At 34.8% G+C, this 72,089-nt stretch overlaps 1 protein-coding gene across 1 annotated transcript; it reads right to left on the reverse strand.

The window, feature by feature from the left end:
* Nucleotides 1-4,594: 4,594 nt before the first annotated feature.
* Nucleotides 4,595-55,581, reverse strand: LOC145690680 (GILT-like protein 1). Its single transcript, XM_081765820.1, has 5 exons — nt 55,293-55,581; nt 29,723-29,866; nt 17,312-17,488; nt 11,584-11,730; nt 4,595-8,444 (listed from the first exon to the last, which is right to left on the reverse strand). Exons 3-5 carry the CDS (start codon nt 17,369-17,371, stop codon nt 8,346-8,348), a joined length of 306 nt encoding a protein of 101 aa, XP_081621946.1. The 5' UTR covers nt 17,372-17,488; nt 29,723-29,866; nt 55,293-55,581; the 3' UTR covers nt 4,595-8,345.
* Nucleotides 55,582-72,089: the final 16,508 nt, after the last annotated feature.

A 72,089-nucleotide genomic window follows, 5' to 3' on the forward strand; every position in this document is an offset into this window, starting at 1 on the left:
ATACCAAATAGTTGGCGTTTTGGGCTGTTGTGAATTGTGTTTACAGTTGGTTATGAAAGAGAAGATCCTATGACTCTGAGATTTTTTTTTCATATTACGCTACAATACAGTGTTTGTAGACTGAATAGGACAGACAGGATTACAGAATCGAAACAGTTAGTTATTGAAATTTATTTTACCGTACCCGGGCATCGACCCCTCCCCCTTGAATATTTTCGTTTTCTTTTCTTAGTTTCCAAACTAGATAGTGATGGAAATTAATCGATGCCTCAGAATTTAGCGCATTCTGCGAAGGGGAGCTATCGGTGAAGTTTGGCAATAGAAATCACCGATCCAAAATTCAGTTTATTTATTTTTTTATTATTTTGGCAAATCACTAATTAGGGATATCTTAACTATTACTCTAGTTTCATTACTATTCTGGACTCTTTTAGTTTCTGAGAGGTCGGATGATTTTTTTTTCCTTTTTGAAATTCTAAATTAACGCCTTCTCTAACCTTCCGGAGGATTCCGGGATCTGCAAGGGTGTTGACCGGATACGGTGAGTGGTGGGATTTCCCTAAAGCCTTTGTCTTTCCGAAAATCCCATCGGGGACACAGACTTGTCTCATCTTCGCAGACATCTTTTTCGGCTATTTATTTGGTAAGCCGAACCCCTTTTGGCATAAAAGAGAATATTTGGTTATATTATGTTGTATACGTAAATTCGACCACTTATCTTTCGTAGTTGTAGTGTTCTGTCTTCTCTCTCTTTACCTATACTTCTTCTACTTCTCCTCTAGAGTTTTTTTTAATTTTTTAACCTCCCCCCGATTTTGAAAGTATAATATATCAATGAATTAATGTATATTTTTTTTAACCGAAATGTCCAGCTGAGACATCTCAAGACACGATTCGTTTGATGAAATAGTTAGGGACTGGGTTTACATTATATTTGACCCATCGACGGGGTGAGTAACGATTCGGTACACCGTAATTTTCCACTTTCATTCCTTCACCATTGTCCGTCTGGGATTTTTTTTTATCCAGTGGTCACTTTCCATTTAGTTTATTTCCGTGAATGTTGTAATATTGAGCCCAAAGTTAAGATAAAAATTGTTTTGTTCATGTATTTAAGAATGTTCTGTGTTACGTGCCTGCCTTACAAGTTTTTTTTTGATCTACTCTCCAATTGAATATGTGAAAATTTAAAATTAATAGATGCGCGGTATAAAGGAAAATAATATTTTATGATGATATGTCGGAAGTTTTGTTTCTTGGTGTAATGTTGCAACCTTCTTGGACAAATTAGTGTTGGGGTTATGTAATTAAATGTGTGCGCGTGTATTGAATATATATATATATATATATATATATATATATATATATATATATATATATATATATATATATATATATATATATATATATATATATATATATAGAGAGAGAGAGAGAGAGAGAGAGAGAGAGAGAGAGAGAGACGTCGAAATGTAAATATGTATGAAATATAGAATATTAACGTGAAATGTAAAATGTTAAATTTATAATATGGAAATCCCTAGATGGCACCGCATCTGCCCCATACGTTTATTGGTTGCCATGGGTTTTAAGTAATGTTTTCCGACGAATGGAATGATGTAGCCTAATTTTCTTTTTAAGAATACCGCCGCGAACTTAAATAATTTTCTTTGTTCTGAATAAATGTAATTAGTAATCAATAATGTAAACAGTTTCAATGGCATGCATTTCAAAATAACGGCAGGTCTAAAACGTAATCTAATCCCTCGACAAATATTATCCTTTAGTGATCAACCAGAAAATTTTTTTGAAAGTGTACCTAGAATCCCCCCTGTTTTCCGATGTGTATCCTATGACTTAACGAGTGTTTTACCATGATATAAATCACCATAATCCTCCCAACTAGTGAAGATCTTTTCAAATATAAATACTATGAGTAAAAGTTATAAGTAAATCACAAATAAAGTGTTATGATGCGTCCAAGTGATGAATGACTAACTAGTGACCTGGAGTTACTAAATAATGAATCCAAAAATGGACTGAACCGAGAGGAGAATTCTCCTCTGACCAAATAGAGTAGAAATCCCTAGATGGGTAGAACTTTCAATATGCGAATACAGCTACAAACTGGTAGTTCGTATATACTGAACAAATGGTTTGTTATAAAGCAAAATATATGTGTATAAACATAAACTGAATTTAAATCGAGCGAAATGTGTTGGACACTACCTTTAGTGCATTAATAGTGATCTCGAATGCTCGAGTTTGATATACGCTACAGGACGTACAAAGAATATTTTTTTTTATGTCTCGACGTGAGGTAGAGACTCATAAGTTCTAATACACCTAAAAGTTTTTTTTCTTTTCTTTCCTCTTTGTCCATTTTTTTTAAAAGTGAAATAAGTGTCTTCTTTGCGTATGTCGCAAATCATAATTTGCTTTAGCATGCCTAAGATATAATATATGTAATTATTTTTTTTATTTGTCAAGATGATTGAATATATAAAAATTTACTAAAATATAACTCTATGTATTCTATTCCGGACTCTATGTATTCCGGAGCCTGTCAGGCCCAGTATATATTTTAAATGCAGAACACTCAAAATTCAATGTCTGTTGCCGCATACTGTTCCGACTAAAGGTTACAATAGTCACGTGTTCAATATATAATTATGTGACAATTTGATCTAATATTTGACAGGAATTTCACTAAAGTTATACGGGGCCTCCTAGGCCCCGGTTGCCCGGTTACGTCAGGAAAAGATTTTCAAATTAAAAAAAGAAAAAGCTTTACCAACTCGATATGTTCATGATTTTAACTTCGACGAAAGATAGAAGAATTCAGTATTTTATGTCTTCGAAATATGTATGGTTATTGAGAAATTTTAGAAAAATGAAGCTACTGGGCCTGGGAGGCCCCGGTTGCCCGGATAAGGGTTAAAACATTTACAGTGCACTTTGCTCGCACCATTGGTAAGGTGCTACACAACCCTTTCTTCGTCCCCAATCTATGTAATAACGTTAGCTACATATCTCTGTAACTATTGATCTAGAATTACACTTAAAACACACCGTCTTTGCTGAACACGTAAAATTATTGATTGCAAATTAATTATGCGTCGAAGTTAGCTACGACAAAGTAGAAATTCGAGATTCTCAATTTCTCTGGCATCATACTAATAAGTAAGGAAATGATAAATAATTGTGGTATGGCAGTGTAAGTACTGTTACAGCAGAAGAGATTAGCAAAATAAGAAAAATCACATTTTAGTCTTTCTTTAATAATTTTAAAGAAGTTGTTATTGTAAAATGGTCCGGTCCTAGGATGCCTTGGAATCCCTTATGCCGTCTAGGAAATTCCTTGTGTACACAATGAACGTTGGTGTGATGTGTATTTTTGGTGCTTCTTCTTGCATTTATGGAGCGTCAGCTTGCAGTTCCTCGTGTTGGGCGCCTTGCAGTGTATTTTTCAAACTTTTGGACGGCACTAGCTCCGAAATTATGTATTTTTCCACAGGTGCATGTGAACTATGTTTCTAATGTTGATGTAGCGAATTACATTTTATAGTTTGTCGGTATAGCTCATTAATACTGTATAAGAACGTCCAATTTTATAGCAGCTAAAGTACTATTGACCCGGGAGTGGTTATTAGCTATTTGCTGGCAGCTTGTACAACTAATCTAATAAAGGTGGATTTGAGTTGAAGATTTGCTCTCAGAACTAAATTGACCATTAATAACTAGTCCAGAACTTTCTGGCTGTTATGCAACTCTAAAACACTCGCAGCATATAGTGAGCACCCCTACATAGTGTAATACAAAGAACTTCCAAATTATTTTTATGGAAGAATTAGTTCAAATACTAATACAAAGTCCGAGTAGGCATGAAGCTGATAATTTTTTTCGCTACACTATGTCAAACTACATGCTTATGTAGTTTTGAGTACAGGCATATTATAATAGGGCTCGCCAATTATAATAGTTGCATTATACATAAAACTAATATTAGTTATTCAAACTATAAAACATAGACGACACAATATACATTCCTTATTTAAATACCATATATATTACATTTATTGAACGCAGCATACCCAAAGAAACAATTCATAATATCTTTCCTTGACAATGTTGACCAAAGCACAAAGCACATTCATTTTGCAAAGCAAAAATTCTTTTGTTTTTCTTTCAACCATTAACATTCGCGTATTCTTTCAACCTTAAAAATTACATCCAGTACATGTGTAAGGAAAATACCAGTATGTGTGTAAGGAATATACTTTGAGAGTGTGAGTTAAAGGTTCATATTTTAAATACTTTTCCACCCGTATAGTCAAGCGGAGATTTAAACTTCCGTGTCACTTAGGAGTTAAAGAATGGAGAAGCCATCTTCAGCTTTCCATAACAGTCAACGGTGATAATATTGAACAGCATTTATGAACTAGACATCTTCCTCATGGTTTTAGACTTATGAAATAGGCTGCAGGTTTATTTTTAAGAAATATCTTAGAAACATAACAACAGGGATAAAGTGCATCTTATGGAGAATTTTCCCATATATTTTGAGGGTACTTTTCGTAATCAAAAAACGAAATTTCTTATTAAAAATAAATTTATTTGTAATACAAATTAACGTAGAAAAATAAATGGACTTAGCTTTATACACATACAAAAGTTCCAAGTTATTAGAAATACTATTCATATTAATACAATAACTTTAAGGAAAATAACAGACATATATAACTAAATTATTTATAAGTGTTTATGCTAAGGGAGGACGTATGTCTTTCAACTTTGTTGGAATAATACCGACATATTCTTTTGATGATCATAAAAGCACAGATTCTATTTTGTCTAACAATATAATAATGCTGAATGAGAGTAGCGCTTGGTCAATAAGTTAACGGAGGCCTAGAATATGTTTAAACAAATTTTCATATCTTTACGATATTTTTATTACGTTCGAATGAACGTAGTATGGTTTCCTAAAATATTACGAAGTAGTATGTGCGTAAAGGAATTCTGAAGCTGCAAGATAGAAAGACAGAAAGAAAAAAGTATGAATTCGTTGTAGCCCACCATAAACACATTGACCAAAAATCAGACATAAACTTTAAGTGTAATATAACATGATGACATTGAATTATACACATACTACCTTAAGTAATTTTGTTGTAGTTATTTAATTAATTTTTGTCGTAGTTATTTAATTAATTTTTGTCGTAGTTGTAAACTCTGTGCTAAACAGGCTCGTATTTGTTCTAGTTATTTAATTTTATTTTGACAATCATTTGTCAGTAATAGTGCAACTAGCTTCGTGAGTAATCAAGCTTTTGTTGGACTTTATTTAATGTATATTTTCTCTGTAATAATAATGAAAATTATGCTTGAAATAATATTACTTGAAAAGAACTGAATTGTAAATGCTAAAGGACTATTGCTTATGCCAATCCTAAAAAGATTTTAAAAAACATGCTTGGAACGATTTTTAATTGCGCTTGTTACAGTAGAACAAAGATGATGAATCCAATGGAACTATTTAAAAGATATTCATCTGTGGAGCCACCTAAAATGACTTCAAAGTTGGAATATTTATATTCCAGGTTCGATTCCTGATAAAAAAAAGCATTAAATTAAGAAAAATGTCGGTGATTTTGATTCCACTTTAAACTGTAGACCGACGTGTCGTGTAGACGCGGTGCTGAGAAGGGACGCTAAACTTGAAGTAACCAAAAACTCTGGAATAACCGGATGCGCCAGATTTTAAGATTATAATAGTTGAAACTCTGAGCAGTAAGAGTGGTTATGTCTTAATATAATTAGGGTAGTATTGACATATTTTTACAGATACATTTAAGAAAACAAGAAATACAACAAAACACACTACATTGACAAGTAAGTTAAAAACAGTTCCTTCCTGTTCTGCCTAATGATCCTTCAGCACTTTATAGCACATTTTTGATCTTATTTTAGGCACTTCAGGCATTCCTGTTCTGCATAGTCTTCACAGAAATGGATATTTAAGTCTTCAGGGAAATTTAATAGTAATAATTTTCTCGACAATTTCAGCTGCTTTCAGAGACCCTTGATTTTCTATATCTCATCATCCATCTTTAATCGTATTTTAAACTGAGTCAAAAATTTCACTTTTTCCATTGGTCAGAAACTCTAATTGGTTAGATTTTCACTTTCCGAAAAAATAAACAAATAGTGGCCTGTGATTGGTTGTATGACATTTCCCCCAATCTGTGTATTTAGTTTGAAGTACGTTACAAGTACAGTGGACTCTTTTTAATTCGAAGTCCAAGGGGACACGAAAAAACTTCGAATTATCCAATAATATTCATTTTCACATATATAACAATAATAAAAAAAAAGCACTGTGCATCAAAAACATATTCATATGGTTTAGACTTTACCTTTAAAGCAGCTTATTATTTGCGTGATTGAATACCTCAAACTAACAAACGACATTGACTCCATATAATTCAAACTACGTGTACAATGGAAAATATATTTACGTATAACACTACAACATACATTGAATAGCCCAAACAATTAAACACCAGTAACAATTTGAATATTCTTTTCTCACTTTTAAGAAGTCGTAAACCTCATTTGCTTAAATTTTATTGTTTTTTGTACGGTCAATAAATCTTGAATTTCATGTATTGCGTTTAATACGATATTAATAATATTTGGTTGACTTCATCAATAATCCATCTTAAATTTTTAACCAATTCTGAAACAAGATGAGATTGACACACGTTTTCTATCTTTACGTCTTCACCAACTCACCTTCATCTTTATCATTATATAGATTTTCTATTTATCTTTTGTATTACTCTTCCCTATGGCTGCATCTGAATAACTGAAAACACGTTTAAACTATATTTCTCTCTTTACATCTCTCCAACATTAAACATTTTCATCTGCATTTACTTCGAATTATCCAAAGCATAGGTTCAAAAGTTCGATTTATCCACGATTTTTTACTATTGTTTTCAATAGTTTTCAAGGGGAATGGACTTCTGTTCGAATTATCCAATATTTCGAATTATCCAAGTTCGAATTAACGAAACTCCACTGTATATACGAATATATGGATACATGTCACTATTGAAGCGCGAATAGTGAACAAAATTTGAAACTCGAATAGTTAACAAGAAAAATGTTTGTCGATTTCTTTCATATTGTTTTAGAAGTTGCTCTTATGGAATAAACACATTGTTTATTCGAGGTTATATCTGAAATTATGTAAGAACAGGCTAAAATAGAACATTATTCAATATTTCATTGTATCATGCTTGACACTATAATTTAAAGTTTGCATTATTTTATAGATAGCTTAAATTACTAATTACATTTATATTTTCTTTCATTATTAACTTGCTTAAATTCATATGACGTAGAACTTATTGTTCCACGTTTCTGAACTAACATTAGAAGTAAAATTAAACAATGCACTTGACAGATCAAAATATTTCCGATGCAGGAACATTACAGATAATATGGAGTGCTTTAACATTTGAAAGAAAAAAAGAAATAATTAAACTGTATTGTTATATCCAAGACCCTTTTTCATATGCCTTACCTAACTTATTTTTATAACTTATTTTCATAAATCTATTAGATTTATCGCTATTTTATAGAGGAAGCTGCAACTATGCACAAACACTAAAGCTTTGTATACACCAAACATCTTTGAAGTTGTAGAGGACCAGTAGACACCGCGTAAATATACTCGTAGTAAACTAATGGTAATCTATGATTCCTAATTTAATTTCAAGAACGCTAGCATTATATATGGAAATCAAGGGGTCCTGAAAGCAACTACAATTGTCGGGAAAATTATTACTAATAAATTTTCCTGAAATCTAAACATCCCTTTTTGTGAAGATTAGAAATGTGCTATAAATGCTGGAGGATTATTAGGGAGAACAGGAAGACACCGTTAACAACATAGTAACGTCAGAGTCTAAAATTGTTGGATTTTTGATCAAAAGAACAAAAGGAAAACTTTCTACCTCCAGAAGACGAACTATGTTTTCAGATTTTAGCACAACCTTTATAATCTGTATAATTAATACCTGAATGAAAATCTTTATTATAGTAAATTAAGAATTCTGAACTGAATCGTGTTGGGTGTTGTACACATTTTAATGATCACTACTATTGTCACTCATCCACTTATCATACTAAATACAACGTTGTTTTAGGAACTTATCCAAAATTTAACAAAGTATTCGCCATTCTTCATTCTAGACAATGGATAGACAATATTTCTATTTAAAAGAAAGCTACTGATCCAAATTTTCTTTTTTATACCATAAATTTCCCATGTGTTATGACGAGCAAGCCGTTGGTTTGGGTTCTTCAAAGTGATCACAGAGCACACCCTTGAAGTTTTCTATAGATCTGTCTTGTTTGGATTTATCGAATTTCTGCAATGGAAATAAAGACATATTAATTGACAGTCTACCTTAGTTTCCAAGAAAATGTGGAAAACATGTCCTGATGAAATACACGTATACGTATGTAAGATAATTTGATAAGGTATTTAATATAAATCTTTTGATGGTATATATATTGAAGCACACTCCTTTCAGAAATTAACACAACTTCTGTAGCACATGCACTCAACTACAAGTATATACTTCAAGGGAAATGAAATTAACTATAAAGATGATCAAATCACCGAAAGCATACTAAGGCAAAACATAGAAAACAGTATAATCTAGAATCTTGATAGTATTTTCTGAATACTATTTTATTATCTAGAATCTTTTTATTTAAAATTGGCAAAACATCTGATCAGATACAAAGGCTGATTCGTTTCCATAGGGAACATTGAAGTTGTTGTTTACCTAAGATATTTCAATCAACCACCATCGATCATGCCGGATGTAATAGTCATGGTATGGACCTTTACACAATATCCCAGTTTCTTCTGCAATGGACTTCGTTGCAGTTGAATCAGTTATATTTTCCCACGCCTACTTGCGAGCTTTCCAGAAGGGTTTACCTGAGATCCTTACGCGATGAAAGGCATCATTTGAGAAGTCTAGAAGCGCAGTAATCTATGGGACTAGCAGATATCAGTTGCAGTTGTCATGTGGACAAGATCAGCAGTGTTTATATAATGTGACTCTCAGCTATATCCTGGTGCAGTTTGACACGATGAGTGTCGTTGCCACGGGTAGACAGACCCGACGGAAAACCAGGCAAATGTCAGGTACACCATCTCCTTTATGCTTTCCCAAAAATATTTAAGAATGAAAAAAAAATCTCTGAACCATTTAAAATATTGGTCTGAAACAATACACAAAACAATTTGCGTATCTTGCGAATCTTTGTTGGCAAGAATTTCCAATTATGTGGTAATAACTTTCAAAGCTGATTAACGTGAAGTTCCATCTGTGTATTAATGGGGCTTTCTTCTATAGCCAAACATCAACCTAAAACATCACTTTTGTTTGAAGTATCCTTATTTCAATTAGGCCTATGCTTTATGTTATAGATAAAATCATATTGATAGACATAATACACGATGTCTATAGGATCATACATTTATTAAGGATATTCTCCGACCAACTGGCATAGCGCACTTCCATTATCTGAAATACTGACCTTTTCATAGATCCAGTCCACCCCTGATCGTTGCCATACAATACTGATATTTAGTTTGTGGAACTGGGGATAGGACATATTCCTGGTAATAAACAGCATTGATTTTGACAGTTCTTCGACCTTACAAAACTTGAGCGTCCCTCTGCAGCAAGAGCCAGTAACAACTACGAAACCTTTCCGAGAAATTTCCTTTGCATTGTCGCACAGAGTAAAATCGGTTTCTTCCAATAACTCCTCAGTAGATGTTTCACGTTTGGTCCGTATGGACATTCGCTTTAATTTGTGACGAACGGCACGATTCAGTGCTGATTAGGTCATATTTGTTCATGTAATGAATTCTCACAGGCCGCTATATTCCGAATTGTTTTGTAGTACATATTTTCTGTTTCATTGACTAACTCTTTAAATGATTTAGTTGATGGTGTGAGTTGTGAAGATTGTGAAGGAGGCCACTGTGCATAATATTTAACATGCATCTGTGCAGGTCTACTGGAGCGTATATATATAAAATAGACCTGTGCTGTTTCTCGAACCTACGCAGGCGACTGGAGTAAAATTTAAAACTAATTATTGCTACCTGTGTCCGAGTGATACCATACGATGACAATGCGTGTCCCATATATGCTACGGCGGCCAGTCGACCTGTATATGTACACCTATAAATGTAAACTTCTTCGGTTGAGCATGGCGTGTATAGCCTGCCTTATACGGACATTTTTTTCCAGACCCTTAAAATGGCCCAGGGGAAGTTTTAGCAAAATGTACTCATTTTAGGGAGTATATAGACAACTGCTTTAACTTTTATATTCGTAATATACGAGGTGTGTTCGCAAAGTATCGAACTTTATATTTTCCCGCGTAAACCAATGAAGCGTGGGAGACTTTCTTCAGTGTAGATCTAGAGGAGACACGTATGAGGAAATTTTCCCCGCCTGCAGAAATCGCCAGTTGCTGACAGTCGACTAACGAGTGAACACATGTAGTGAGCGGTCGTCGCATTTCATTTTTGGACAGAAAAAAATCAGCAGTGATATTGCATGAAATTTTGCCAAAAGCTTGGCAATACCCAAGCGGAAACGATTCGCAAGATTCAACAGGCTTTCGGGGACGATGCCATGAGCACCTCACGCATAAAGGAGTGATACAAAATGGCCACACATCAGTTGACAGTGAACCACGTTCAAGTAGACTCTCAACAAGCCGGAATAACGATGTCATTGACCAAGTGCGTACTGTGGTCTTGCAGGACCGTTGTATGACAGTCCAAGAAATTGCGAATAATTTAGGCGTAAGCGTTGAATCGGTGCTTTCAATTCTGAACGAGAATTTGGACATGAGGAGAGTGTTCGCAAAATTTGTACCGAAGCTGCTAACAATGGAGCAGAAGCAGTGGCGTCTGAACACCGCACAGGACATGTTGGACAATGTAAACATTGACCCCAACTTTTTGAACACTGTCATCACAGGCGATGAAACATAAGTTTATGGGTACCACCCGATTTGAGACAAGAGAAGACAAGCGACGGCACGGTTTGCTCACCATTCCAAAAACTGCGTTCCAGCAGTGTTTCCAACAATGGCGGGAGCGCTGGAAGAAGTGTGTGCATTACTAAGGAGACTACTTTGAATGAGATTAGCGTTACGGATTTCCAAATCAACAAATGTATTTTTGCCAACAAACGGTTCGATACTTTTTGAACACACCTCGAATATTTCTAAATAATTAGTATTGTTAATAGTGTTTCAATGTTTAATGTTCAAAGAAAATGTCCAATTCCAGCGCATCTATCTGTAACTGCGAAGGAGAGGAACTTACATTTCCGTAATTGGTATTGTAAAAGTTTAGTTGTATATATACTTGTTTGAAGTCTGTCTTATGATAATCCTAACAAATATTAACCAACCATGAAATTATATGTTACAAATTGGTAGAAGATATTAGTTATGGCTTACCCTGTTAAAGACAATGGTAGGAACAAACGAAAGCTGTGGGTCGAGACCATTAGTCTGTTCTCCTGCCAAATAGTGGAGGAAATCCCCTTGTCCTGAGTTCAAGCATTTGTCGATGGGCTCATATGGAATCTTCAAAGCACGAGCACACTGGAATATTAAAGCTATCTTAGATATATGAGTAGTTAAAGTACCTTCACATGAGTATAAACAGTTATGTTAACAAAAAATACATTAAACCTATACGCTATACCTTACTTCATATTTTTCATCATAGTTAACATCATTTTTGTTTACGTAATTTGCAGCACTGCGTATTTTGCTTACCTAATGTTTTGGATTTTATTTGGGCTGAGTAATTTACGCACATTTTTAAATATGGCAATGATGTTTTTGTCTATTGTACATTAATTTTGACAAAAGACAGGGTATGATAAGATGCATGCAAAAGATTTATGGCACTGAAATCACATAATTTATCTACCTACTTTCCAACATATTAACCATGCTCAATGTAACATTTATCATAGGATTATACCAGTTTCTCTGAACCGTCATTGTTCTCTGTTGGCGCCAATATATTCAGAAATGTAGTGACAGCGACACTGAATTCATGAGCAGTGGGAAAGCGATTACTTCCTGATTATAAAGTCTTTCAAATTCGGGATAAAGGGAAAAAATAAAAAATAAACTTACCGCGCTTCGCATCTAAACATTGATGGGGTCCTGAATTCTGTTGCATATTGTGGCATCCCAGTTCATATTCATGTTTGTAATGTCTCGCTACTTGGCTCAAACTGAGGTGCCGTAGTTGCAGTGTGCTATGTACTACAGTAGAATGTCTCTTGTTGCCAGTAACCGTTTCTCTACTGCTAATAATGACAAAGATACTCTCACTACACGGTTGAATACATCGGCGGCAACAGAATACAATGACGGTATAGAAAAACTGATTATCATGCTATGACAAAAGCATAAATGAATATGATGAATATGCTGAAACGTATATATGATTTCCGTACCACAAATCTTTTACACACATCATTTGTAGTTACGTTTCACACCAAGACATTCCTTTTCTGAGGACGATCCTTGTGTAAAATGCCCAAATCTGTGTGTGCGTACATACTAATGGTAACTTATTTCCAATCCCACAACTATGTATGACATTTATAGTAGTTTTTTTTTTTTTTAAATCCATATTGGTATTTTACGCATACACACTTTTCAGTGGCCACAATAGAATATAGAAATGCGCCAAATTATGTAAAAGCAAATTCGGTAGATCAAAGTAAATCAGTAGTAATTCAAGGTGAATGTAAAGTAGTACTCATTGTCAATACGGTAGATAGCAGCGAAATTTTAAATGAACTTTATTTATCGCAGTAACAACACTCAAAATAACTCTGTTTGACTCATGTGAAAGATGCGGAAGTTTGTACAGACACAAACTGAATCAACAATCCGAGATTCTTCTTACATCCACGCGGCTTGCTTGTTCCGTTATCTGGTTCATCACTGATACCAACAGCTTCCTACAAACTTTGGCTAAATGGCGCACAGCATCTGTCTAAAAATGCCTAAATCCTTATAAAATTACAGCTAAATTCATAGCTAACAGAATTTAACAATAAAAGAATCAAAATATTTTATAGTTTTAGTGTACAACTCAAACAAACTCTTATAAACATGGTATTCTCAACGTATTTTCACCGTTAAACTCACACTTAAACCTTATCCGGGCAAAATACATTTTTGTAACGTAAACGGGCAACCGGGGCCTGTGAGGCCCAGTATATACGAGGGGCATTCAATAAGTAAAGAGACAAATTACTATAGCTCAATAAAGATTTATTTCAATCTTTCAAAACTAAGGCTATTTTTCAATATAATCACCCTTTACAGTTATGCATTTGTCCCATCTTTCTTGCAGCTTCCTAATTCCCTTGGCGAAGAAATCTTTCGATTTACCCCGAAGCCACCTTTGCACCGCTACCTTAACTTCCTCATTGTTAGCAAATCTTTTTCCACGTAGGGCGTCTTTGAGTGGTCCAAACAGGTAAAAATCAGATGGGGCGAGGTCTGGCCTGTAGGCAGGATGAGGTAAGACCTCCCAACCCAATTCTTGAAGGTTATCTCGGGTCAGCTGGGCTGTATGAGGGCGGGCGTTATCGTGCTGAAGAATGACTCCTTTTGACAAGAGTCCACGGCGTTTCCTCCTGATAGCTGGTTTAACTTTGTGTTCTAGCATCTCAGAATAAAGCAAACGCCAAAAATATAGGCGGGTTGCGCGCGCACCTTACAACTCGCTGTTGTCAACTCTCCCTTGTCATGTGCAGGGGTAAGCAGACGACAGCCGTTTACCTAGCCACAGCTCAAAGCCTGCGTTCTGCCGTAACCAATCTTCAACACGCGCGCGAAACATGAATTCTTGACAGTGACTGAGCAAGACAAATGTAAATGTGGCAAGTGCGTAGGTTGCTAGTTGGCTGTTGCTCTCTCCACCCACTGTTTGTTGCGAGCGCAACCCGCCTATATTTTTGGCGTTTGCTTTAGTATAGGCTATTGATAGTTCGCTGATCTTCAAGGAAATCGCAATAGATTGAACCCTGTGAGTCCCAAAAGATGGTCAGCAGCACTTTACCAGCGGAAGGTTGAACCTTGAATTTTTTGCGAACTGGAGAGCTAGTGTGTTTCCACTCCATATTCTGCCTTCTAGTCTCAGGGTCGTAGTGATGGATCCAGGCCTCGTCGCAAGTCAGTATTCTTTCAAAAAAAGCGTCTCCTTCAATCAAACTTCGTTGCGTTAAGGCTTGACAAATGGAAAGCCTTGATTCTTTATAAGCGTCAGTAAGCTGTCTGGGAACCCATCTGGCACATGTTTTTCTGTACTTTAAATGTTCCTAATGACATTGTGAACAGTTTCAACACTTACTTGAACTTCCTCAGCTATCATTTCAACAGTAATTCTTCTGTTATCACGAATAAGTCCGTCAATCCTCGATTCCAACGAAGAACCAGAAACTTCCACTGGACGTCCACATCGGGGTTCATCACCTACACTTGTTCGGCCACTTTTAAACCGATTTACCCACTTGTACACATTCGCACGGTTCATACAACTGTTACCAAACTGTCTCAACATTCGAGTAAAAATTTCACTTGGTTTTACACCTTCTGCGACTAAAAACCTAATGACTGAGCGCTGTTCTTCTTATGTGCAATCTTCTAGAGGACTTGCCATGATGAATTGATATTTTTGAAGTTATGTTGACATAAAATTACGAAACAGCAGATCAGAGCATATTCCATGGTTGCCAGCTAACACCCCTGAAAAAAAAAAAAAAAAAAAAAAAAAAAAAAAAAAAGAAAAAAGAAAAAATGATTAGTGTTAAAAATATAGACTGTCTCTTTACTTATTGAATGATCCTCGTATTTTAAGTGCAGAATACACAAAATCAATGCCTATTGTCACTTACTGTTCAGACTAGTCTAGAATGTACCGGTATATATTTTTGTCAAGTAGCGAAACTTCGTGTCACGCTTTTGTAAGCCGACCAAGCAGAATAGCAAATCCGGTCCAGACATTTTTGTAACGTAAACGGGCAACCGGAGCCTGTCAGGCCCAGTATATATTTTAAGTGCAGAACACTCAAAATTCAATGTCTGTTGCCGCATACTGTTCCGACTAAAGGTTACAATAGTCACGTGTTCAATATATAATTATGTGACAATTTGATCTAATATTTGACAGGAATTTCACTAAAGTTATACGGGGCCTCCTAGGCCCCGGTTGCCCGGTTACGTCAGGAAAAGATTTTCAAATTAAAAAAAGAAAAAGCTTTACCAACTCGATATGTTCATGATTTTAACTTCGACGAAAGATAGAAGAATTCAGTATTTTATGTCTTCGAAATATGTATGGTTATTGAGAAATTTTAGAAAAATGAAGCTACTGGGCCTGGGAGGCCCCGGTTGCCCGGATAAGGGTTAAAACATTTACAGTGCACTTTGCTCGCACCATTGGTAAGGTGCTACACAACCCTTTCTTCGTCCCCAATCTATGTAATAACGTTAGCTACATATCTCTGTAACTATTGATCTAGAATTACACTTAAAACACACCGTCTTTGCTGAACACGTAAAATTATTGATTGCAAATTAATTATGCGTCGAAGTTAGCTACGACAAAGTAGAAATTCGAGATTCTCAATTTCTCTGGCATCATACTAATAAGTAAGGAAATGATAAATAATTGTGGTATGGCAGTGTAAGTACTGTTACAGCAGAAGAGATTAGCAAAATAAGAAAAATCACATTTTAGTCTTTCTTTAATAATTTTAAAGAAGTTGTTATTGTAAAATGGTCCGGTCCTAGGATGCCTTGGAATCCCTTATGCCGTCTAGGAAATTCCTTGTGTACACAATGAACGTTGGTGTGATGTGTATTTTTGGTGCTTCTTCTTGCATTTATGGAGCGTCAGCTTGCAGTTCCTCGTGTTGGGCGCCTTGCAGTGTATTTTTCAAACTTTTGGACGGCACTAGCTCCGAAATTATGTATTTTTCCACAGGTGCATGTGAACTATGTTTCTAATGTTGATGTAGCGAATTACATTTTATAGTTTGTCGGTATAGCTCATTAATACTGTATAAGAACGTCCAATTTTATAGCAGCTAAAGTACTATTGACCCGGGAGTGGTTATTAGCTATTTGCTGGCAGCTTGTACAACTAATCTAATAAAGGTGGATTTGAGTTGAAGATTTGCTCTCAGAACTAAATTGACCATTAATAACTAGTCCAGAACTTTCTGGCTGTTATGCAACTCTAAAACACTCGCAGCATATAGTGAGCACCCCTACATAGTGTAATACAAAGAACTTCCAAATTATTTTTATGGAAGAATTAGTTCAAATACTAATACAAAGTCCGAGTAGGCATGAAGCTGATAATTTTTTTTTCGCTACACTATGTCAAACTACATGCTTATGTGGTTTTGAGTACAGGCATATTATAATAGGGCTCGCCAAAAAAAAAAAAAAAAAAAAAAAAAAAAAAAAAAAAAAGACAACTCCATTGGAATTATTAGGATCTCGAAAATTGTACGATACATGAATTTTAGCAAATTGGACCAAGTTCGATTTTCATAATATCTGTTTGGTTGTACTCAATATCGCATAACCTACATTTTGCTGGGTCCCAAGAGAAGAAACCAGTTAATTTCTGAACGTTGTGATAAGTAGGACTCCTGATCAGGACCTTGAGAATTACAAACGTGAAAGTTGTAGTGTCCCACTGGTGGGTGAAGCAGCCCTTGAAACAAAACTATGGCGATCTGTCAGTGGGTGACATATCAGTTAAGGTGTTAAAATAAGCTCCACTATATTGAAGTAATACCTAAGTGCATACTAGCTCATTGGTGATTCCTCTTTCTCAACTTCCTTTCTTACTCACTTCAATGGTACCTCCTAGTGCAGTTATTATTTGTAAACGTAACTTTCCACTCCATTGTCACAGCAGTCCTCACAGCCTAAATATTGACTACTGCATGTCGGAGCTGTCGCTGCGATATTTCTTCTTCCGGAAAGTGCTTGCGAGTACTGTATCGGTTTTTCAGTTCTCGAGTTATAAGCCATGAAAAAAAAAAAAAAAGAGAGAGAGCGTCAAGATATTTTCTTGAAACTAAATGAGAGAATGAATTATAAAACAATAAGTAGAATGCATTTCTTTTACCTGGGTGCCTGCGTGTGGGTTATTAACATAATTAACCATAAGACACATAACATAATCCATTTCGTCTTTATTGTTGTCAAGTACATGGAGCGCACACCCATGAATTTTGTTGCCTTTGCATTCTTCAGGTCCATGTTGACATGTGAACTCATACGAACCATTGGCGTTTTTGGAAGTCTGCAAAGAAAGACGCATAATCAGTCAAAAGTTTATACATAGTAAATAACTACTAACGCTAATCCCTCTTTAATGCATTAAGTTTCTAAGCACATTGTCTAAACAAAGTAATTAGGCTATATATGTATATCCGAAGTTCACCTTTTCGTATGTAGATTGTTTTGGAAAACTTACTCTTCAGGGTTTCTTCTATAGGCTTCTGAAGAATTGGTCAAATCATTTGGGACAACCTACTCTTCGAGTTCGTGGCAAGGCAGTGACAGGAACCCAAGTCTGAGCTCGCAGTTTCAGTCCCAGTTCCCAAGCCTGAACTGTAATAAAGATAGAAAACAAAGTGCCTTGCTGGGCTCTAACCTGCCTTCACTCGCTCACGCTCGCTCGGCAATACTATATGAATCAGGAAATTACTGCCTGGCCCGAAGTAGAGTTACCGAGTTCGTTAATAGTTATTTTTATCTAGATTGTTACTGAGACGTTTTTGTCTCAAGAAAAGTTATCGAAACTTGTCATCTGCAACCGTATATTTTTACTTACTCATCATCTTTATTGGTATTAAAAAGGTGCATCAGACATTATGTTCTAGTGTGCTACAAATGTGGCTTAAGTACAAATCTGTGGCACCGTTCATGCAACCCATAACCCACAAAATTTTGAAAATGGAGATAATGGTACTCCTGCACTACTAGACCTTTGACATATCATCCCTGAAATTGTTAATGCGCAGTAAAATAAGAGAAACAAAGCATATTCTGGAAATCTTTAATGAAGAAATGTCTATGCATGAAACACATAACCCACAAAGCATCCTTTAAGACAAGCAGCCTTACAATTTGTACCGTATGTAGTCAAATATAAAATATAGGTAGTAGTAGATATCTATAGCAGTAAATATAGGTAGTGAGACTTACAAAGAGCTACCCTGCTTGTATAACGGTGGAGGGAGAGGATTCAAACATCGAAACTAGCAGATTTACGAAAACTAACTGCTTTTATTCCAGAATGATAACGCAAGTTTTATGCTGATTTACGTAGTACTGCAAAGAGTCCCATCAAACTTCGTAGCTAGACAATAGGAGTCCACATTAACCCTTTGTATCCTACTGGTGACGCCATGAAACCACATACATCTCTGCCCCGTGACTTCTTGTCTCTGCGACTAAAGTGTAACTATTGCGCAGGTCTGATAACTACTATCATCTCTTGTCCAGAAATGGAATTAACCCGTAGATACGCTAGCAGAGGACAAAGCAAAGCAAATATAACTGAGTTGTGCCTTGAATTGGTCGCAGTTTTGGCGTGCTGCGACAATTGGTAGCGGATCATTGTTGACACGGCTGTTCTTTTCAAAGTGATTGCCGATTATTGACTTAGTATTTTGAACTTGTTTATCACAGAATATAGTGAAAGATAGCTTGCAAAATAAAAATAATATTCGAGAGTGCAATGAATGAATATGTGTGTGGTTTGAAAGTGAAACCACTAGGACATAACAGCTGGTGGTCCTAGTAGCAGCAGGTAGCTTTACATATATGAGGAACTTAGTTTGCCGGAATTACGATGTTTTCGAAACAGAAGTTTGGTTCACAGGAACTAACCCCGGACCTGCTATATAATATTTTAGAGGATATACCGAGTGATAGTGACTCCTGTGTTTCTGGGAACGACAGCGAAAGTGAAAGAGCTGACGAAAATAAGTGTATGCAGCAAGCTGTATCCCAGCCCATGATTGCGGGTGATGACAATGTGACTGAAGAAAACAATGATGAAGAATATGAAGTAATGAAAGACATAACAGTGAGAAAGGATGATTGTGACTCAATTATCTGGGAACAATATCCAATATTCAAAGGAAATGTGTTTTTTTCTAGTGAGGTAGGGCCTAATATACCAGATAATGTAGAAAATCCAGTAGAAATATTTCTACAGCTATTCCCATTAGAATTACTGAAGCACATAGTATATCAGACAAATTTATATGTGATGCAAAGAATTGGTGGTTCCACACATTTTCAACATACCAATGTAGAAGAAATTAAACAGTTCTTAGCTATAAATTTGTTGATGGGGATAAAAAGACTGCCCAGTTACAGAGACTATTGGTCATCGGATCCAGCACTGAGGGACTCATATATTTCGTTGGTGATGTCAAGGAACAGATTTGAATGGTTACTTCGCAACATTCACTTGAATGACAATGAGAAACAACCCAAAAAGGGTGAAGATAATTACGACAAATTGTACAAAGTACGTCCGCTACTGAACTGTTTGTCAGATACGTTCCAGCAGTCGTACAAGCCTTCTTGCAAACAATCTATCGATGAGTCTATGATAAAATTCAAAGGAAGATCGTCTTTGAAGCAATATATGCCCCAAAAGCCCATCAAACGTGGTTACAAGGTTTGGGTTCGTGCGAATCAAAGTGGGTATGTCTCACAGTTCCAAATCTATGCTGGAAAGGTTAGTGATGTGACTGAAAAGAATTTAGCTGCACGTGTAGTGAAAGACATGACTGATATTATCCAAGGAAAATATCACCAAGTATACTTCGATAATTATTTTTCTTCTTTGCCTCTTATGAGGCACTTACTGGAACATAAAGTTTATGCATGTGGGACAGTTCGTCAAGGACGTGCAGGCTTCCCGAAGGATTTCGTTAATGATAAATCCATGACCAGAGGACAGTTTCAGTTTCGATGCTCTAAAGAAGGAATCGTGGCCTTAGTTTGGAAGGACAAGAAGGAGATTGCGTTTCTGTCTAATTTTCATGATATTGATGATGTCACAACGGTACAGAGAAGAAACAAAGATGGGTCACTCACAGAAATTTCGTGCCCGAAATTGGTGAAAGATTATAACGAGAATATGGGGCATGTTGATAAAGCAGATATGTTAAAATCTTTGTACGAGATTGACAGAAAAAGCAAGAAGTGGTGGCATCGAATAATGTGGCATTTCTTGGATGTAGCTGTTCTAAATGGGTTCATAATATTTCAGGAGAGAAGTAATGGCAGTAAGTCACTGTCACTGAAACAGTTCCGTCTAGCTGTGATTGCTGGTCTCATTGGGTCTTCTAAGTCAACGCCGAAAGGAGGGAGAACCTATGCGAGAACTCAAAGTTTCTTCAAGCCACAGGTTCCCCTCGAAAAGAGATTTGACAAGGCTGAACACATGCCAAGAAGATGTACATCCCGTAGATGTGCTTTGTGCAGCACAGCAGCTAAACCTCATCGGTCAAAATGGGAATGTGATACATGTGAAGTTGCTTTGTGCTTGAATGACTCAAAAAATTGTTTTTCAAAATATCACAAAAAAGAATGACTTTCAGAGAGACAGCAACTTGCCTGACATTCTAACAAAAGTGTAGTGTTTATTTTTATTTCTTAGGAAGTATGTTGTATTTCTTCTCACTAATCGAAGTTTTAAAATTTATGTCTGTTTTCTCTTGTGAAATATGTTAAGTTGCTTTCTACACAGACGACTCGAAATTTTTTTTTTAAATATCATACGAAGAAAGGACTTTTACTAGGACAGCAACTTGCCTTTCATAAGTAGGCCTGTCAAAATTATGTAGCAAAAGGCTTAGTGTTTATTATGTTCTTTTTTTTTAGGAACTAGATTGTATTTCTTTTTAATCATACAAGTTTTAAAATATATAGCATTTTTCTCTTTTTAAATAAACATGTTGCCATACATGTAACAAATGTATTCTCTATATTCAGCAATCAATAAACTACTATGACTAGGTTTAGGTCAGGTCTTTGATCTTCCTGGAGCAAATTGATGTATAAAATGAGTGCAGTACCACAACAATAAACTTGCAAATCATTAAAAGAAAGTACTGTAATGAAAACAAAAAAGAAAAAAAAAAACAATAATGTCTATCTCAGAAAAAAATAACCATCCTCTCAAAAAACCTAATTTCTTCCTCAAAATCATTACTACTTTTGAGTCCCAGTGGTTTCAAGATGAAACCACGTACCATACCTACTTATGAAAAATTACAAAAAATATATTTTTTATTGGAGTAGTCTTTAAGTATCATACTAATTAGAAAAACACAAAAAAATACATTATTGGACAAATATTTTTATTCTTGGGAATCAAAGGGTTAACAGAAATAGGGTCTGACACTTTCTTTGTGACATCTAGTGTTGTAAATAGAAAAAAAAAACCGTTCGTATTTTTTCAGAAATGTACGTTTTTTTTTAAAAAAAAAACATTGCCTCTCGTTTTTTTTCTAAATTTCGTTTTTTCTTTCAAATAGTCATTTGTAATGTATCTTATGTCATTTAAGTCTGAAGTATTTTTATGTAGGTGTAATTACCATAAAATGCAACATAAATTAAACACTAGATACTGATACGGTACAAATATTGTACAATTTATATGAGCAGGGTACCTACTAATAATCCGGGTTTCTGTACTGTTTCACCAATATCAACGAAGAAGTATAAATGAACATTTGTGTTTTTCGAGAAAGTAGGCCTTTAATAAATACGAAAATAATATAACGAACAGTACAAAATGCAAATAACTTGTCTAAAGGTAAAAACTAATACTAATTTGCCTACTAGTATTTTTCTGAATATCATATATAAATAATTTGTCAACTAGATATATGATATGCATTGCTTGCTCTACCATATGTGAAACACATGCATTTGCACGGGGCTGCAATATCTGTCATAAGTATTTTATTTAAAATAAATATTTCTTGTTGGAGATAGACTTCATGATCATGGTAGCTAAATTTACTAAGCTGACCTTCTATTTGAATACTACATTCATAAATTATGTTTAGGTCGCATTAGTTTAAGTCACATGATCAGTGCTAAAGCAAATGGTAAAATAAATCCCAGAATAAATTGCTTGATTGTTGTCAAATACAAGAACTCAATTCTCGAATGCCTGTCCCCTTTGGTTAGTTATCAGAGTTCTGACATGAAAGCTTCTCTTGTCTTTGTCGCAAATAAGATCGTTATTATTGAAGGTGGAAACACTTTAAAAAAAATAACAGATGTAGAAGGAAAATCAAGAAATAAAGGCAAAAGAGCTAGTTGCACTATAACTGCAAACTGATATGTTGAGATTGAAACTCGATATTGAATTCTATAAAAAAACATTACCATCTTTCAGATGTATTTGCTTTATCTTTCACTAACATAATAGATTAATATTTAAAGAAAAAACAGAAACAACAATATTGTATTTGTAGTAAGTATTTAAGCCTTTCTGAGTGCGAGTGTAGTTTCCCTCCCTTTCGTTGCTCATGCTGGAGTAGCATACTTAAAATCGTGACTTTTAAGATTTGTTCTTTATGGAGAAAGAGGGAGGCGGCAAATTACGTCATTGCGCGGGCGACAAATTGCCTAGGGCCGGCCCGATGATATGTACACTCATGTCCAAAATGACTGTCATATATCTATAACTGTCTTCTTGTAAGAATATAATTTGATAATGATTTTGCAGGGTACTTGTAACACTGATGCTGTGTGTATAATCGGAAAATGTATATTTGTAGTAAATTTCAAAGGAAAAGAATTATAAATACGAAAATGAGAAAGAATAAAAGAAAATGTTGCTAAATGGACAAGAAATTTTATTTTCGTTTTATTGTTCTTATTTACTGCTGTTTTGACATTAAATTTGCCACATACATGTCTTTGCCCATTATACACATACTAACATTATAAGAAATACCAGGCGGATTCGTTATCAAATTATATTCCTACAACAACATATTTATAGACATGCGACAATAATTTTGGACATGAGTGCTACGTTAGAAAGAGCAAGTAGCAAAGATGGAGACTAGAGACCAGAAAGCTTTGTGTGTTTTAATTTTGCAAAGACTGAATCTGTAGTTACAGTGCAACCGTCTGTGTGAATTGAATGTTTTGTGCCATATGGCGGAAAGTTTATGGGCCTTTCTCACCTATTGACTCAATGTGTGCCATGTGACGAATGAAGCTCACATCGAACACTTGAAGCAAAAACTGTTTGAGGTGTTCTTCTACTTGATGTATTGTTTATAATTGTGCGTAAAATGTAATAAGTACTACGAAGACTTAATTCCCCGATATTCATTTTGAAACACTCTGCATTTCTCAGCATCAGTATTGGAACTAAGATGTAAAAAGGAGAGATTGTGATTGTTTACAACAACGATATTATTATTAGTCAAGACTATAATTACTACAACACAAGTTAGTAGTGAAAAAAAATGTCATTAAATGTACACTCGTAATCCTTTCGGACCCAGGTGGCCAAAGTTGCACATACGGGTGTCACTTTTTTTAACCCTCTCCTGTATGGTCACTAATTAATATATCGATATATATATATATATATATATATATATATATATATATATATATATATATATATATATATATATATATATATATATATATATATATATTGCCAAATATGGTTGGTCCATAGTTTATCATTTTAGTTTCTTTTTCTTCTGTGTGTCGAATTTCCTTCTCAAATTTCACCCCAGTCAAAAATTCGAGAATTTTCGAATTTTCTTTATTACTTTTCCCCTGTAATTTCATTCGTTATAGAGAGACCTCCTTAAGACTTGTCAGGAAGATACGTCGGATGGATACCTAATTGTTCACATCAATTGGACGGGCTTGCGCGCAGTGTTGCCAACTACGGAAATTAAAATCTCGTTAAATTTGGGCAAAAAATTCGAAATTTTTGTTATAAACCGTACCTATACGTCCGAATGCAAGTCAACTTACGCCAGTTGAACATTTGTCCTTACCGAACAAACTCGGGTACATATTGTTTAGGTTCTAACTCTTGATTTTCCCCTACTTTTCTGTTTATCGAAATATATTTTTGGTAATTAGAAGCATTGTTTCTTAAATATCGCCATGATACTTGTAGGATATATTAGTAATGTACCAGTGTTTATTTTAAGATAGTTTTCGTCTATCTGGTAGCAGTGTTGCCAGCAACGGAAAATTTTAATTCAAGACGTTAGGTGAAAATTACGTGTTTTGTCTATTATATCTCTTGTTGGCTACATAGGAAGAAAAGTACAAGTATCTGAAAGTCTTGTCTTTGCCCTTCACAATGCACTATAGAAAGTTTTAATAGGATAGTTAGGGGAAGTACAGTTGAAGTTTACAGTAGACCTTGTTCTCTAAGTGGAGAGATAACTGTGATTTTTTTAGGTAGACTGAAATATTGTTAATGACCTGCTTACTTTGTTAGATATCGTCACAATACTTGTAGGGTATATTATAGGTATACCAAAGTGTCTTTTAAGATAGTTTGTGTGTGTCTGCTAGCATTGTTGCCAGCTACAGAAAATTTTAATTTCCGATTTTAGGGGGAAATTTTGGAAAAATTCCCTTTTTGTCTCTATTATTTCCCTCTTTTTGGCTACATTCGAACAAACGTACCACTGTCTGAAAGCATCGTCCTTAGCCTACACAGCACACCAAAAAAAGTTTCGGTAGAATAATTAGGGGAAGTACAGTTGAGGCTTATAATAAACCATGTTCTGTAAATGGTAAGAAAATTGTGCATTTCTGAGTTAGAATGAGATTTTTTTTTTAAAAATCATGCTTACTTTGTTAGATATCGCCATGATACTTGTAGGATATATTCTTAGGGTACCAATGTTTAGTTTCAGATAGTTTACGTCTGTTTTATGGCAGTGTTTCCAGCCAAAACAATTAATTCCCGGTTTTAAGTGAAAAATTCGGCAAATTTCCCTTTCCTCTCCATTATTTCACTCTTGCTCGCTACGTTGGAACAAATGTACCACTACCTGAAAGACTTCTCTTTTGCCTACAGAACGCACCATAAAAAGATTCAATAGGATAATTAGAGAAGCTGTAGCTCCGGCATATCTGTTGATTTTTGCCTCTGAGGCGTAAAAAGTGTCAAAATTTCATGTGTATGGAAACAGAGAATTTTTTTTTTCTCTCTTTGAATGGAAGCCAGCGACTTCAGGTTTTCACTGTACCTTGTCAACGTACAAAAGAATTTTTTTAGGTCACTTAGACCCATATGACAACAGTGGTGCTAGATACAAAAAAAAAAAAAAAAAAAAAAATGAAATTCGGTTAGGGATTTTTTGTAAATTTTTACTCCTACGTTTTCCTCAGTAATTTACCACCCATTCGCAACACTGCAATGCAACGTACACCAAAAAATAGCCACATTCCTTTTCTAAAAAACAAGGTCTTAACCATATCAATAGGGTAAATGGTTTTTGAGCAATAAGTCACTAACTGACAAAGTAGGAAAACGCCAAAAATGATCTGGGTCCGAAAGGAATAATCACACGATTTTGCTGTTATAGGTACAAGGAAACAAACGATTTGTAAGTTACAAGGGCTTCGACTCAAGTTCTATTGATTATTTTAATAATCTTCATCATAAATCAATAAATAATAGCTGCCAGAAAAAAACAGACATTTGAAAAAAAAAACATGAAAAAGAACGATGTTTTTTATTGAAAAAAACTTCACAGAAAAAAAAACCGTTTTTTTACAACACTAGTGACATCACATTTGAAAGAAGATTGATGACTGTTCTGCAATAAAATTTGAATATATTAATGACTTCTCGTGTAAAACTTTTCTTTATATTATTTTATTTTATTTTATTTTTTTTATTTTATTTTTTTATTTTTTTTGAAAATGATAACATATTATTACATCACATGTTTAATGTATGAAGGATATAGGCACCAGAGAATATGTAAGCATTTTTACAGAGGTTTAAGGGAGTCCTGGAAGAAATATTCTAACCTAAACTAATCTTTTGGCTATTTCTGAATAACATATATCGATCATTAAGTTTTCATTTACTGCATGTTGTTATCGTATTAGCATCTCCAATGTATAACACCAATAACCAAAGTTGTATGAGATGTAAGGACTAACTTAGGGTTATGGGTTTCATGCACTAAACACTTTGCTTTCAACATGTGAACATTATTGTGTTATTATTATTATTATTATTATTATTATTATTATTATTATTATTATTATTATTATTATTATTGTAGTTTCCTATATAATGATATTTCCGTAATAATTTTACATTTAAAGCAGCACGTCCGCACATTGATATTGACAAAATATGGCATCAATAAACAAAGCTTTGCAAGTTATATTCACTACTTTCTTTAAACTTGATTTTCTCTGAACTTGTTTTTTGTGGGTTATGAGTTTCATGTACGGTGCCACCGAAATGTAAAATTGATTTATGCATACACTGTTTTGATATAAATAATTAAATTACAACATATATTTTAGCAACAGTGTGTTAAGTTTAGATTTACCCCTCCGCGTTTTATAAAAATCAGGAAAATTTACAGGAGAAATGAGGTAAGAAATAATAATTTGAAGTTTTTATTTGATGTTTAGGAATGTAACTTCGGCAGGAGAGTTATGTTTAATACGAGAAAAGATACGTGGAAGTTAGTACTATTTGCCGGATGCGGAAGCATTCGCGGAAGGTTTCAGCAGCATGGTAGTTGTAAAATATGGCGAACAGGTGTAACGGATGAGCAAAAATAATGAAGAAAACCTTTTAAATTTTTGTGAAGACCACGGAGTACTGAAGTTAAGTGAAATGTAACCATTTTTAATACTTTAAGCACTGGTTTTTTTTTTTTTTTTTTTTTTTTTTTTTTTTTTTTGTATGTTGCAAAGTCCAAGGGCACCTTCAGACTGGAGGGGCAACTCTAAACTTAAGCCGCGACAGTAATTACAGTTTTGATAAATTGTCCATAAGCTTAAAGTAGCTATAAATCTGTATGCTTTATAGTATTGTCTTTGTATGATATACTATAGTACAGTAACCGTCGACATTTGCATGAGACATTTTAAATAAAACTTATTAGTCCCGAATAGCAGGCCGGTAGCCAGCCCAAAAATGTAGGGAGGGCCCGGCTGAAGTTAGGGGGGCCCGATCCAACCATATTATAGTTCATTTCCAAGCCTACCGTGAAAATTTTAGAGGGGGCCAGCAAAAATTTATGGGGTCCGAGCTCTAGACCCCCCTGGATACGTGCCTGCCGAATAGTGATTATAATTTTTTAAATACATTCATTGTATTAAGTGTCGGCACGAACCAAATCTCGCACTGCCTGAAACATTAACAAAGGTTGAATAATATGAACTTGAATTGGATTAATAATTTGTGAATTATTTTATTATAGAGGAAAGTGATCTTCAATTGTTTATCTAATCATTTTCTTTCGAAGTATTATTTATGTTTTTCACTGTTCACAAAAAAAAAAAAACTTAAGTATTCCCATAATCAATTTTATTTATGTAAGCATTTGTTTAGATGTGAGAAGTAAAGAACTTAGAACACTTGTAAAACACTAAAAAAAAAAAAAAAAAAAAAAAAGAAAAAGAAAAGAAAAAAAAAAGAGAACTTCTCTTAACAAACCGCCATCTTGCATTCCACATTATATTCTTGTTTCTAAATCTAGTAGCACAGGCTACTGCCGAACTGTTGAACTAAAAGAAGACAAAAAGAAAGAAGGAAAAGTGACTCCGATTCAGTCGGTTGATTGCATTTCGAATTTATTGTATACATAATGTATACAATGAGAATTAATGTAATACTGTTAAATTCAACACATAAGCATTAAAACCATTTTATGAAGCCTCATTGGTTTTTGATTAAGCTAGTAAATTTACCCAGAGATTTTTAAAAAGCATTATTCTGTTCATCAGTTTAATAAATAAACCAACGAAGATGTCGACGGTTATGAATGCTCTTAAATCTAGATGTCGAAGAAAGCTTAATAGGACATCTTCGTTGCTATTAAGAATGAATGAAGAACATACGAAGAAACCAATGCCAATATCGAACTGATAATTGTAAAAAAGAAAACAAAAAGTATGTGATCACATCTATCCGACATTTATGCTTCGAGTATCCCTCAGCACCTGATATTGGACATCTTGATATGACAGTTTGTCATGTGTAATATACTAACACCAAGAGAGGCTAAATTTACATTTAAAATGTTTGTTCTGAAAATATTAAAAATTTGGTATTTGGGGCCAGAATAGTCAGTTGGTATCTTGAATGGAAGGGGTATAAAGGAACAAATAAGAACGATGAATTTTGACCAGAACAGAGACAAGAGGAAATGTGATACGATTTTTTAGTTTAGTGTCCCTTTCAGCTGCGAGACTATATGAGATGTGGACCTATAGTTTTAGCGTGGAATCCGAACCACGTGGGCTCCCGCCGGGATTCGAGCTCGAGTCTCCTGCACCAAAGGTGCGTATGCTAACCGCTTAGCCATGAAGGAGAACTACACGAAGAACTAGCAGGTAAAATTTTACTTTAGGCAATCCATTCATTACATGATCCATTTTCAACAGTTAATATTTATGTTAGAAGAGATAAATACATATTTACTAGTGTAAGGATAAATTTATTTGCGTTAAAATAACGAAGTAACTATTAAATGAATTCCTGAGGCGTCGAATCATCGATTTAATAAGAAAGTGAAATTTTGCTAGTACCATGATTGGCAATTAATTCATTTCTCGTATGGTCTAACATTGGAAGGAAAAATTGAAGGGAAAACCATTCGAGGAAGACCAAGAACGAAGTACATGAACAATGTTACGAGTAGAAAGGGCGATCTTATAAGCGGTTAAAAGAATTAGAACATAATAGCAAGAAAATTACTATCTCTCACATTGCCCAGCAATTTTTAGTTAAAAGAGAAAGGGAAAAATATTTTTGCACGAAGACCTGTAATCATGGACGTTCATATTGCGGAGAACAATTCGGGGCGATTGTCCCTTCCCCTTGACACACAGTAAAAACTGAAAGAAAAATATATGAGTGCATAAGTAAGATGATATGACATTTCTTTATTAATACCATTTATATGTAAAAATTCATTAACTAGGATCGTCTACATCACAGGACATTAAAAGCAAAACACACACACACTTTCTCTCTCTCTCTCTCACACACACACGAACTGAAAGCAATTGTATTTTATGTCTTTGAGTCTTTAAGTTTTTGTTTGTATTCCATATACAAGGACTTTTCTTGTAGTTCTTCGATAACGCAATTTCTTGAATGCGATAATTGGATATTTAATTGTTATTTATCTAATCTGTTAAATATGATGAAGTTTATCCCGAATATCCAACAAAATGACAACAAGATATGAATATTCAGAAAGGAAAAGAAGTATAACTAAACGTCCGTTACCTTTGCTTTTCCATACGGAATGAATTTAATTTCTCATGTGAGATCCTAAAAGTTTGTATGTTGGGTAAAGTTGGTCCTGATGAATCGACGACTGTCTGGACATAATGACTCATAATAGACTTCTACATCGACCACTTTATCACTCTGAAATGAACCAAATAAGAAACAAATTATGATAATTGTCAATAATTATTTCGCTTTTATCATTTCTACAAGTTGAAAATATGTACAAATTACCATAGCAAAGTAAAAAATATTCACATTATAACTATGAAAGAGAAATCTGACCCGCTTTCAAGAAAGCCGTCTAAAACACTAACTCCAAGGCGTAAACTTCCCCTTCCTCTGGATTTTCTCCAGATAAATAACCTGTACAAGGCTGTGAATCAAATATTTTATGACATATAAACGAAACCAAATAAAAAACACGTTATAGAAAGCTTAAGTTCAGATTTGGATATTAACGGAGATATGAACTTTCTGAAAATGGCGTACCTTGAATTCAAATCGTTCTCCTGTAACATGACGAAAGCCAGGACACGCCATTTCACCCTTTAGCCAACCAAATGATCAGAATATTTAGTTGTAAGTTTAATTCTGTAAATCATATCGCAAATGTCACCATCTTCAACAACACAGGAGTTTAGAAAAGTTACTATAATGTTATCTTAGTCATTTTAGTTACCATTTGCACGCTGCTGAACTATTTCAATATAAATCTTTCACTTAGCATGGTTTATCCTTATATGAAAGTTTGTTGTGTATTCAATTATCTCCATAGCAATTCTAATAATTTGATTTAGAAACAATAATAGAACATCTGTGTGATTCGTAAGCAAAAACAAATCGTTTTTGCAAGTTACAACAAGTTCATGACGTCGCATTCCAAGAGAATAATCTTATCTAAAATTTTATTTTATTAACATCTTTCCAAGGAATGGCATCTCTTTTCGCAACTTGTTAGGAAATAAGTATTGTATGCAATTATGTTCTTGCTGTTATTTTCACATCAATCAACGCATTTCATTACTAAAAACTGACAAGTAAAGGGTCCAAATGGATGAATCAAGTTGCAAGATGATACATAGTGACCCTGATAGAAGATGTGAAAATATGTATATGTGCAAAGCGGCTAAACTCCCATAAGAAACGGAGGGGATCAAAATTAAAGTAAATTTCTATGCTGTTATCGAAATTTATCAAATAAACTGTTGAATCGTGAAAATAGGGAAAGATAGACAATGCAAACGGTGGTAGTTTCACATACTGGCAAAAGAAGAATGGGTAGAATAGATTACATACCTCCGCCGCCCATCTTGAAATGCGCCATTTTAAAATCTGTGATATTTTTTGAAATGGAATTTAGGATCATCTTTATAGTTATTTACGAAAATCTAAGGATACTGATACTCGTATAATGAAAGTTTCGATTATCACGAAAACACATATAAGTTAAACATATCTACAAGCCAAGAAAAGTAACAGTGAAGTTTGATATCCAAGTATATTATTATTATTATTATTATTATTATTATTATTATTATTATTATCAAATTTCACTGTTTTATTTGATTAAGATTTGATAAACTCCTACGGTTATGCCAGCTAGGCTAAAGGAGATGGTGATGATGAGAAATGAAGGCAATGAGGAAATGAATAAAGTAGGAGGAAACGGAAGAACCCCGAGAAAACCCACGCATACAGTGTTTGTCCACCACAGGTCTACTTGGCGCGATCTGGGATAGAACCAAGGACCCTGCACACCAGAGATGAGTATTCCACAACTGAGGCACCGCAGCCCCTAAGTGTTATTGTGAGGACTAATGGATGTATTAACATTACGATAAGGCCCACTTGCATAATAATAATAATAATAATAATAATAATAATAATAATAATAATAATAATAATAATAATAATAATAATAATAATAATAATAATAATACCTACATAGCATACGAACGTTCACACGATGTCCGAGACTGATCCGCAATGGACAACGAGACATCCCGGGATCATCCGCATTTGCTCCCGGAACATCCATAGGATCTCTGCGAATATCCAGATGTCCGCTAATATCCCTGAAAACGGTATATTGAACCTCAAAAGATATCCACTAGTAAATCGTGGGATAATGTGGTCCTAGGTATGTTCGGCGTGGGATTTCCCTGGGATCTCCTCTCCATCCGGGACGCCCCTTGGAAATCCTTTAGGATGTCCCATGCAGGACATCCATGGGATGTCTACTCATATTGTCCCGATAATCCCGGGAACTATATGGGATGATTGGGATCAAAAGGGGACGTAATAATAATAATAATAATAATAATAATAATAATAATAATAATAATAATAATAATAATAATAATAATAATAGGTATAATAATAATAATAATAATAATAATAATAATAATAATAATAAATTTCTTTTTCTCGTGCAGTGCATAACATCACTACATTTTGACAACGATGATTCAAAAAAGAAAATCTAGTGTTAGAAAAAAAAAACTCTTACATAACTTTTGATGACAATATTGGTAAGTTTGTTTAATATAACCTAGGATACTGGATAATAAAACTTGAGAACTGGCCTACGTACATATTTTAAAGAGCAAAGACGAACGGGATTTGCAGAAACCTAGGAATTCAAGTATCGCAATCACCAGAAGCAAAACACGCTTCTTCCTATTCTTAATTTCCTCAAAAGCGCGATGCTCGGATAATGAATGCCTACAGCCAACACGTGTTTTTTTTTTAATAGTTTTGGGTATTTTTCCTTAATGAGTAACGTTTTAACACCAATTTAGTGATAATAATGATACTTTAATTACTTGTCTTAATTGTTACTTTTAGGTATTCTCCGTAGTGTCAACATAATAGTATATTTTTGCTCTTTAAAAGAAAAACACCATGTTTAAGATAGCTTTAAATGTGAAGTAACAGGCAATTAGCGTTCAACTACACTTATTAGTACTTCTTTTCAAGGTTACTTATAGGGAAGCAAAACAGCACTTGTCCGATTGAAGTGAGTGTAAGCGAAATTTCACCATTTGCCAAGATATGTGTCGGCCCGTTTATCTCTCTCTCTCCTTATAATGACTTCGGTAGGGGCTGTCCAAATTGAATAACAACGAAACAAGGCAATTGTTTTGGTACATGGTAGATTACAAACAATTTGGAAGTTTACTTCTTCAACAAAACAATCGCCCGTTTACTTTTAATTAAATATGATTTTCACTTTCTTTGCATCTTCTCGACCATTCTTATTGTTTTTGGTTCGAAATCCGTTGTGAATAAGGGATAAATTTACCCAACTTATATGTTCTACTATAAAGTTAGTAAATATTTTCCGTCAGCCAGTTTCTTTCGAGACTTCAGATTTACCTTTCTTTCTTTTTCTTTTCTTTCTTTTTTTTATTTTGACGTCCAGCGACTATAGATCGAGGCTAAGGGAGGCGGTGACGGGGATAATGAGATAGATGATAATAGTGTAATGAAGAAAGTGGGAGGAAATGGGAGAATCCCGGGAAAACTTACGCACACGGTGTTTCACCACTACAAAGCCCACTTGACGGGAGCTTTAATCGAACCAGGGATCCTACACATCAGAGGTGAACACTCTACCACTGATCCACCGTTCTACCGCGGCCCATCAATTGCCTTTATCATATAAATTGAAATGAGTCAGAAGGAAAGAGTGAATTCACTGTGATTGAAAGAAAATTCTTAACTTTCCTAAGTATTACCTGATTTTTAATGACCAGTGGTGTGTGTTTTCTTCGAGACTTGCCCGTAGCGCATGTTGCTTGAAATTGATATTAGCCAAAAATAAGGAGCGAATTCATTCTCCAACTCGAAGAAAATTTGAGCTCTCTTATATGGCTAGGGATAGTGTACGTGCCTTTGGAATGCGAGATCCAGGTTCTATTCCCAGCAGGACCTCATATGGCTCCGATCCCACGTTGATCTGTAGGTCCACGTCTCATAACAGCTTCGCTGCAGAACGGAACGCTAAACTTAAAACCAATCCTTCGAGAAAACTTGCAAAGCATTGTGGGTTAGAGATAGTTGCAATTGCTTCTATAACATTTGATCAGCAGTTTTTTTCTAGTTAAATAATGCTGAAACTTCGTCAATGCTATCGAATTGCTGTAAATGACATTATCATTTTCTCATCTATTGAAAATCACGCAAGACCTTACATATGAAACATATTTAACCACTTTTTTTTTTTTTTTTTTTTTTTTTGAAATAAAGGCCTTTGAAATTAGTCAGATTTTCAGTCCTCTGGAAATTCATTGTTTTTATTTGAAATGCGTCACATATTGGTCATGGTATACGACACTCTGCTACTTTGAATATGCATTGCCCGCTCGTTATTACTTCTGTAGTCACCTCTAAAATGATGACGTGATACTGTAGCCCTGTAACCCTGAATAATCAGTATGGTATAGTAAGTTCTCGTTTAATATTGTAAATTAACTAAACTAACCGCTACGAACAACTTTAATTAAGACAGACTACTGTCTGTCTACTGTAAAGACTACTGTCTTAATAGCTTTTAAAACCACATTTAATGATCAAGAACTTCATTAACTGCATTCGAGCTTCAAATTAATAATAAATTATTATTATTATTATTTCTTCTACTTGCAGAGAGATTGCTTAAAATAGCTTTTTGCCGCAAAAACATTTTTATAATTTTAATAATTAGATGTACTTAAATTTGCATGAATTATATTGACTAGAATAAAATGTCAGATTGTTATACACAATCCATCACTTAACTCTTCACGTCATACACTCTACCATTTCCGAATCCAATTCGATATGTATAACAATCATCATCCGATCGGAAGCACCTCATTTAAACTTCAAAATAATAAACAATCAATTATTCTTGCTACTTCTTCTTGCGTCGTAGCACTTAAATTAAAGCTTTTTTTCCCGCAAAATTTTTACACTTTTCCATCTCCACAACAAACATGTAGATTTGAAATACTGTAGGTCTGAGGTACTACCATTTAAAAAAAAAATAACAACATAACTTTGTGTTGGCTTGGCAACACTATAAATCCGACTGCATTGCAGAGTATCTCACACAATACCACATCTGTCGAAGTTTGCATCGAACAAAATTTCAGTTTTATCTATCGATGTACCTAAGAAATCCTGGATGACTCGGGATGCGCACGAGTTGAGTCGAGTAGAGATTTAACAATGTCTCGACTCGTCTCGAGAAAATGTTGTCTCGACTCGAAAATCTGTCTCGACTCGACAGTTTCTGTTTCGACTCGACTCGAATTAGAGACAAGACGTCTCGAAATTCGAGTCGAGACAAAATATACGAGTTAAAATATACGCACAGATCAGCCAGACCCTTATGACTACCTAACTAATTGTCAGTATGTCCACCTTTGGCACGAATAATAACAGCGACACGTCTTGGCATGGACGTAATGATCCTTGGTAGGTCGCTGGAGAGAGTTGGCATCACATATGCACACACAGGTCACCTAATTCCCGTCAATTCCGCGACATAAATACCCATGGGGATCCGAAGGGGAGGGGAGGGTGGGGCCCGAGCCTCCCCGGCTCACGAAAATGTGTTAAATTTCTTAATATAAATAAAAAAATACCAAACGTAATATAGCAAATAGGGATTTGATCGCCCCTAGAAAATTTTCTTCGGGCCCCCATGCAAATACCTAGTAAGCAAAGGCGCCCATGTTCTGGTTTCCAAGGGGGGCAAGTACAAGCGACGTTTCAAATATAGTTTTAAATTTTGCTGTAACTAATGTAAAAATTCTATTGGGTTTTCGATATTCCCAAGTACAATTTCCTCTTAGGGGGAGCGAGCGCCCCACCTTGCCCCCCTGATGGGTGCCCTTGCTAGTAAGTACTAAAATCCATGTCTTTTAACCTTAAGGAATTCCAAGATATAGACATCTAAATGTAATAACTGAAATTATCCCTTCTTTTTCTTCACTTCTAGGTCGCTGAAACTTATGTTTAATTATTTTACATATGGAAAGCCAAACAATATTTCATGGTTCTATCGTTAAGGGAATCCGAGATAGTGATATCATATTATAACAATTGCAATCCCTATTTCTCCCCTTCCTCGTCGAATCTACAATAAATAAATAAATAAAAAATAAATAAAAATAAATAAATAAAAAAATAAAATAGAAATTTAAAAAATTTAAAAACTTTAAAAAAAAACCTTCCCTTCGAGGTATTTTATATCACAATCCTTTATAGTATCCAAATTTCTATCTGATTCAACCTAGGCGTTGTTTAGCCAATGAGTCAGTCACTCTCTAGAGAGATTAAGCGTATTTCTTATGTTACCCGCTGATAGCAACAGGAAAGTACCAGATGCTACAAAATTTTAACATTTTTCCGCAATAAAGATACGAATTATACACAGTTAACCTTACAGGCGTTTTATTTTTAGTTGCATAGCAAGGCATAAAACGCTAGTGTGCAACAATAGATATTTGCTTCGTTCTAGTTTTTATTAGTTATCGCAAATTATAACGATCCATTGTTAGATGTTAACAGCTTAATATCTGAGTTGAATGGTATGTATGGCTATAAACTAAGTAGTTTCATAGTTCTTATGAAATAGGAGCGATTGTTTGCAATGTTTCTGACAGAGGGAACAGCAAATTCTTTCCTCAGAGGAAACACATTTCGTTCGATAATTTCTCATAAATTGTACCGTTAGAACGATAAGTAGATTTATTTTCCAAGCAACTGCAATATACTGTACATAAACAAGAAATCGTTAAAGGGGAAAAATTAAAACGTATAGCGTAAAATATGTCACGGAAACGCAGGGGCGGATCCAGGACGGAGTTCTGGGGAGGGCAGTGGGTTGTAATACTGCAACTTAAAGCTACTTTTAAGAGCTCCAAACTCTGGGATGGGTTTTATTTATATATAAAATAAAATCTTTATCGCCCCCTCTGGATCCGCCCCCCGGAGAAACGTAAGATCTGACGATTCTATGTGCTAGACATTCGGATCTCACTTCTAACATTAAGACCTGCACTGAGAAAACAAATTGTAGATAGCGTACTTAAAAAGCAATATAACCTATGTGATAGTATTTACTTAACTGGAAATTCATAAATAAACTCACAGATTCAATCACTCTCAGATCAACCGTCACATCTTTAATGTCTCAATTATTTCTGGTACTGTACAAACGTTTATCAAGTCAAATTATCAAGCTATTAGCCTACTATGTACAAACTTGCAACATGGGAAGATTTTGCCCCTTATTTTTTATACATTACAAGCACAAACAAGGGTTATTTCTGTAAGTGTAAGGAAGACAGGTACAAACTCTTATCAAATTCAGGTAAGTTTTACGATAATTATCATAGAATAGACGGATGGAGTGACGGTTAGACACATAAACGCCAATCGAGTCAAATGGTAGAAGCTTTGCTAACGCTAGCTTCAAATAGGAATTGTGTGGTCCATGTTTGTTTACACAATTGAGAGTCATACTAAACTACAGTCTATGCATAAACATAAAAAAGGCTTACAAAAGAATGACAGTTCAAACTTTCGTTTTTCTTATGTTTATGCAAAAGAGAGAGTGATGGAAGACAATTTATGAAATAGAAGTGAAAATTAACTAAGCAAAACATTTACGTGAATTCTAAAATATGACGTTTTAATACTAGTAGACTTTGACTCAAAATAGCACATACAAATAAAGATATCTTCATCCCTGAAAGATTTTTTTTCCATTTCGCATTGTGCAATATAAAGTTGCACATATTATGCAAATATTTGTTAATATGATTTTGATAATATTCTGTTTCATTATTTTATGCATTTTACTTGTTCTGTTGTTATATGTTTTCAATGTAAAAGGCTCAAATGCTGTATCTGCAACTATACAAATTAATATATTTCAAACTTACATACGACATATAAAGTATTTGACACAAAAATGGTGAAATCTACGTCTTCAGCGATACGCTAACATGTTTAACATGTTCACAATTGAAAAATGGACATGTGGAGAAAAAGATCGAAAACTTCAACGGTTTGATTCTTAAATTAATGCACTACACTCTCGACAATTAGGCCAGTTCCTGCGTAGAGGGGTACACAATTCTCAAAAATGCCGCATCCCTGACAGCGCTTTATTTTTCTTATTAAAAAATGTATATTTACATTATGTATGTTTATTTACGTGTGAAAGTATAATTCAATATACATTGACACAGCAAAGATTTAATCACGAGCACCGTTCCCAATTGAGCCTTTTATGGGTAAATCTAGCTACCTATTTTCCAGTGGCGGAGCGTGACATTTTCTAAGATGCTAACCCAATTCGTACTTATGGTATCTAAAGTCCTGCTGAATCTTTAAAGTTTGTCTGTTTCTCAAAAGGGAATTTATTCTTTTTCTTTGTACAAAGGTGTTCAATAGCTGGAATTCCTAAACTAAAATGCAGAGTAAATAAGTCAATGGCATATTTAGGTCTAATCGTGAAGTTCGTATCCGTAAAAGTCGGATATAAATCTTCAGAAGTCCTGCTAAATAGATAACTAAAAACTCGGTTTAAGGAATTATTGCACTGGAGTAATATTCCTATGATTTTATTGTTATTGAAAGTCAGTTATGAGAATGAATTCGAAGTATTTTTAAATGAATTCAATTCTAGAACTGCCAAAAATTCCAGCTGATTAATTTCGTCGAATCGATAGGTTAACTGATAAAACAATGTGTTGAGCACTTCAAAGTAGAGTCTCCAACATGATTCTTCCATATTAGGGTAAGTTTACAATTTTTCCATTTGTTGTTTTTTTCCTGGCTTAGTATCTTCACTTGACTTAATCGACGAATATCTCTCTTAAAACTGTTCTCCAAAAGATATCAAAAACAATTCACATCAGTTTAGTGGCTAAGGCTCGGGTTCATTTCCACTTGAAGAACACTGAACGCATTACGGTGGTTCTGATTCCACTTTAAGTTGTAGCTCCAGGTCTTAAATAGTCGTGATAGTGAAAAGGTACTATAAACTTTAACAGGAAAAATAAACAAACAAAAAAAATCGATCTTGTTAGTCATAATTATCTTAAAATCTTCAATATTTGCAGAGAAATATTTTGGCTCTAGAGTAACCATATTGCCTGCTTAAAATCTCTCATGGCTAAATGGTTAACGTAAGCGTCTACGGCGCGGGAAACCTGGGTTTGATCCGGCGGGAGCATATGTGGTTCGGATCTCCCGTGAAGATATAGGTCCTCATCTCATATTACCTCGATGCTGAAACGGAAGCTAAACTCTAAGCCAACCAATCAAATATACTGTCTACGTAATAGGGGGATACTCCCGTTGCGTACCTGTTTCTACTGTGTGTAACACATATTCATGACTATAAAACTATGCATTTTTTGGCTCTGGATTTAGTAAAGATAATGTATTTAGTTTTAACGAATAAATACTTTTGTTGTGAGGTATTTCGAATAGTACGAGGATTGTTCAATGATTTTTTTTCCAACTCTAGGTTTTTATTATTCGTTGTACGTGCATAATTGTTCTGTTCCTTCAAACGAAAGCTTGAACTTTCTGCTTTACAAATGCCATATGTATTATTGTTTCAGGTCGCTGACAATGACGCAGTCACAGAATTAGTGAAGGCTACATGAACATTCGGTTAAAATAGGGTGCGGTGATCGAATTCCTGACTTTGGAAGATGTGACATCCATCAACATCCACCGTCACATGATTGCTATGTATGGGGAACCACGTATAGACATTAGCATAGTGAAGAGCTAGGTTCGGACTGTGGGTACAAATAATCCAGCCAATAAGCGAGAATGAGATTCCAGCATTGATTTAGCTTCATAAGTAACTATTACAGAAATTTTCTTTGTACCACCAATTACTTTTAAACACTCTCTTTACTGCTTCATGTATATCCTTGCCTTTTGTAGTATCATGAAGTGGAGTAACAGCAAGAAGTGCTTCATGAACATCAAAGTTCTTAGAAATTGTTTTAATGCGGAATAAAAGCTGAATTGTATCCCTTATATCGGTCAGTTTATCAATGGCTAATGAAAAATACTCAGACTGATCAATGATGGTTTTTAATTTATTGTTACCATAAGCATTTAATTCTTCAACTCTTCCGGTAACAGTTTGTTTTCAAAGAGGGACGTCTTTGAGTTTCGACGCATTTTTTCCTCCTTCTTGATCTCTGACCATTTCTATAGAACATTTTCCCACAAATTCACCATCAGATGAACACCGTTTTGCCTTCACTATTTCTGATCTCACAGGATCAGAAGCGAGGAGAGATTGAATTGACGTGGCTTTGCGAAAAAAAAAAAATCTTTTGAGCATTAACCTTTCCTTCAAATCTGCGATAACTGAAGGACGTGCCTGCGCGCAGTACTTCCTGGACCTTATGCAGAGTCGTTCTAACTAGTGATTAGTGTCATACTAAAGTGTTCGACTAACATATGTTTCCTGCAGTAGTCATGTCTTTAGTATGATGCTAATCATACGTCAAAACGACTCTGCATAAGGCGGCCTGATTTTTCTAGATGATTCTGGTTGTAGTCGCGCCTAAGATTGTGTTCCTTATGACACGAGAGAACTTGTAAACATACAAGACATTGTGGTTTATTAACTTGATTGTTCATGAACAGAATTTCCCTTTCTCACTTATCCTGAAACTTTCGGTTTTCATCACTAATCTTCCTTTTGTTATTCATACTAAAGTGGCACTGACTCAAAAGTAAACTCAAAATAATGTAATTTTTGATTAAACGCCATGTAATTCTGAAGTATGTTGATGTAATGCACCAGTCCCAAACACAGACTCAAGGTGCCAGGTTCTCAATGACGAAATCCCTCCAACGAGTCTCGAAAACCTCTTTTGCTCGAAAAACATCCTTATACTTTTAAGGTTGGGTGAAAATATTTTGGATAATTTCTTAAAAATGAAAACATTTCTAAGAAATTAAAAAAAAAAAAAAAAATCAATCGCTAGTAAAAACATACCTGCCCTAAATGGTACTGATGTTTAAAAATATTCAGAACCAATCACTTTTCATGCTGCAGCATGAACAGAAATGGTACGCTTAAATTTTTAGGTACCTAATGTACGTTGTTCTGTATGGCTGCGAAACATGGTCACTAACTCTGAGGGAAGAACACAGACTGAAAGTATTTGAGAACAAGATCCTGAGACGAATATTCGGACCCAAGAGGAACGGGAATGGCGGAAACTTCATAACGATGAACTACATAAGTTATATGGTTTACCCAACATTGTTAGGGTCGTCAAGTCCAGAAGGCTTAGGTGGGCGGGTCATGTAGCTAGAATGGAAGAAAGTAGAGACGCTTTCAAAGTCTTGACTGGAAGGCCAATCGGTAAACGACCATTAGGAAGACCTAGGCGCAGATGGGAGAACAATATTAAGATGGATCTCGCAGAGATTGGAATACAAAGTAGAAACTGGATCCAATTGGCTAAGGATGGAAGTCAGTGGAGAGCTTTTGTGAACGCGGCATTGAACCTCCGGGTTCCATAGGCCATAGAGTTAGAGTTAGTTAATGTACGAAATAAAACACTAACCTAACTAATCTTAACCCTAAATTTATTATTTTTTTTCGCGCCTTAAACATAATCCACTTTGTGTATTAGTCCAAGTCATTACATTTAAACTATTTTTATTTAAATTATGTACCCAATAAAATAATAAAAAAGTTAACACTTATTTTTTCGAGGGCTGGAGGAAGTGCCTCGCGGGCTGCATGCGACCTGCGGGCCCGTACTTAGCCGTCCCTGGTCTATATCCAAGTTCATTGTATTTAACAGAAGGGTGTGTCGTTAGTCGAACCATTTATGATACACTTGAGTCGGAGTGTTTCGCTCCTCCGTGGCTATGCAGTTAGTGCGCGCCTTTGGCGTGGGAAACCCGGGTTCCATTCCCGGCGGGACCTCATGTGGTTCGGATTCCACGTTAATCAGTAAGTCCACGTCTCATATAGCCTCGCTGCTGTTAAACTCAAAATCAAATCAAATGGAGGTGGTATAAGGTGTGGGGAAAAGCCAGGAGTTTATAAAGTTATTTTGTGCAATATATGATATAATGCATGACTTTCGAGAATTTTGAGAGAATTTTATTATTGGGAGTACGAATAAATTGGTCACATAATAAAGTACATACGTGTTATAGTTTCGCCAACTAACTTTGGCTTCATCAGACAGTACATGATAGTGTCTGATGAAGCCAAGATGTTAGTTGGCCAAACTGTAACACGTATGTAGTTTTTTTATGTGAATATATTGTTTTGCTCAGCAAATAGTTTGTTTGTGTTTAAGTATATACAAAGCAAAGCTTCTATTTATGGAGAATAAATTGGATCGTTAATCAAAGAACAATCAATGCATTTTTTAAAAAAATAATTTTGCTTTATTTATTGTGAAATGCACTTCATCGATCGTTCTTTGATTAACGATCCAATTTATTTTGCTCAAAATTTGAATATTGATCTCTTGAATTTGATTCAATTGCTATGAATATTGTCGCTCCTTACGAAATGAACTTGAAAGATATGGAAAATGTACTGCCAACTATCGGAGATAGTTGAATCATTATACTAACCTTAAATTGGTTGTATATGTACGATTTATTCACAAAATTCCTACCAGCTGTTAAAATCTTTCTTTTCTAATTTATTATTCAACACTTCAGTTACTTTTCTACGAAAGAATAAATAGCCCATAATACCGAATTAAGGCAGCAAGGTGAACGGGAAGTTGTCTTAAAGTATAACAACACAACAGAAAAGGAAGAGTCCTTGTTCAGTAACTTGCAAATACGCCATACGAAAACAATAAACATCAAGATCAAAGTATTTTTTTTTCTAAACCTGTAGTAAATACGTTTAAGACAATGAAGATTACTAAAAACCTATAAAGAAGTGAGATATTTTCATACTAGTAGGTAACTGTCTGTTTTTTTCTGGTACTCTTGTAATTTGAGAGCGCGATTACTAGAATTACAATTGCCACGCATTCAAATAATTACCCTGCATATAAAGTCTGCAAAATAACTAAGAAGTTCAGTAAAGAGCGGTGATGATGACGTCTATTTAGACAGCCCCCCACTTTGTTTTCGCTCTAGCTCATTGTTCATTGTTGCACAAACGAAAATTTGTGTTGCACATTTCTGCACAAACGATTGACACCATTTTGACAAGGTGGGGGGACTGTCTAAATGGACGTGTGATGATGACATGGATGAAACGGTGAAATGACGAAAGTGGCAGGAAATGAAAAAAAAAAAAAAAAAAAACAAGAAAAAAAGTGGATCCAACCATGGATTCCACTTGCCAGACGTGAGTATAAACTCACTAATTTATTATCAGAATAGGTACTGCGGCATATGGTTTGTATTGGAATGAACAGGGTTACAAAGGAATGGATAGAAAGCATGATAGGTGTTTGTTAGGGGAAAATAAGGAATCTTGGGGCAGGAGAAAAAGTAGGTATTATGTTACGGAAAGAATTCTTGATCTTTCGTTTGTAGAAGAGGATTGAAACTGGATTTCATATACAACATATAGGACCTATAGAAATATTAGTGTATTATCAGTTGATTTGTGAACTAAAAATTATTTTAACAAATTAAAAACAGGAGTTTTTGTCATTGACAGAATATTTCAATACTAGGAAAATCAATATATTTAATTTGCTAGATATGTAGCTCACAAGGGGAATCGGACTTCAATTTGCAGTCATAAAAAGAAGATGGCTTTACTCTTATAACAAGAATTTTAGGAAACCTAAAAATGGATCAAAAGATTGTGATCTTGGCCAATAATTTGTTTATGGATCAGGTGCTACAAATTTTTTAAACGGTTCCTAAATCGAGTTTTCGTATTTTCTGCGGAATAAGTACATTATACTGAGTTCACTGAGTTTGGGTTTGGTTGCACTATATGTAGTTCTTCAGACACAAGGCCTATAAGAAAATTTTTGATTAAAATACGTGGGAACTTTTGATCCAATAAGCAATTCGTTAAAAGTTTAGAAGTAATTGGAATTTTAGTTTGTACATTTCCGAAAATGATCCTTGAGTTCGTTGTTTGTGTATTATATATCGGAGATTACTTGAAGGTATGAAGAATGTACTAACTATGTAAGGAACGCATATCGAGAATCGAACCCGGGACCCAAGGAAGAAGGACACGTGCGGTAACTACTAGAGTAGAACAAACATTGTATGTGTTGCTTAATTTAGTGGTTCGTCTATTGTCCGCAGACAGACAGCGAAAGTAGTGGATCGGAAATTGTTTACTATTATGAATTAGCGTTACTTACAAACTGAGACGTTTCGTTCGCTCTTACTGACATTGTTAGCAATTCTAATGTCTTCGTATCAGTTGTTTGTTTTCATCTATATGATCTAAGGTTATATCAGACAAGAGATATTGCTTAATTACTAGTTAACTAGTAATATAGTTTATATGGTATCAATACTTCCACTGGGATGGGGGATCCATCCCAACATTGCACGAGTTACACACCTGAACACAAGAACCACTACTTTATGGAAAAGATCATTAGGTTTGATCGATTATTTTCTCAATGGAGAGGTTATACAGGAACTGAAAAATTGTACGGAAGATGGTAGCTCAGGAGTAGCGCTTTCACCTTGGATGTGTAGTGTTCCTGGTTAGTACTCAGATCATACCAATTTTTACTAGACATGTCTTTTTCGTTGAGGATCCTCCATTTCCTATCAAATTCCCATTCCTTCAATCCTTTTTATGTCCAACTACTATCGTTACACAACGATCTCCTTTATTCTACATGATATAACTACGGTCGTTAAAAAAAATCACTCGATGAATCTGATGAAATCAATCTAAAATTGCTACTTCTGTATTCTTTAGTGTACATTGTTATTATTATTAATATCAATAATGTGCTAAACTTGAAATTTCACAAGAACCTGCCATAAAAGTAAGTCATAAGCTGCACGCATTACTTCGTTTTTATTTAAACATTTAAGAAATTCACTTTATAAGAACCAATATTATGAAGATTCACCGACAATGAATTCAGTATAAATGTTAATAAATTTGTTGTTTCATGAAGAATCAGAATTTGAATCACTAAAACTATTTTTACCACACTATTTGCATTTATATTGTCTCAGCTACACAAATGCATTATCACTGTGTACACTACACACTACGTAACTTCGGAAAAACATAGTTCACTGAGTATTTACACATACTTAGTTGTTGTCTTCGCAACCAGAATACGGAGAATTCGTGCTTTTTTTTTTTTTTTTTTCAGAAACATATTTACAAGTTCATAAAGATAACTCCGAACAGTTACATACAGTCTGTATGAAATATTAAAGTGTTTCATGTATCTTTGCAAAACACATTGATGTCAGCGTAATAAATATAGAACATTTCTTCAATTCCGGGACTATATGCAACATGGACTTACAACTTAACACGGAATTCGTATCACATGAATTCTCGGTGGGAATTGAGCCCCGTTCTGCGATGCCAAAGTCTCGTACGCTATCCACACAGCCAAGAGAGAGCTCAGTCAAAGGAAGAAAGGAGAAACATTTTTAACTATTCTACAAAAATAACAACTTACTGAGATCTAAAAAAAAATCTACTATGTATAGTTATTCAGTGATGCATAAATCAAGGAAATTTGCCCCTTCCGCAATATTTGTCCAGTTGACAGTTTCATACTATTTGATTCATACCCAGAGCTAACGTTGTGGCTAAACGGTTAGCATACGCGCTTTCGGTCTGGGAGACCTGGGTTCGATTCTCGGCGGGAGTATACGTTAAGCTGTAAGTCCACGTCTCATATAGCCCCGCTGCTGAAAGAGACGCTAAGCTCCAAATCAAATCAAATTAAATAAATTGATTCCTACCTAGTGCTTGTTTCAGCCCCTTCGAAGATTGCTAACCGTCCTCCCGTAAAAAAAGCTAAGATATATTACTTTGCAATTACTTGTATGTGTCAGTCTTGTGCAGGAAACATTCTTTAGCACACAGTGATCCAATAAATTTCCCCCACTCTCTGGTCAAAATTTTTGAAGAAAACCTGATTTTGCTTAAAGAAAACATAGGTCGCCATATGATTCATATTTTCTTTGCATCGAAATAACTATGTTTACTTATCTACGTAATTAGTTTGCTTAATTTATTATTTAAGGCTTTTTTCTTTCGAAAATATAAACAAATTACAATTTCACCTGTCATTACATAAAGTCTGATAAGCTGAGAAAACATACAACCGTTATAAGCTAACGTTAGACATTTGCTTGAAACAACGTCAGCAGTGGTTGCTTAAGTGAGTTGTGCTTGACTTAATCAAAAGGAAACGAGTTTCGTATGGAGCGAAACTCTGCATAATTTCAAAACCTGGATACTTAAAGAAGAAGAAGAAGAAGAAGAAGAAGAAGAAGACAATTAAAAGCGTTCGATATTCATTTAGGGTATAATGAAGCCGGATTATTAACAGAAGTGGCTGCTTGTAAAAGAATGGACGGAATGAAAATATGCAGGAAACAAGATCCTTGCGAAAACCTAACAGAAATTCACATGGGTTGGAATCGAACCAGGGACAATAGAGGTGAGCTCTGTATCACTATTTTCTTAAAGAAAAATGTTCGTCCCAACTGAAATACTTTTCAGTTAATTGTCTCTTGATTTGTCTTCATTCTATCTAGATAATCCACTATGACGTTGTCACGTAGAAAGGAATTTCGAGAACAGTTAAAAACTCACGCTCTTCAGAGGAACTTGCGAACCTAACGCTTCAAAGAACTCGAACACATCACACCGAAGATTACTGAGCCACAGATTGCTTGAAAACCTTCGGTTGTAGGAATAAGAGAGAGAGAGAGAGAGAGAGAGAGAGAGAGAGAGAGAGAGAGAGAGAGAGAGAGAGAGAGAGAGAGAGAGAGAGAGAGAAATATATATATATATATATATATATATAAACAAATATATAAAAATTCAAAGTGCTCAACTTGATCAATGTAAATTGTTGGTTAATTAATATGTATCCTCACTAGACATAGGCAACGTCCTTTCCTGCGATCATGTTATAAATCAATTTTAAATTCTCTGGGAGTTAACGGAATTCGTTTCCAAAAGAGTACGTGAGAGCAGTGAGAAATATTTGACGTTGAGTAGTTGTAGTTTGTGGGAAAACTACCTGTGGATTTGGTTCACTAATTCTCTTGTGAACTTAACCAAGAAACCAGTTCACAATCTTTCCCATCGACATACATGTTCTACCTGGTGTTCTTAAATATGAGTCTCTCATAATTATTTGTAATTTAATTTCAATAGTATTTGATGTGCACACGAGGGGAAGTCAAGACATAAAGGGAATCATTGAAATTTTACTAGTGGACAAAATCAGACATAGACTTGTGTCTAGGGGTGCGCACGAGTCGAGATTTAAGCCTGTTTCGACTCATCTCGAGAAAATGTTGTCTCGACTCGAAAATATGTCCCTTTCTCGTTTCGTGTCTCGAAATTTGAGTCGAGACAAAATATACGAGTTAAAATACACACATACATCAGTCAGAACATTATGACTATTATACCTACCTAATTGTCAGTATGTCCACCTTTGGCACGGATAACAACGGCGATGCGTCGTGGCATGGACACAATGGTAGGTCGCTGGAGAGAGTTGGTACTACATGTGCATACGAACAATAATTATAACTATGCTAAATTACTACACTGCCAATTGCTTATTCAGAGAATTTATGAAGTTCAGGTTATCGCAATAGTATTATACAAACTAGATAATCAATTATTATTATTATTATTATTATTATTATTATTATTATTATTATTATTATTATTATTATTATAATATTTGAAGTACATTCAAATATCACGACATTAATTATTAGTTTTAATTAACTGAATTGCGCTGAAAATTAAATCTTGATCTCGAAAGATTAACTATTAAGTTTATGCGTTCTGTGCCTTTCTAAAGTAATAAATGGTGGAATTGGTTTCAAGTCTGTTTCTAAGTAAATCCTTTCTTCAAAATAATATTAAAAATTATGGAGAGATTGTCGAGACATTCGAGTCGAGTCGAGATTTTTAAAAGCAGTCTCGACTTGACTCGTCTCGACTCGAAACTTCGAGTCGAGAAATACGTTTGTCTCGACTCGTCTCGAATTTTACAAAGTGTGTCTCGACTCGTGCGCATCCCTAATTGTGTCTGTCTCGTCCGGAAAGTGTATTTGTTTCTATTCGAAGAACTCTTGTTTTGTCATAAAAAATTCTGTCTCGTCTCGGAAAGTGTACTTGTTTGTATTTGAATAGCTCTGTCTCGTTACGAAAGTTCCGTCTTGTCTCGCAAAGTGTGTTTCTTTCTATTCGAAGAGCATTTGTCTCGTCATGAAAATTCTGTCTCTCTCATTTGAGAGCAACCCGAATTACAATTTAAAAGTGTGTTTAACAAATATGTAATTTATACAGAAACAACAATGCTTTTAATAAAGACTTCGCCATGAGCGGTATTCAAAACCAGAACCTCAATTTATAGATCCCCTTTTCCCTCCAGAGACAGATATTCACTGGCTCATGTTTGTACAGTTCTTCTCTATCTCAATGATAACTGTGAATCTAAAGTTCTAAGAAACATTGCAGCTTAGTGGTAGAGTGCTCACTTCTGGCTGGACAGATCCCTCACCATAAAGATTTATGCTGAATATTTATATCTTTTTGACTTTTCCCGGAGATCTTATGGTTTCTCCTCATTTCTTATTCTATTGGCTTTCCACTATCATGGACTTCATATTAGCACTGTCAACAGTCTTCGAGGGCACAATCGCTAGACGTGAAATATTTCGTTTTCGAAGACTATGTTTCATTCCATTAGAGTGGCTGTTTGAGGAGGATGTTTACAAAGGGAACATTTTTGTCTCCGGTCTTTCTTTTTCATTTTCTAAATTGACCTTTAATGGTTTCTGAATTTGTAGGATTAACTCTGTCGGACTACGTGATAGGATTTGTGCAAACAGGAAGATTTTTCGTAGAAATCAGAATGTAAAATGAGGTCTATCTATCTACCTATCTATATAAATATATACAGCGTGATTCAAAATGATCTGAACGATAAGGAAACGTTCTATAAGTGATAATACTCTATCAACAATGAAATCTTTATGGAAATACTTTTAATATTATCCTCGTTTTGTTTGGAACGAGCGTAATAGTTTAAAATTTATCCGCTAGGTGGCAGAGTGATTGGTTCCAAGATGACTGCCTGTGGTGCAGACAGAACATTTTGCGTTTTACAGTTTCACGTTTGTCGGTCTATTGTTAGTGTTCAACGCGAGTTCCGCGCAAAACTTCATGAAGATCCACCATCAAAGAACTCCATACGTAAGTGGTATGACAAATTCAACAGAACGGGATGCATTTGTGAAGAAAAATCGCCAGGTAGGCCGTCCACTTCTGAGGCAGATGTCGAAAGGGTTCGAACCAGTTTTCAACGCAGCCCACAAAAGTCAACAAGGAGAGGTAGCAAAGAGCTTCCAATGCCTCAAACAACTGTTTGGCGTGTAGTGCCTAAACACTTAAAGATGTATCCGTATCGAGTGCATTTGTTACAACACTTAACACCTAATGATCACACGTGTCACAAGACTTTTTGTTAGTCATTTCAAGAGTAGTGTTGATGATGCTTTTTGGGCAAACTTTGTTTCAGTGATGAGGTTACGTTCCATGTGACAGGAAGAGAGAATAAACAAAATGTTTGCACTTCGGGAACTGAGATGCCTCACCAAATTTGTGAAATTGTGCGTGATTCACCGAAGACGAATGTGTTTTGTGCAATTTCATCTTCAAAAGTTTATGGTCCGTACTTCTTTGACGAAGAAACTGTGACTGGACAAACATTTCTACAAATGCTTACTACATAGCTTATGCCACAGCTCGAACATGACAGTGCAAACTCCATCTATCAATTGTATGGAGCTCCATGCGAAAAAGTCGAGATTTACCTTTTTCAATATAAATCGTTGTTAACTTCACTTACTTGTTACTAAACACAGAAGTTAGCATCACGTGTTAGTCAAGCTCTTAACTCAACGTTAAAAGCGACTCTGCGTAAGACCCACTATCTTCAATTTCAGTGAGAATCATGCTTACAGACTTGCACTGTATGGAAATTGGACTGGCTATCCTCAATAAGGCTGGTACCAGCTCGATCTTGGACCAGCTTGGACTAGAGCTCTGATTTGCTATCTACTAATAGGCCAGTGGCTACAAGGGCATGCTCTCATTCTGTACTAAGCTTGAAGTCCATTTTGAGCGTGACAGCACAGATTGCGAGCATGGACATCTCTGCGAGACAGAAGAGTGGTTTAATGATAGAGTGTTCATTTCTACTGCGAGGGACTTCTGATTTGATGTATGCGTTGATTGAATTTTCGGTGGACAGTATCGTATTTTTCGGCTCTTCCATTTCCTTCCACCAATTCATTAACCTGAAAAGTAAAAAAGAGAGATACTCGTCCTCGTGGCCAGTGTACGCGTCTTTGGCTAGTCCGGCAGGAGTTCGGGCAGTTCGAATCCCATGTTAAATTGTGAATCAACATCTCATATTGCCTTGATGCTGAAAAGGACAAATAACTCCAATCCTATTCAATCTGAAAACTATAATCGTGGGACGCAAAACTAAGGATTTTATTTTTTTCTACCATTTCTCAGTGACTCCCTATGTTTCCTACTTCCTATGGTTCTGATTCTAAAGAACAAAATTTTGATGACTGGACAAGTGTCTAATGAGATCAGGTCAAATGAACAGCATATCGAAGTAATTTATTCAATAATACTGATTCAACTGAATAAAAGGATGGTATCAAAAATGAAAAGAGATTGAAAGAACATATAGTAGGCCTATATATCCGAAGCAAAATTGGTGAGATAGGTAATCTGTTATTAAATTAAAATCTTTTCCTAAGACAGTAAAACCTCGAGAAAATCCACGAGCATGATTCTAGGCGCATACTTTACGTTTTTTTCAATGTATGCTCAGTGCTGACGCTGCGGTACTTAACACATAAATTACAACGTATTATTATTATTTTAAATCTCTCTTTTATCAGATCCAATATACCAGTTGTTCCTGCCATGGGGAACTTCACACTGAATGTCTGAAAGACCATCAAATATATAAATAGGTTACTGAAATCAAATGAATTGTAAAATTATTTTAACTTTGTATTTTTTTTTAACACGATTGCCTAGACTTTGTATTAGACAAAATTGTTCAAAATAAACATTTGAGATTTTGTTTCCCCCATTTCAAACGTGTTTGTGTTTAGCAATATTGGATGCTTTTAATTTAATTTGTATATTCTTTGTGAGCTTCGTTTAAATAGATTATATTCATTGGTAAGGTTCACATTACATGATTTTTTTTTTCACTTTACAGATGTGTCATTTCGAACTTAATTCCAATGCAGAATTCCAAGCACAGATCATTGACGCAAGGTTCGGAAGGGGTGAATTCGTCGAAAAATTGTTGGGCCAACATCTGTGCTAATTCGGAACGTGTACTAAGTTTCTATTAAAGGTGCCGAATGAGTGCTTGAGTTCCGGAACCCGCCTATGGACATGTTCTCCAACACAAGTTTCAGTGACTCTTTGTACCATGGATGAACTCTGTAGTACTAGGCTCCGTATATGTGCATGCAAATTCTAGTGCATACTACAAGGATCACAAGATATGTAAAGTACAGGCGCGCAGCCAGAAATTTTTGTTGGGACGTGCCTAAAGTTTTCGGGGGCGGATCCAATACTACAAGACACTACGTCTATGTAGTATTGAACCTTGTTATAGAGGTTTGTACGGTTCGAAATTTTTAGCCTGAGCCCGGCCCGTGAATTTATAGTGTGAGGCCCGACCCGAGTCCGAAATATGTTTTAGCCTTTAGCCCCGAGCCCGGCCGAAACTCGTGTGATAAACAAATGAGACCCAAAGTCCGAATTACAGAAATTTAATAATTAATGCATAATTGTATTTTTATTTAAAGCAATTAGAGGTTTAATTTTACATATAGAGAGAGAATATATTTAAGTTAAGCACAACTGCACAACAACCATGAGTGAATGGTTAGCTTTTGCGCTTCTGTCGGGAAGTCCGGGATTCAACCCCGCATTCGACCATTTTGACAAAAGTTTTTCTTAATTGTATCTGTGATTATCGTTTACACTTACTAACTATATGAATTCTTTAAAGAAAATGGTAATTTATATAAATTTCGTCTCCTTTAGCCTCGGTGCATGAACGTGGGAGTTAGCTTAAATCATTTCATTTCATTTATATAAATTCTCATGAAACGGAAACATGAATACTCCAAATATTTAAAACAAAATGTCAATATGTGCAAATTCTTATGCATTTGGATGTGTACTGAACTCGTTCAGATATTCCTCAGAGCAGTCATTGTCAATTGCTATAAAGAAAAGAATGGAATCCACACACTAACTGCTCAAACTTTCACTCTCAGATAAGCTAAATATGTTTATTTCTGTTACTTTTAGTTTATCTCTCTCTCCACGGCACAAGTACTGGTAGCTTTACTCCCAATTGCACAATTACAATCAGATTTTTACTGTGGGCGTCTTAAGTTATAAATTTTAAATGTGCTTTCAAAGTTCTCCAGAAAGAACGGTCCGATAAATATTGTTGTACAGTATATTTACAAAGTTATGCCCGAAAAGGCCCGAGAAATATGATTATATGTAAAAAAAAAAAAAAAAAAAAAAAAAAAAATTTACGGCCGCAGCTCGGCCCGGCCCCGCATTGATCTATGCTTTGTAGGTCCGAGCCCGTGCAGACCTCTGTGTTATTCTGAATCCGAAAAGATAAGTAATTGTTAACTACTGCCAGCTATACTCTCAGAAAAAATATTAGATTTCTTTTATAAGAAAAGGAAGAGTAGAAACGAAGTGAAAGATTAAATCGACATCTTTTCAATAGGACACTTCGACAATTTTTCTGCTAAACAAGTATGTTTTTATTATCAAAGTATATAAATGTATCGAATTACGAAGTTCTTTTTTTATTGGGGAGGGGGATATCGTTATTATAAGAAGCATTTGTTATATTAATAATTAATATTTATTTGAACAACTAAATTCCGAAATGCTTTTTTCTTTCTTTCTTTCTTTTTCTTTTTTCTTTTTCTTTCTTTATTTTTCTTTTTCTTTCTTTCTTTCTTTTCTTTTCTTTTTCTTTTTTTTTTTACACAGAAGCCAGGGCTGGATTAACCCATCTGGAGGCCCGGGGCGAGAAAAAATACGTATGTGGCTCCAGCTGACTTCGCCTAATAGCCTACATTTATGTGAAAGTACAGTAGGAAAGTTAAGGGAATGTGTTTCATATTTTTGGTCATATTTTAATTTATGATGATGATTGTATCTTCATGATTCTTTTTAGATAGCCAGTTGAGATTTTGATCAGAATGGAGGCCTCTGGCATACTGGAGGCCCGAGGCTATAGGCCCCCTAAGCCCCTCCCTTAATCCGGCCCCGACAGAAGCTATAGACTAAATAAACTTTTCTAAACTTTTACTCGTTTCTTTTCTTTCGTTTTATAAATTAGTCTTCAATGCACCTAAGCTTCAAGCTATAGAGAAAGTGTTAATTAATAAAATGAAAAAAAAAAAAAAAAAAAAAACAAATTAATGTGAGTATAGGTTGCCAGCATCTAATGTTCTGCTGGGATCAGCGACCTTTCGACAGAAAAAGAAAGTTTCTTAAAGGTTTGTCAAACTCAGTTCTCAATGTAATCTTCTTTAATAATCATCATCATCATGTTTTATGCTTCGAGGCTAAAGGAGAACGTGATGATAATAAATGAGACGATGGAATAAAGAAAATGAGAGGAACCGAGAAATTCTAGAAAACCCAAGCATACGGTGTTTAATAATAATAATAATAATAATAATAATAATAATAATAATAATAATAATAATAATAATAATAATAATAGAATGAAATCTTTGAGTTTAACGTCCCACGATTATGCCCTTTAGGCTAATGGAGACGATAATTAAAGCAAATGAATGATTATTTAAGAATTGGTGGAATGATAAAATGGGAGGAAACGGGAGCACCCCGAGGAAACAAACGAGCACGATTTTGTCCACCACAAACTTTCTTGGCGGGGATAGAACCAGGGACCCCACGCACCAGAGGTAAGCGCTCTAGCACTGAGCCATCGTGTCCCCGTGTAATAATAATAATAATAATAATAATAATAATAATAATAATAATAATAATAATAATAATAATAATAATAATAATAATAATAATAATAATAAACTACGATATTAGTTTAGGTTGTTTAAATAAAATATTAGGTTGATTTCAAATATAAATTCTTTCTGCCAATAGAAAGTAAGGTGGCTCAGTGGTAGCTCGCTCGTCTTCGATGCGAAGAGTGTCTTGTTCAATTCCATTAGTCATTCAATCATATCAGGCAGTTCGATGTCGGAAATCATGTTCTTAGTTTCCTCAAATCTCATTTTCACAATTTTCTATTCACCATACGATTACTGTTATCACCCAATTTCTTTACACATGGGCATGAAACCAAAAAATTGTGACAGAAACCATGTCGAAAATCAGTCACAACTTATATATACCCTCTTCTCTTCTAAGAAAAACATCAAAAAACGCCGAAACACCAGCTTTAATAAATATGTCCCTTATTCTGAAGGAATTTCGAGATATGATCATCTTATTACAAAAATCGTAGAATTGCACTTTTCTTTTTTCGTTCTGGGGCAAATATCAAAAGACGGTGAAACACATGTCTAATTAATTTAAATGAGAAGATCAGTTACCGAACTTAATATTTCTAACGTTAAGAATTGCAAGGTATGTAGATCATATTATCATAATTGTAATTCCCACCCATTTTTCATTCTCATGCTTAGTCTTGACCCAAGTTATTTGACTGGTAACATTTCATTTCTGCAATACATATTTTCTTACGTACTACAAGGCAAGAAATTGCGTTACACAAAAGCATTTAAATATCCCTCATACTATTGTTTTCAACTTTATCTTGTAGGCTACATAAATTGTATTTTTAGTCTCTGGCATACGTTGAAGATTATTGTTATACATTTTCGAACTTCATCGTATGATAAAACAAGCGGTATTTCAGCTTTCTCTGTGTAACCACGTATAGTTGTTTCCTCAAAATTGTTTTAACAGAAAAATTGTCTATCTTAAGTCACTGTGAAACATATAGGTCTTATAAAATAGATCCCTGAAAGAAATACGGAAATAAACCTTTATCTACTTTAAAATGACCTTCACATTTTTAGTTTCTTCTCGTAGCTATAATAAAAACCACGGGCAATAAACCTTTGTTTCGTTACAACGCCGACAGAGAAAAGAAGAAGATAAGTTTAAATTTGTAAAAGTTTACAGTCCAGAAATAATAATAATTAAAACAAAGTCTTCACTTACTTTTGCAGCTGCATTTCCAAAGAAAGCCAGAACAACAGCAGCGATTACCGGTAGAACAACCTTAAAGTTCATCATTCCTTGTAGGTTCACGTGAAAGATATCGAAGGAAAGACGAAAGTAAAATGACAAAAAAAGGAAGAGAAACTCGTGTTTAACTGTGCTACAAAGTAGGCCACATGATTTGAGCCAGCACCACTTCCGTTGAAAGTCAACTTGCTTCTGACTGTGGCGGGTGACAGAAACAAACGTCAGACTACATGCATCAGTCCATTGTATCCAGTGAAGTTAGCGATTGTTTCAAGTCGCGCTCACCTTGAAATTACAGCCTCTCTCTCTCTCTCTCTCTCTCTCTCTCTCTCTCTCTCTCTCTCTCTCTGTCACATAAGATGTTAAAAGCGGAATGAGCGTGTGAATTCAGCAAGATGCTCAAACTAAAACAAACGTGCTATTTTAAGTATTTTCATCTGAAGGACATTCAAACATATTTGTTCATTCATTAATATGAAGAATATACATACATTTATTTATGTTTAAACTTCGAATTAAAGGAATGTAAAACCAATGGTAAACAACTGATAGAACATCCCCTTATCAAAATTCTTGAACAAATTTCCAGAGATGGAAATTTAATTGATTCAAACAATTGATTATTTTTTTATCGCCCAATATTCAGAGAATATAGCATATATTTCTTAACTAGCAGCGTTCACCCCGCTTCGCTGCGGTCACCCCGGAACGCAATAAACTTTGTTACTTAGATAATTTTTACTTTTTCGCTTTCAAGTGATATGATAAAAACCATAGAAGATTGCAGTAAATCTTAACATTATATCGCCTGTCATTTATGTTAACCCGCCCCGCTTCGCTGCGGTCATCCCGGTGCTGGCATATTGTAAAAGTGTCTGTAAAAATAAGCAAATCAATTAAAAAATTTTAAACAGAAGATTCAAGCTATTTTCCGCTGTATATCGCCTGTCATTTATGTTAACCCGCCGAGTGACACGGTCATGCGGGTTGCATATAAATACGTTTATTTTTACCTATGATGAACTAATAACAAAGGATTTGTACGTTATGGACACCTGAATGGTCAATTATCTCAAGACACTGGTAATTAAAAATTAAAGTGATATGATAAAAACCATCTAGGGTCCAAATCCTAATAACCCCCCAAAAATGAAAGAAATTGGTTCAGCCGTATTAGCGTGATGAGCGGACAAAAAATTGTACGTTCTCTTTTATATATATAGATTCAAGACGACCCCTATTTTTAAAATAAAGAATAAAAAAAAACATACTGGATTTATTTTCAGAACTTACAATAGAATTATACTATAATCGAATCAGATACAGATCCTCCCTAGTCTTCCTTTGTTACTGATATTCTATTAATTAGTAGCCTTTGGCTAGCTCAGAACATCGTTCCCAGAATCCCATACTTTCTCGGCCTCATATCTCTAATATTACGGGATTTCGAGGTACGAGGGGGCGCGGTTGCTCAGTGGTAGAGCGTTCACCTGCGGTGCTTGGTGTCCCTGGTTCGATCCCAGCTCGCGCCGTGTGGACTTTGTGGTAGACAAACACAGTGCTCGTGGGTTTTCTCGGGGTTCTCCCGTTTCCTCCCTTTTTCTTCATTTCACTCATTTCTCATTATCACCGTCTCCTTTAGCCTAACCGGCGTGACTGTGGGACATTAAACTTAAAGATTTCATTTTATTTTTCGAGGTATTACTACCTTATTATAACAATTCCAACCTCCATCCTTTTTCCTTCCCTTCTAACGGAAACATTAGAAAACGCTGAAACAAGTCTTTAATTAGCTTGTCTCTACTCTTAGAGAAAAAGGTTTAAATATGGGCTAGGGTTTAAAAATGGGCTACCAGCAATATCTGCGCTCCACAGTGCTGCACTGAGGCGGAAACTGTAAGAGCTCGTTACTTGTATACACAAAAGACGAGACACCAGTTGGGGGCGAGATCAGAGCATGTGTACTTGTGTTTGTTGGCTGTTCAGTGCGCAGAAGACAATTTCGTCGTGCTAAAAGTTTTGTAGGTATGTATATACTTCACGTTTCTTGTTTCCACACATACTTTAACCAATTGCCTTATATGAGCTGTATTCTTATTACATAGCGTTTATAATTTGCATGTTTAAATCATAAGTATTTATAAGGATACATCATCAAAACATTTCAAAACAAATTGGCGTCATTCTTTAAATATGGGCTACAATGACTGGTCTAAATATGGGCTAGGGTCTTGTTACATCTTTCGACATTTCACCACTTCCTGCAATTAAGAAGAAGGTTAGTAATCGAGGTCCGAAGGCTGCAGGTGCCTCCTGCATAACAGGTTCTCCATATAACGGTGCTTTGTCCGCCTCGATGGCAAAGTCAGCAACGAAAAGAAAACAGGAAAAAAGGCATTTGGATTTTGAAAACTCTAAGGAAAACAGAAGATGGCAGTAAAAATTTGAGAAAACAAGGTTGTTCCAGGAAAGCAGAGGGGGAAAAGGGATCGAAACGGAGAAGAGTAGAAAAAAATCAGAAATGGTAAAGAAGAAAGATAAAAACGAGGAGTGTAGTGATTCAGAAGATGAAGATTGTTTTGGTATTAAATTAATTGACAGCGGGGAAAGTGATATTGAACTCCCGATATGACAGAGAATTCCATAAGAGAACGATGAATGCAAACTTCATGTTTTGTGATATGAAATTTTCAGAGGACCGTCCTAACGAATTGCGGGTTATGTGCCAAATGTGTTTGATGTGGGCACACACTGAATGTGGGGGTGCAGATGCTGACATATACATATGTGATTTTTGCAAGTAGAACGTTCATTTGCATTTGGATTAATCTTACTGTTTGATTTGTATTCTTTTAAGGTCTATGTATTTATTTTCGATTTTTTAAAACTGGGGCCCATATTTAGATCAGTTTTTAAAAACTTAAATTTTGGAGCTCCTGAAAAAATTAGTTTTTTTTTCCAAAGAAATATGTACTTTTTATTTACTTTATAATATTTGTAGTAAAGAGTAATCTTTGAAATATATTATTGAAAATTGAAACTTTCAGTTATATACATTGTTTGAAAATGAGAACGAAAATAAAAGTGGTAGCCCATATTTAAACCTTTTCCTCTAAGGGATTTCGACAGTATTTGAAGTGGAAAACAAACAGAGGCGGTTTGTTTTATTATGATTTAAACTCGACATACCAGCTATGTAAATGTTAAAATACAGTGAGGGTATGTTGCCTAAAAAATTGCATTTCTACTTACATAATTACTGAAAACCATTAGAGAGCTTCTCTTTAGTAACAGTGAAGGGGGAGGCATGAAGAGACTTTGATCTTTCGCCAACAACTTTCTGAAAAAAATTAAAAATGTCTCCTTATGTTGCATTGATAGGTGGGGTGCTGACTGCCACAGCCAATTAATGGTGCTGATTGCCACGACTGGCTCTGATTGCCAATATCAAGGTGCTGACTGCCACGAGCCTGAGAGAAAGTTGCTAGACGTAACATTACCGGACGCCAAGAAGCATGAAAGAAACTAGATGATCCTTAGGATCGTGTTGTTCAGACCAACACCTAACAAAGGTAAATAGGTCTCTGTATGTACACTCATGTCCAAAATTATTGTCACATGATTATAAATATGTTGTTCTAGTAATATAATTTGATAACGAATTCGCCCGGTATTTCTTATAATGTTAGACTAGTATGTGTATAATCGGCAAAGACAAGTATGTGGTAAATTTCATGTCAAAAGAGCAGTAAATAAGAACAATAGAACGAAAATAAAATTTTCTTGTCCATTTAGTTACATTTTATTTTACTCACTATGATTTTCGTATTTATAATTCTTTTCCTATGAAATTTATCACAAATATAAATTTCCTGATTATACACATAATATAAGTACTTAAAGTACTCTGCAAAATTATCAAATTATATTCTTACAAGAAGACAGTTATAGATATGCGACAATAATTTTGGACATGAGTGTACTTTCAGTTTTGTCAGGGAGCGGTGCGTACAAAATTGGTACAATTTATGTATTATCACTTGAACTCCATATGTCAGCATGAACTGTGTACAGCTGTGCAAATTGTTTCGAGCAGCTCTTGAAAGTTCCATCAAAAAAGCACTGCTGGCTGTACCTCACAAGGGAAGTTCAGGAGAAAACACTTGCCAGCAGTGAAACTAAGCATGCCATTTGAAGTCCCAATTCATGCTGATTATAACAAGCTAATAAAATTCCTGTACGGTTGAGAACGGTTCGAGATATTCAACTTGGAAGTTTATATGAGAAAATGAGGATATGCGCATTTATACGCGTTAAGTACAACGTAATTAGTAACGAATATTGACATACGAATTGAAAGCTATCGGAAGTAACAGAAAAAAAGTGTTTCGCAATAACTAACGGGTTTGTTAGATACAATTAGTCATTACATTGTTCACAATAATCATAGGTTAGAGATGAAAATTGATCACTGTTGTTCTTCTATTTTATGAAGAAATGACGCAGGCAAAATACTCCCTTGCACCATGAACATTTTATATGTGCAATTATGTTGCATCCGTTAAGAGAACAGTTCGCAGAACCAAAGCAAAAAGCAAATTCGACAAGTGATTCAAAAGATATAGGCCTATAATTTGTTCTTAACCTGCCTTGCAGAACGCAAACTGAAACAATCCAATGTATCACGGTGATCGGAAGTGATTAGTATGGACACGAACTTTATTTGATTGTTTCGTTGGTACATTATAACGTCCAGATGAAGAAGATTCATACTATGTACAAATCTCCTGCCATAATCTTTGATTGATCGGAATCAAAACACATCAAATGGTTGCACAAATCGTGTGCAATTCTTTGGTATCTTCTCAACCACTAGGTCTTTGCCATCCATCATGCAACTTGTAATAGACAAATTGTCTGTGAGTGGACCCCAGTGATCAAGCAATAGCAAGTTCAAACCACCAGGCTTCGCCATGGGTGAGAATACTTAACGCATTGAAACGTGCATCCACTCATTTTCTCATATAAATTTCCTAGCTGAATATCTCGAATAGTTCTCAACGTACAGGAGTTTTATTACCTGTTGTAATCAGCATGAATTGGTCCTTCAAATGACATGCTTATTTCTCTGCAGGCGAGTGCTTCTCCCAAACTTCCCTTGTCAGCTGGCTTCAGACCATCATATCCATTAAATAATAGAATAAAACAATTAATATAAACAATGAAATGTGCAAATTGTACATATAACAGAAAAGACAATCCCTTTATAAACATCCAAGTGTATGTCGTTCCACTTAGTGAGCAACTTTGTAACTTATAGGATGCCACATAGATTTGTTGTGATGATTACTAAATTAATCCCTACTAAATTAATTAATAATCATAAATTTAGTATGAGGGATTAATTCTTCTCTTTCCAAATACAGTTTCTCTCAGGCTCGTGGCAGTCAGCACGCCGTCATGGCAGTCAGCACCTTCATATTTGCAATCAGCGACAGTCGTGGCAGTCAGCACCAATAATTGGCTGTGGCAGTCAGCTTCCGTGGCAATCAGCACCTATCCCAGAGAATTATACACGAAAATGCTCAAAAACCGAGGTTTTATATTAACAATTTCCTGCAGGAAAGCTCCGGACCCCCCACTCGACTGAGGGGTATTCCAAACCCCGGAAGAATCGCCCACACAGCAGACAACCCCTAAATCCGCTCATGCTTAAAATACTACATTTGTATGACTTAAGACAAGAAGACACACACATACATACGAAAGAAACAATTCAATATGGCACATCGAAATATAAACCAAATGAATTTCTTTGAAGACACCTCATTTTAAAAACAAAACGTAAGAAAAAGGTAACAAAAATGTCGATGTTGTCCACTTAGAAGTTATTTCTACATAAGAAAAACATCTTTTTACGTGCAAAGTTATTCGTCAATTACTGTGTATAAAAATGGATTTATTAAAAGTATTAAGCATCTATTCTCCAGTGGCGGTAACGGTATGTTTTGATCACTAAAACACCAGAGACGGTATGCCTTCATCACTGAAAAACCAGAGGCGTATGGCATACCATCTCATACTGTCTCACTTCGACTACTGGAGATAGAGATATGGTCATTTATTTTAACACTTATAACCCCAAATTTTCTTCCCGTCTTTTTCTTTCCTTGTAAAGGAAAAATTAAAACAATAAAAACGCCGAAACACGTCTTTAATCAACATGACTCTTATTCTTAAGGAATTTCAAGATATCGTAATCTTACTACAACAATTGTAACGCACATCCTTTTTTTTTTTTCTTCCCTTCTAAGGGAAACATCAAAAACCGCTGAAACAAGTCTTCAATCGATATGTCCTTACTCTTAAAGGATTTCGAGATATGGCCATGTTATTTTAACAATTACAACATCCGCCCTTTTCCTTTCAGCCTTTTTCTTCCCTTTTAAAGGTAGCATTAAAAATACTAAAACACAGCTTAAATTATTTTAAATGAAAAGTCTAAATACTAACTTTCATGCATCTAACTTAAATGGATTTCGAGATATGGCCATCCTATTTTAACAATTGCAACTCTAATTCTTTTCTTCTACCCGCCTTTTCCACGGAAAATGTAATTTAAAAAAAATCTGAAACATGGCTTCAATTATTTAACTGAAAAATCGTACATTTCATATTTCTAATCTAATCAGAATTCGAGATATGATCATCCAATTATAACAATTATAATCCCATCCCTTTTGCCTTTCCTAGATCAAATATCAAAAAGTGCTGAAACATGTGCCTAATTATTTTAAATGAGACGTCTGTATATCCAATTTCATATCTCTAACGTGCAGAGATTCCGAGATGATCATTTTAAGATAGTAATTGCTATCTCTTTTAGTGTTATAGTGTTTTATAGAGTTTATTGTTGCAAATCCTTTAGTCTGCAACATTTTCAGACTTATAAGCCCAACACAAATAATAATTTTTATTGTTATGTTAATTATTAAAATACTTCTGTTATTTGCAGATCAGTTAGACGCACTTAAAAAAAAAAAAAACAATCAGCTATTTTCACTTCCAGAAACTAGTGAGTTACAACCGGGTACTGGCCAGCCATGCCCCATCATAGGTATCCGGTGTCACCCTACTTTTACTTGTTAAATAAAACATAGTATCACAAAACCTAGCGAACAACTATATACGATTACTTATTGCGAAAACAATCTACATGCTGTAATGCTGCTTACCTATTTATTCTTGGCTACAGACATTGAAGAAAACTCGAAAATTTAACGTGTAAAACACGAAATATAAATGTATGACAACACAGAAAGCATTACTAACAAAACACAACTAATCGCAGACGATTGTTGTAATGGCCGCTTCTTCTTTACAAGTTCACTCACCTAGTTCACTCACCTAGAGGAGGAGAGGAGTGTTCATTTACTTGAAGAAGGATATCCGGCTTTATCCCACCTTCCCCTATATTAAACAGCATTGTCAAGAGACAACATTCCTATGGAACTCCTTTCCAATTGAACTCTCCTCTGTTACTTTTGCCCCTATTCTAACATCCACATTTTGGTTCATATATAAGTGTCTTATAAATCTTCGATCTTTCCACTCCAACTCAATCTTCTTTAGATCTCCCATCAACAAGTTTCAATTCATCCGGTCGAAAGCCTTTCTTAGATCAATAAATATAACATATACGTTTTCCCCTTTTCTATACCTAGATACAACTTTCAGCGCTTATCCTGAAAGTCAATTGCATCTCTTGTGCCCTTTCCCCTCCTAAGCCCGAACTGTTCCTGCTCAACTTCTTTATTCGTTCTTCCATATAATCTGTTCAGTATTTGAAGCATAATTTTTGCTGCATGCGATATGTGACTAATAGTTTTGTACTTTTCACATCCCTGAAAGTTTCGGTTGTTTGCTTAGAATAGCAACACCTGAAAAGGGTGCAACTTAACAGATTAATATGACACTTTACCATTTTTAGCAATCAAAACAACTCTGATGAGACGTGGAATCTAGTCATAATGGTAGTGAAAGGTAGCAGGTGCAATAATATACCTTTAGGCGTGTAGTGGATCATTAAGTTTCCTGCGAGAGGATGGAATCAGAAATCTTCGACGGATTCGTGTCTCCAAAACAGACCACCGATGTTTAATTATGTTCAGTCCGAGAACTGGGCGGACCAGAGGAGGTGATCAATTAATCTCGATGCTCCTCAAACCATGACGCAACCAACCGCAGCTGTATGAACGGGCGCAATACCATCCTGGAGTATAAATCACGGGCAGTGCGGTGACTCTGGAAGAGTCAGCATTGGACCCATTGAAAACCATAGTATAGTAGCCCATAACACCACAAAGTCGCCACCATGTTTCATGGTTGGACAGAGACAATGGAGATCATACGCTTCTTTTGGCGTCCGTCACACATAAGCACAGCCTGTGGTTTGATAAAAGATGACTCATGCTGCCACATTACACGTTTCCAGTCATCAGCGGTTCATATTGCATGTTTGCAGCACGTCTGGGTTCGCGATTTCGCCTGTGCAACCCGAACCCGTATATCATGTCATGTAACCTGCAGCGGATCGTTATTATCGACAAAGGCTACGGGAGATGCTGCTTGAATTACTCTGCCACTTGCACCTCAATCGGGCGACAGTTCTAAGTGACAACTCGACTTTGATGCTCGGAAGGACCTGTTTTTGACGGTTTTCTTCCTGTAGAAATATTTAAAAAGGTTATTGTTATTGCTAAACGTGGAATGACTATTAAACACATACAATTGATAAGGTAAATGCAGATAGCCGTTACCAAACAATTTACTATAGATTTTGACATCATATAATCTTTATCTGTACAAATGTTTCCAAACACTTTCTGCAATATGTAAGACAGTATGACAAATATCTTATGGCGTTAATATATAATTTTCCAGAAACTGTGTATTCCGTCTACTAACAAGCTGGATTTTAATCTCGGAATGAATAAACACAAGGTATATAAAATAACAGGTAGCCACAGTTCGCGATTAGAGTTCTGATTGGTTTCCTGCCCGTGACGTCATGTGGAGGTATCGGTGAAGATTTTTCTGTTGTCTGCTTATTACACTTCGCGCTTTACTCGTATAACTGGATTCAAAACATATTTATGAACTTCCTTGTGTTTCCAACTACAAATAATGAGTCTTTTCTACTCACAAATGAGACAATATAATTCAATAAATAAATAAATACCGTCAATAATGATTAATTATCTATACAAATAAAAATGAATATAATTTTTGTTAGCTAACTTATCCTAGACCTTTGGGCCGATTTTTATAAATTTTTAGTACATGAGTTGACCTGGCCTGACTAAGATTTTTATCACATTACTTTGATTAAAGGGCGAATACTAAGGAAGTAGAAAAAGTTCAAAATTTGTACCTAAAATATGGTATCTTACGAGCCTATCAACTTAGAAAGATGAAGCTTGGTATATAAACTCATTAAACTTAAGGGAAAACATGTCCCATTGTTTTGAAAATTTCCGTTTTAAGGGGAAGAAGGGACATTTTCTATTTATATAAATAAATATTGTAATAATGTTTGACTAACTTCTCCTTGTCCAACTTCCAAGTGTTTTTGGTACTTTTATGCCCCCAGGGCTAACTTAAGATCTTATCATTTTTCGTCTCGGGGATGAGAGGAGATAGGAAAGACGACAAATAATTGAAAACAGCCGAAATTGGTGTCCAGTCAATAATTTTCGGGGTCACTCTCCGGATACCGTTTAAATCCCAATTTATCCTCTTTGCACGTGGGGAAGGGTTGAGATTATAGATTTTTGTCATTACATTTCCATTGAAACCTGGATTCTAAGGGGGCGGAGGAGTTCAAATATTTCCACAAACAAGTCCTCTCCATAAGAGCATTTCAGGTAGTAAAAGACATAAAGCAATAGGCAGGTTGTGTTAGGATAGGTTAGGTTATGTTAGAAATTTTATCTATCCTAATCTAACATAATCGAACCTAATTTACTTAGGTTAGGGTAGAAATCTAACTTAACCTATTGTATTTAGTGTGTATTAATCAAACTGTCAGATATCGTCACTGCAAAATATTTCCTTTACATTACTAATATTTGTTTATTACTCAATATAACATACTTTACATTATGTGTTACAGGTTACAAGTTTCACAGATATCTATAGAGTGGTATACATACATAAAACAACCACCTTCACAGGGGAAAATTAGCAGTTCTTTGTCCTACACTTCACCCTTCGATTTCTTAGAATTTAGTTTTCGTGGCTTAGCTTCCTCTGTCGATCAGGCCTTAAATTATAAGAATAATGGTAAGAGTGCACTTTGAGCAGAACAAGTAATTTTGTCATATGATGTGGCATTGGAGAAAGAATAAAATCAATGTAATTTTTACGTAAGAAGTACGGTTCGTTTAGACAAGATTAGATTAGGTAATGTTAGGTAAATTTCAGTTCGTAACAGGTTTCTATGAATGTTCTGCTCAAAGTGCACGTTGAGTAGTTTGCCAGAATAATGATTCAGATATTCAACAAAACTTCAGAATATAATTTAAACTAAAGAATATATGACAGCATACATTTATATTCTCGTTGGTACCCCCCTTCCATTTCGCTTTACGTACATAAACTCGTTAATTTTCAGACCCTCAGAAACAAATGTCAATAAAAGTAAAATAAATTATTGTTGTTACAGACCTGGTTTTCAACTTGACTAGCGTCTAGTTTTTTCTCCTATGCCAGTTTGGTATCAATAATGAAAGAAGAACGTCAGATCCTAAATACTGCTTTAGCGGGAAAACTATAAGCTCATTTTCAGACCCTTTGATAATCCTGTGGTGAAAAGTGAACAGAACATATTCGTGCGTTATCCATATTAAAAGAATTATTTTGCTTACAGCGGGAAAGCCATCTTCTTCGAAGTGCATCATTTTCAGGGAATCAATGGAACATCATTTCATTTGTATTGCATCCTCTGTTATTAAAATGAGCTACGGCGCAATTAAGATGGTTTTTTGTCATCTTGAAACAATAGCGTAATTGTTTAAGCAGTATTTACTTGTTCTGTAGAAAAATACCACAATACCTCCACGTGGCCTCAAAGTATCCTGGGAAAAATGAGAGCAGGAAAGCTGAATCAAGAGTGCCTTGTATCACGTGATTTCTTTAACCGGATCGTATGTATAGCATACTCTGCTTATGTATTCTATCGTTTCCTTTGGAAACTCGTTATTTTAAACATTTGATTGTGATGTAATAATTTTTTTATTCAAATAGAACAGCTATGCTCTGAGTGTATTAAAATATTTTAATTGGATAAGTCAAAATGACGTCATTTTATTTTATTTTATTACATAATATTAAAAGAAGACTAATAGAAAAGAAGTTTGGCGCCACGGTGGGTAGGCATCACAGAATGCGACGACTAATAGAAAACAAGTTTGGCACTGCGTAAGGTGAACAGGCGATTACTTTGTGGGTATCAAAATACTTTAAATACAGGTTATAAGAGAAAAAATATATATACGTCATGCAGTCCTATGAGAAAAAGGATAATTACAATAGCAATATTGAAGCATCATCATCTGATGCTGAAACAGAAATATACGAATCATCGTCAGGTGAAGAATTTGATATTGACGCAATAGAATCACCAGTGCTAACAGATTCAGAAACCTCACCCTCATCACCGCCTGTATTATCAAGAAAATCGAGATTTTGGAGTTTAGATTGTTGTCCTAATAGTCAAAAAGTAGATCGAGAATGTATAAAGAGGACTATTGAAAAATGGGATTTTAACGATACATTACTATGCGACGGTTGTAGAGAAGGATCTTATCATGATTATGGTCATGATTGTAAGAATGTATCCCCAGAATCATTGGAAATCCGAGCTTGGAGTATTATAGCAAGTTTTAGTGTTGAAGAAGATGTGTTTTACTTGTCTGCAAATACACATATTATTGGAATATTAAAAAGAGAAAAAAGTTATTAAACATATGTGGAATTATTAAATGATACAGACTATCACCCGGATTTACTTGACGTTTTATTAAGAAAAGGCAGATGGATACCGGACATTCCGGATTGAAAAAATGTATTCGAATAGTGCTGGTGCTTCATGTGTGTTATCTACTGCTGAACATAATAATGTGAATTGTGTATTAAAAACAATAAAAGTATACTTACGTGATAATAACCCAATTGAATGCGTGGAATGTAAATTGAATATTCTTCATGATTGTACTCATCTTCATAATACTGGAAAATTTGCAGCGAAATACTTATCTCTTGATAAAACTCTTGGTGAACGTTTTGAAATGTTTGAACAAGAACATAGTGAAATCTCATTTATATGCTTTATGTGTAAAACTTGTGATTTTTTGAAAAATACAGAATTTGTTGGACAAATTACACAATTCTTCATTGAGCGCACAAACGAAATTTCACCATGCGTAAATCAATATATTATTGATATTCAAGATTTTAAAATGTCTGATAACGAACTTATTGTTCGTGAGTTTTGTCTAAGCGCATGCGATGATACAGTAAATTTCCATTGCTTGCTAAAATCACCAATAGAATATAATTTATTGTTTTTAGGTTAGAAAAAATGAATGGCTAACATTAAATTTACACGGTTTGGAGTGGGATAGCGAAACTGGATATACTGTATCATTCATACGCAACCTTGTATATCAGGTATGTACAAAGAATTCAACCTTTTGTTGTAAAGGTTTAGAGAAATCTTTTTGGATTAAGAGAAAATTTGCATTAGATAATATTATTGATTTAGAAACAATACACTGTCCTTCATTAAATGAATTGCGTGGAAACACATGTAATGAATATTGTTTGTTTCAGACAAATATTGTAAAGAAATTAGGATGTGTATATCGTAATGCACAACAGTTGAATTATTGGTGGAAATGTGAAGAATCAACAACACTAACTAATGCATTATCAAGATTGTAATGAAGAATTGTAAATAAAATATAGGAATGTTATTTAAAAAGATATAATAAAATTTTAAAAAGTTGTAATTAAAAATTATAAATATATATATAATAAAAATTGTAAATATATATAATAAAAATTGAAAAGTATGTTTCCTTTTCAAAATTGTTTACATGTTTATAAACGATATCATCATTCTTTTTCAATTTTTTCTTGTTAAACAATTTTAAAAGTTTTTGAAATGTATGAGTGCGAATAATATGATGCAAAAAGAAAAAATATCCGCACAACACAGAACCATCGTCCTGATAATGTAGATATCTTAGTATTTTTTGATAAAAAGTTTTTTATTTCCTTGGGGATGCCCATAGCAAGACAATCGAAGTGATATCGTTGTTTTTTCTCATCGATGTACACTGCAACCCAATGCGATCCACTTGAATCAGATGTATCAAGATTAATAACAAGTGCAACAGGTGGTTCTATCATTACAGGAAGTTTGTCAATGGGGTAAATTCCAGTAACACTTGCACCAGTCAGTTAATTAGCTAGTAACACTTTTAACAATTCGTCACTATACATGATGATTATTTTTCTTAATTGTAGTAGGTATGTAATTATCACTTTTACTTACATGTAAAACATAATCATACACTTTTGCATATTCACTATACAGTAATGCTTCATGAACACTGCACCTATATTGTCCGTAACAATGTTTATTATGCGCACACTTGTGAATGTGAAAAATTAATGCAATATACTTAGGACAGTCTATTTCTTCTAAATTTGTAACATTTCTTTGAAGAATTTCTTGAAGAAAAGAGTTCTAGTTATTCCGTAAGTGTAAATACTTGTAGTATTTGAACAATATGTTTAAAGTATTTCCTTAAAATGAGAATACTCTACATCGCCTTCGTGACAGCTAATACCAAACACATTCTCACTTAGATACTTGTTTGTAGTTATGATCGGCTCAGATAAGCTATTTAAAGGATATGGCGGTTTAAATATCCAGTTGTGAAAAAAGTGAACGTCAGGATTTACAATTCCTAAAACCCTTACAATAAATTTATCATTATTATCGTGGAAAGGAGAGAATTGCATAACAACCTTGATTATACTCAACTAATAAATTAGAAGGTGTTAACAGTATAAAGATTTCTATCTTTGTCTACTTGTGCTAAGGAATCAAATTGTGTATACACAATGCATGTAAAAGGTTCAGTTAAAGTTTCTGAAAATAATACCTTTAAATTTACAGGGGAATCACGAACTACATCCCATGTATTGTCATCTAAAGTTCCTGTTAGAGACAGAATAAAAACATACAGAGCATATTCATTTGGATATTCATCAAGAGTAACAGTATGTGAATAATTTTGATAACATATACCAGTACCTGATAGCAGAGTATAGTAACTTACAAGGTCTAAATCATTATTAAAATCAAGGGTGAGGGGTTGGGAGGAAATGATTGTAAGCCGACGTGTAATTGCAGTTTATTAACGTTAAAGTTACGAATCTCATAGGGATTAGGATGTAATTTCCCATTAAAGGCTGTGTTGGAAATGAACAATAATCAGGCCTTTAGGACATTACCCAGGAAGAGATTATAAAGGTTGTAAGACATTACTTGTGAAGGAATATTATAACTTCTTGTCTCTACTCTTGTGAGAAGTAACTTGGCAGTTTCCGAAACAAAAATGCGGATTGAGCCAATGTGCAAAACTTTACCTCAACACATTATATGGCAAAAGGGGAGAGCGCACTGATGTCTCATAGTGTAATCTTTAGTGATGAAGTCACATTTCTTAGGTATTTAACAACGGCGCGATATGAAATTCAAAATGTGGTCCCAATTAATGATGATCATTTAATTATCACAGAAACATTGAAACTGAAAACGTGAGTTTAGTTTTCTAATTAATACTAGCCGCGTTTATTACTTCGTGGGCTAGACTTAAACTTTATTGCCCAAGGAGAGGTTCGGCATATACTCAATATTAGGTGGGTAACACTAAACGATAGGACCTCTCAGAAAATTGACTTTGAGAGTTTATATAAATTAGTGTCTGGACAATTAGAGTCCACAGTAATAGAAAATCCAAATAGTATCGTTCGTAGACCAGGGTTTCGTATCTTTAGCTGTACAGGAACAAAGCCACACCGTGAGGTCAATAAAAATAAACGTATTGACGAACATAACGTAACTGACGATGAACCCATACAAAAACGTGCAAGTGTACCTTACGGTTATAGGCACACGAACGAGTGAATATGAGCTGTTTGAATGTCTCTTTTTTAAACCAGTTCGTTTCTTATAGAAACTCTGAACAATCTTTGATTTGAAAATATTAAAATTCCTTTATAAGCTCCCAAAAATCTTTGATTGTGAAAATATTATAATTTAATTTATTCTTAATTTATTCCTATCTTATTTATTTAATTTTCTTAATTTATTCCTTTTTTTGTAGTATCGTATCCAATGCATACTCGGTGTTAATAGTAGGATTGTTTGCTGTGCAAACTCGAGAGCTTTAATTTGGGTAGAAGATGTTAAAGTTTCAACATTCCTCTACTATATCTAGCTGTTTCTTCAAGGGCAGGGAAGGCATGTTTTGTAAACCGATTACTTAATGAACGTGATCAAATGTTTAGTATAAAATTTAATGATATTATTTGGTATTATGGAGCAGTAATACCAAACATAGATGCACATACAAAAATACGTTTTGTGGAGGGGATACCCGACATGTATAATTTTGAAATTAAAGAATACTCATTATTAATACTTGATGATTTAATGTCGGACACCAATGGTGATGTTGCTAATTTATTTACAAAGTATGCACATCGTAGAAAGTTGACTGTAGTATTTATTATTCAAAATTTATTTCCAAAAGGAAAGCACGCAGGTGATATTAGTTTAATTGCACATTAAATTATAGTATTTAAAAATAATCGTGATAAATTATAATTCAGTATTTAGCAAGGAAAATAATAACTCGATATTGTAAGGAAATCCTGAATATGTTCGAGGATGTAAGGCGTGAGCCTCACCCCTATGTATTGTTTGACTTAATAAAACGAAAACAAATTTTACAAAATACTTCAGGGGATTTAATAAGAAAAACTTCTCAAGTAGCTAAAAACACAATAAAAGGAAACATCGCTTTAAATTCTCGTCAGAAGCAACTTTTACGTAGGCATAAAAATATCTTACGTGCTTTAACTCAACAACGTACGGCATTAAAATAGAAAAAGAAGTTGTTAGTACATAAAGGTGGTGCGCTTCTACCATTAATCTTGGGACCACTTCTTGCAGCAGTAGGAAGTAGTATTTTTAGTCGATAATAATGTCAGAATTACGTAAAATGATTTTGGTTCCTGAAAATGCTGTACATGAAATTCAATCCAATCTTAAATCCATAGATACATATCAATCACGTTTAGATGAAGAAATGAATAATATTTTAAAACGTCATGATCTTAGTGTACAACATAAGTGGAAATTATATCAACAAGCTTTGCATCATTATTTAAAGTATACTTCATCTTCACATAAACCTATTACATTACCTGTTATCCAGAAGGAAAAAGAAGAAAGAGAAAAATCATAATCAACTTTCCAACCTGATAACAATACTTCTATTTTACCATCTGTATCAGACATTTTACAATCAGTACCGAAAACACTACGTAGGGAAACATATCCATTACTAAAACAGTTGACAAATTCTGATAGAATTCAATGGCATATTTCTGGTATACTACGTATCT

This window comes from Thermobia domestica, chromosome 7, assembly GCF_964235325.1.
Source record: "Thermobia domestica chromosome 7, izTheDome1.hap1.1, whole genome shotgun sequence".
Classification (NCBI taxonomy): domain Eukaryota; kingdom Metazoa; phylum Arthropoda; class Insecta; order Zygentoma; family Lepismatidae; genus Thermobia; species Thermobia domestica.

Excerpts from the sequence above, each read along its gene's own strand:
- LOC145690680 (XM_081765820.1), bottom strand. The coding sequence starts at position 17,371 with ATGGATTATGTTATGTGTCTTATGGTTAATTATGTTAATAACCCACAC. Across the intron at positions 11,731-17,311 it reads ACCCACACGCAGGCACCCAG|TGTGCTCGTGCTTTGAAGAT; the intron begins GTAAAAGAAATG and ends TTAATATTCCAG. Across the intron at positions 8,445-11,583 it reads CTACCATTGTCTTTAACAGG|AAATTCGATAAATCCAAACA; the intron begins GTAAGCCATAAC and ends TTTCCATTGCAG.